Source organism: Nicotiana tabacum, chromosome 16, assembly GCF_000715075.1.
Source record: "Nicotiana tabacum cultivar K326 chromosome 16, ASM71507v2, whole genome shotgun sequence".
Taxonomy (NCBI): Eukaryota; Viridiplantae; Streptophyta; class Magnoliopsida; order Solanales; family Solanaceae; genus Nicotiana; species Nicotiana tabacum.
Genome location: NC_134095.1, coordinates 79,414,769 through 79,486,857, shown reverse-complemented (window position 1 = coordinate 79,486,857; position 72,089 = coordinate 79,414,769). Strand labels below are relative to the sequence as shown.

General features: G+C 40.1%; 1 protein-coding gene across 5 annotated transcripts; it reads left to right on the top strand.

The window, feature by feature from the left end:
* Positions 1-20,921: 20,921 nt before the first annotated feature.
* On the top strand, positions 20,922-28,090 carry LOC107765567 (maltose excess protein 1-like, chloroplastic). 5 transcript variants are annotated; one of them, XM_016584230.2, is made up of 10 exons: positions 20,922-21,196; positions 23,933-24,365; positions 24,488-24,661; positions 24,748-25,038; positions 25,140-25,229; positions 26,194-26,295; positions 26,400-26,518; positions 27,204-27,266; positions 27,359-27,420; positions 27,646-28,090. In XM_016584230.2, exons 2-10 carry the CDS (start codon positions 24,123-24,125, stop codon positions 27,726-27,728), a joined length of 1,227 nt encoding a protein of 408 aa, XP_016439716.1. In that variant the 5' UTR covers positions 20,922-21,196; positions 23,933-24,122; the 3' UTR covers positions 27,729-28,090. The 5 variants fall into 5 exon arrangements, with proteins under 5 accessions (XP_016439716.1, XP_016439717.1, XP_075089081.1 ...); XM_016584231.2 differs by having other exon boundaries at positions 20,923-22,621; XM_075232980.1 differs by having other exon boundaries at positions 21,057-21,196; positions 23,996-24,365.
* Positions 28,091-72,089: the final 43,999 nt, after the last annotated feature.

Below are 72,089 nucleotides of genomic sequence, written 5' to 3'. Positions count from 1 at the left end.
ATAGATGCCAGTCAAGCAACGACAGTTATGGCAGAGGTACATGCTGGAGTTTGTGGGCCACACATGAGCGGATATGTATTGGCAAGAAAGATCCTTCGAACAGGGCATTATTGGCTCACAATGGAACATGATTGTATCACTTTCGTAAGGAAATGCCATCAGTTCCAGATACATGGAGATTTGATTCATTCTCCGCCAACGGAGTTACATACGATGTCAGCACCCTGACCGTTTGTGGCATGGGGCATGGATGTCATTGGGCCCATCGAGCCGGCAGCATCCAACGGTCAGAGGTTCATTCTAGTGACCATTGATTACTTCACCAAATGGGTTGAGGCTAAAACCTTCAAATCAGTAACCAAAAAGGCAGTGGTGGACTTTGTCCATTCCCATATCATCTGCAGATTTGGGATCCCAAAAGTGATCATCACGGATAACGGTGCGAATCTTAATAGCAGCCTGATGAGAGAGGTATGCCAACAATTAAAGATTACACACTGCAATTCCACCCCATATCGTCCCAAAGCGAATGGGGCGGTCGAAGCAGCCAATAAGAATATCAAAAAGATACTGCGAAAGATGGTGGAAGGATCTAGACAATGGCACAAGAGATTACCCTTTGCTTTGTTGGGGTACCGCACTACTGTCCGGACTTCCATAGGTACAACTCCTTATTTGTTGGTGTACGGAACTGAAGCCGTAATACCGGCGGAGGTCGAAATTCCGTCCCTCCGAATTGTCGCTGAAGCCGAGATTAATGATGATGAATGGGTCAAAGCTCGATTGGAACAGTTGAGCCTGATAGATGAGAAAAGATTGGCAGGAGTGTGCCATGGTCAGCTGTACTAGAAGAGAATGGCAAGAACATATAATAAGAAGGTGCGCCCCAGGAAGTTTGAAGTAGGGCAGCAGGTATTGAAGAAGATCCTCCCACATCAGGTCGAGGCAAAAGGCAAATTCGCCCCAAATTGGCAAGGGCCTTATATCGTGACCAGAGTACTGTCCAACGGTGCTTTGTGTTTGACAGATGTCGAAGGTAGATGTGTCGACATGGCTATCAATTCAGATGCAGTCAAGAGATATTATGCGTAACTTCTTTAATTATGGCAATTTTTGGTTTATTTGTTTGTATTTGGCATTTATTGGATAATGAGATGACGGAGGCAATTTTTTCTTCTATCCAAACACTTTTTAACCCTTGCTTCCCCCTTTGAGCCTTAAGTTATTCTTTCATACCCCTCTTTTGGAATCACTAATGGAAAAGACATGAAAAAAAAAAAAGGAAAATGAAAAGAAGGAAAAAAAAAGAGGAAGATAAAATCATAAGAAATACAAAAACGTGGGAACTACGTTTGACCTGATTCCTCAAAGAGGATACGTAGGCGCCTCACGGCTCGGTCATAGTGTGCATCATAGTGAATATAGGATGCATAATGTACATAGTGTGCATAATAGGCACAACGTGCGTAACGCACATAGCGCAACATAAGTGTAAAAATAAATTCCCCAAGCAAGAAAACTGGGGCAGAGGTTATGTTTTAAGTTCCAACAAAGGTTTGATTCCAAAAGTTGTAGCACATCACCCATCAAATTATTTTCATTTTTATAGCCTTTCGTTAGCCCCACACCAAAACCAACATCGACGTCCAAAAGACCTCCCGATCAATATCCAACAGATGCAAAGTCAGGCAAATAAAGCCGAGAATAATACACCGATCCCCAGCAAAGAAGAGATCATAAGACTGGGATTGAATTGATGGTCAAAGGAATCTCCAGAAGAGAGGGTCGTATCTACAACACCCTGATTCCTCGAAAGAAATAAAATGAGAGAGTCTTATCGGTGAAAACCTTCACAGGCACCGAGAGGCGATGTAAGATGAGGGATATGAAATGAGAGTCTTATTGGTGAAAACCTTCACAGGCACCATAAGGCGCTGGGAGATGAGAGAAAAGAGAGAGTCTCATTAGTGAAAACCCCTCGAAGGGCACTATGAGGCGACAAGACAGATCAGCAAAAGCTACCACATTCGAAACGAAATGGACACTCCTTTATCATCCCCAGCAAATCAGACCATCGGGCAAATCGATTGGTACAAATAGACTGGGTCGGGAATCTATGGTGCACGTCATGATCACGAGGACCAGTCATGTCCTCCAGATAAGTTCTTTTGAGTTTCTTCTCCCACCAAATATTGATTCAGAAAGACTTTCTCCTTTTTTCTATCTTTCATTTCTTTTCCTAAAATTTGTCTTGAAAGGATTTTTCAAAGCTTACTACCAGAAACCGGAGGGGAATTCATCCAATGCAGGATAATACAAGCAGTCTTAAAAGCCGATCCCAGGCAATGCAGTGATCGTGCCCGGCAATTTTGGAGGAAGTAAGCTCCTAAAGGGAGTGGTTTCGGGAGTTAAAAGCAGACTCCCACAGCATGTGCTTAAAGAGAAAGCAGAAAAGGGGATTAATTGAAAGCCAATCCCCAGCAGGCTAGAGACCCCCAGCAGGCAACTCTGCCCACTAATCAATTATGGGACATAGAGCAAGAAAAGAGAAGAAAGGAAAAATCATCCGCCAGAAAGGCACCCTCTACCACCACGATGAAAACTAATTAAATCCTTTTGTCTGCTGCAGGAAAACAAAGGATTGATGATGGCAGCAAGATGCAACGCCAGGGAAGTCACCAAAAACCGGGGCAAAAAATTTTCTGCCGATTGTCAAAAAATTTTTTCGGGAGAACGGGGAAACAATTTCAAATACATTTAAGTTCTAGGTCGCCCACCAGTATAATGCGGGAATACATTTAAGTTCTAGGTCGCCCACCAGTATAATGCGGGAATACATTTAAGTTCTAGGTCGCCCACCAGTATAATGCGGGAATACTTTTAAGTTCTAGGTCGCCCACCAGTATAATGCGGGAATACTTTTAAGTTCTAGGTCGCCCACCAGTATAATGCGGGAATACATTTAAGTTCTAGGTCGCCCACCAGTATAATGCGGGAATACATTTAAGTTCTAGGTCGCCCACCAGTATAATGCGGGAATACATTTAAGTTCTAGGTCGCCCACCAGTATAATGTGGGAATACATTTAAGTTCTAGGTCGCCCACCAGTATAATGCGAGAATACATTTAAGTTCTAGGTCGCCCACCAGTATAATGCGGGAATACTTTTAAGTTCTAGGTCGCCCACCAGTATAATGCGGGAATACATTTAAGTTCTAGGTCGCCCACCAGTATAATGCGGGAATACTTTTAAGTTCTAGGTCGCCCACCAGTATAATGCGGGAATACATTTAAGTTCTAGGTCGCCCACCAGTATAATGCGGGAATACATTTAAGTTCTAGGTCGCCCACCAGTATAATGCGGGAATACTTTTAAGTTCTAGGTCGCCCACCAGTATAATGCGGGAATACATTTAAGTTCTAGGTCGTCCACCAGTATAATGCGGGAATACTTTTAAGTTCTAGGTCGCCCACCAGTATAATGCGGGAATACTTTTAAGTTCTAGTTCGCCCACCAGTATAATGCGGGAATACATTTAAGTTCTAGGTCGCCCACCAGTATAATGCGGGAATACATTTAAGTTCTAGGTCGCCCACCAGTATAATGCGGGAATACATTTAAGTTCTAGGTCGCCCACCAGTATAATGCGGGAATATATTTAAGTTCTAGGTCGCCCACCAGTATAATGCGGGAATACTTTTAAGTTCTAGGTCGCCCACCAGTATAATGCGGGAATACATTTAAGTTCTAGGCCGCCCACCAGTATAATGCGGGAATACTTTTAAGTTCTAGGTCGCCCACCAGTATAATGCGGGAATACTTTTAAGTTCTAGGTCGCCCACCAGTATAATGCGGGAATACATTTAAGTTCTAGGTCGCCCATCAGTATAATGCGGGAATACATTTAAGTTCTAGGTCGCCCACCAGTATAATGCGGGAATACATTTAAGTTCTAGGTCGCCCACCAGTATAATGCGGGAATACATTTAAGTTCTAGGTCGCCCACCAGTATAATGCGGGAATACATTTAAGTTTTAGGTCGCCCACCAGTATAATGCGGGAATACATTTAAGTTCTAGGTCGCCCACCAGTATAATGCGGGAATACATTTAAGTTCTAGGTCGCCCACCAGTATAATGCGGGAATACATTTAAGTTCTAGGTCGCCCACCAGTATAATGCGGGAATACTTTTAAGTTCTAGGTCGCCCACCAGTATAATGCGGGAATACATTTAAGTTCTAGGTCGCCCACCAGTATAATGCGGGAATACTTTTAAGTTCTAGGTCGCCCACCAGTATAATGCGGGAATACATTTAAGTTCTAGGCCGCCCACCAGTATAATGCGGGAATACTTTTAAGTTCTAGGTCGCCCACCAGTATAATGCGGGAATACTTTTAAGTTCTAGGTCGCCCACCAGTATAATGCGGGAATACATTTAAGTTCTAGGTCGCCCACCAGTATAATGCGGGAATATTTTTAAGTTCTAGGTCGCCCACCAGTATAATGCGGGAATACTTTTAAGTTCTAGGTCGCCCACCAGTATAATGCGGGAATACATTTTAAGTTCTAGGTCGCCCACCAGTATAATGCGGGAATACTTTTAAGTTCTAGGTCGCCCACCAGTATAATGCGGGAATACATTTAAGTTCTAGGTCGCCCACCAGTATAATGCGGGAATACATTTAAGTTCTAGGTCGCCCACCAGTATAATGCGGGAATACATTTAAGTTCTAGGTCGCCCACCAGTATAATGCGGGAATACATTTAAGTTCTAGGTCGCCCACCAGTATAATGCGGGAATATTTTTAAGTTCTAGGTCGCCCACCAGTATAATGCGGGAATACATTTAAGTTCTAGGTCGCCCACCAGTATAATGCGGGAATACATTTAAGTTCTAGGTCGCCCACCAGTAAAATGCGGGAATACATTTAAGTTCTAGGTCGCCCACCAGTATAATGCGGGAATACTTTTTAGCTCTAGATTTTGGAATTAGTAACCCCACCTGAAGACGGAAGGTTACAACGGAGATCCCCAAGCAGGAAACAATAAAATCCCCAGCGCCAAGAAGCAGAAGGCTGCAAAAGCAAGCGCGCATTCAAAAGGAAGAAGGAACGCGTCTCAGAAGAAGTAGTTTGGAAACGTTGTAGCATGCCCAATATAACAATTTTGATGAAGAAAGCCATACCACTGAAGAAACCATTGAAAGATTTAAATAAGAAAGCCATGTTCCCAACAAGTCAAGCCAAGTGATGAAAACTGGCATTCAGAAAAGGCGAAGGACCAGCATCATCTCCCAAGTTCACAAAATAAGGGCATCAGAGGAAAGCGTTAGCCGACAAGAAAGCAAGGCAACAAGAACAAGTTGAAGATGGATGAGATCTCATGATCCATAGTCTAGCTTAGCTTCTTGTTTTTCCTTTTAGAACAATGTAACAAGGAGATCGGTGAGCGGTAGCATCCTACAGCAGCATGCAACAACGCACAACAGCAGCGAGCACTACAATCACACGGTAGTCCCAGCTACCAAAATTTCCCGAACTACATTGACCTGATTCCTGTTCAGCCCAGGATATGTAGGAAACCTCTGAAGCAAAGGTTCGGTCAAATCTTTTTCAAAAAAATGCTTCACACGGAGTACTCAGACGAGCAAAAATCGCCCGCTTTATCTTTGCGCGAAAACCCTTCGTGTCTTCGGGCAAAGAGGGGCAGCTGTAAGCACGTGATTTTTGCTTCACGAACAATCACTCCAAAAGAAATAAAAATAATTGCAAATGGCCTCGCCGTACAAATTTTCAATTTTTATGTGACAATGGCAATGCGTTTCCTCGTCCGATGTCGAGCCTAGGCTCTGATACCAACTGTTACACGGTGCCTTCCTGAGATTCCATGGAAGGGCGACATAAGGCTAAGCACTGATGTCAGTGCAGTTACTGTCCGCCAATTGACGTCCCCTCCGTATGCTAGACTAGATTGTCAGTGCCGTACGGGAAAACCAATATTAAGAGCAATTGAGAGAACAAAAATGAGAATTGAGAATGAAAGAAAGCTTGATTGCATTAATAAAAGCTATTATAGAGAGGCAACGCGGTGTCGAGGGGGAGAGACACTAGTACAGAGAATTATTTGCTTGCTAGAAAGTTTGATTGCCTGATCCCCCCTAATAATGCTTAAAAAAAATAAACCAAAGCTACAAGACTATACTTGATTAAGATATAGAAACATAATGGAAGTACATAGAATAAAACTACTCTATATTTACAATGAAAAAGACTTAGTTTTCTACAAGGCAGAAACAAGTCCGTTGTCAGCAGCATAGTCTTTGGCATCAGGGTCTGAGCACGCGTCATTGTCTGCGCGGGCGGCGCTGTTGGCATCTGCCTGCGGTTGGGCGCTGGCGAGGGATATCAGTGGGGCGACAGAGTCACATGCACGCTTGTCACTTGGCGCGTCCAAGACCACAGGGCCGTCCGTGGCGCTAAGCATTGGGAGGCTTGCTAGGACGCCACAGGGCGTGCCCAAGGGGTCATGGGGCATGGCTGGAAAGCAGCCCATGACAATACTTGCGTGTGCGTTTGGGAGCAACAATTATCATATTAGTCTTGATATAAAAAGTTATCTATTATTTAAATCAATTTTACCTAACAATGCAAAACAATCCGCAATATCAATGTACATAACTTAAACTTTGATGTACATGAGAGCATTGCACACACATGGCATGCAAGAAACAATATAGTAATCAGTATCCAAATTGTAAATTGTAAAAGAAAATTGATATGAGACGTTTCGAGTGGATAGTTCAAGATATAAAATGTGTACACCGCATACATTCCAACCAGTCGAATATGGTCCCGAAAGGTTTATCCTCTTTAGATCATCAACTCAGGTTTTTCGGAGCCTAATTATTGAACGAAGCCTTAAGGTTAGTCAGGACTAGAGGTGGTATTATGGTTAAAAGAAAATAGTTATTCACCTATATTATTTATTAAAAATGGGTTAGATAATAAATTTTTTAAAAACGGATCGAATATGGATAAGAACTATATTATCCACTTAAGAAATGGTTAACCAAATGGATAATTAATGTGTTTAACTTTTACATTTGTAAAAATTCAAATTCAATCAGAAACCATGGATAATATGGATATCTATCACCGGATAACCCATTTTTATCCATCCTAAATACAGGTTGGTTAGATAATTTATCCGTTTTTGAATTATCCGTTTTCGACCCGCTCATGTCCGACCCGCCCCCGCCCATTTGCCACCCATAGTCGCGACTAAGAGCCCCCTTAGCCAAGCTACAAAAATCTGCTTATTTTGAAAATTGCTTTTGTTCAAAAGTACTTTTTGAAAAAAATACTTTTATAAAATAGCAGTTTGTGTTTAGCCAATTCGTTTGGGTAGTACTTTTTGCAAGCTCATTGTATTTGTCCAATCTTTTAATAAAGTACTTTTACAAATCAAATTATGAAAAATGACAGTAAACATTCAATTTTGCAATTAATATTATTATTTAGAAAATAAAAATAAATTTAAACATTTGTTATAAAAGAATTCAATTAAAATATAAAAGGTAAAGTAAAAATATAAATGTTACACTCCATGTTTTCGTACGTAAGAGTATGTCTTAAGTCAATTGATGTAAGCTCAAAAATGAGATCATCTTTGAAAGTACATAAAGTAAGTTAATCATGTTACCATGGATGTTACTTTAAGATCATGAATACCAAGTACCAAGAGGGTTGGAAGGCTTAGAAGCTAAACGAATGGAAGAAAATAAGTTTCGTCGAAAGTCGACAAGATGGGAATGTTATAACATGTACTTTTAGGGTGCGAATAGGGTGCTTAAAATTATAAAGAGATTATGTTATGAGTTATTTTAGTCGTATGATAGACGTGTGTTATGTTTTGAAGCCTGGAAAAGGTCATCACAAGTTACATTCATAAATATGTTGAAACTTAGATCAAATATAGTAGGGCTTTTCTCCCAATATACTTGGAATTAGGGTATATATACCTATCAAATTGAAGATCTACGATGTAGTTTCTAACACATTAAACTATTTGTCGATACGATATAAGAGCAGAGAGATATTTGCAGTTTCGCGAGACTACGCAGACTGCATAGGTGACAAATAGGTGTGTCACTAAAGCTTTTTGAGCAATACATTTCGTGTGTTATATGAGGTCTTTTTAGGATATATTATATACCAAATTGAAGGTCGTGGATTTTATTTTCTAACACTCTTAACCTTTCATTCATACAAAATTCGGATAAAAAGATATAAGCATCGGAAGAAGAGCCAATGCTAGGGTGCCAAGCTAGCCCGTCTTTGACTTTTCAAAATTTGATATATATATATATATATATATATATATATATATATATATATATATATATATATATATATATATATATATATAGAGAGAGAGAGAGAGAGAGAGAGAGAGAGAGAGAGAGAGACCAAAGAACCCCCCAAAAACATACCTTTAAGCTCTCTATACAAGGGTAAGAAGATTAACATTCCGGGTACGAAATCAAGAAGCGATAACATTAGAACGATCCATACGACGTAAGTATCTCTATATCGCCTCTCTTTTTCTTTGTAGTTTGAGTTTTGGAAGGTACTTCATAGTTAAGAAAACGACTAATTTCTGTATTTATGCTTTTAAATGTCAAAAAAGCTTGATAAATTCGTTTTCTAATAGTTAGAACTCACGGGACGGTGATCGGAAGCTGTGAGCTCGATTTATTTCACTTTTAGTGGATTGTTTTGTAGTTCACTCGTGTTGGCCCCTTGTGCTGATGTTTTATGGATTTTTAGAGGAGAAAAGGTGTGGAGAAACACCACATAGTGACGGAATGGTGGGCTGATCGTTCATCGTGACATTTTTAATGTTGTTTGGCATTACTTTAGTTGTCGTTTTATGTATGAAGTGATTAGGGCGTGTGGACAGTTTTGTGGTATATTGTGATAGAGATAAGGTTGGAAAATGATGCATACATGTTGTTATTATTGTTGGTATATGGTATTTTAGGAGGGCCTTGTTACAGGGGAGATGCTGCCCAAATTTAAGTAAACGAGCTACTAGTTTAAGTTGCGGACTTAGCCTTTACTATGCACTGATTTTGAATATCCTTATGTTGTGGTAGATTGAGTTGAGTTTTTTGAAGAATTACTTGGTAGGTATTAAGGACTCAATGGAGCTAAGGTATGTTAAGGCTAAACTTTTCCTTCATTTTGGCATGATCTAGTAACTACATATGCTTGATAACGAGACATAAAGAGAAGTTCATATTCCTGAATTTATGTACATTGGCCTAGTCTCATAAGTTACAACTTCTCCCTCATCGGGACTTCATATTCAGTTTAGCTTTGTTTCTTTCAGCCAAGAGAGCAGGGAGTCTATATATATACAGTATTATAGTATTTTCACCACCATCAAGCTATAATTGATGGGCAGGCCCCTATTGGGCAACCTCTGATCAGATGGTAAGTTATATACCGAGCTTAATGTGTTCGAGCGCCTATGAGCGAGCCTAGAATGATCGAGATACAGAGCTTAGTATGGCCGAGCACTTATGAGCGAGCCTACTACGTCAAAGCATTTATACATACGAGCCTTATAGGGCCAGACAACTATTTTACTTACTATATTGAGAGAGATGAGTCAGTATCGGCAGGTAAGCATATTTTCAAATTGTATTTGACTCCCAGGTACTTTCCTTACATACTCGGTGTATTTTTTTCTTACTGACATCCCTTTTACTGGAGACGCTGCATTTCATGCGTGCAGGTCCTGATAGACAGTTGGATAGACCTTTCTAGTAGATAAAGTCAAACATCATCTTGGTTGGTAAGCTCCACTTCCTCAGAGTTACTAGGTCTATACCTTGGAGTCCATTTTATATATACAGGTTTGATGGTTAGGTCGAGGCCCTGTCTAGACCATGATATAGTTTAGTTAACCCCAGAGTTCATAGTTACAGAGTGGTACGCTCGGGCCGAGTATGGTACCGGGTGCCGGCCACGCCTCTTCTTTTTTGGGGTGTAACAAACTTGGTATCAGAACAGTTCTATACTAGGGAATCTACAAGCTGTGTCTAGTAGAGTCTTGTTTATGGGTGTATTGTGCACCACACTTATAAGCAAGAGGCTACATGGCATTTAGGACTATCACTCTTTCTTCTTACTCTATATCGTGTGGTAGAGCTCAGTTGTAAAATTCAAACTCCTAACTTTTATTTTATTCATAATACAATGATACCTACATCCAGAAAGACAGTTTGTAAGAGATTGAATGTGGTTGTAGAAGAGTTGAGCTAGAAGGACTCGATTTTGCATCATGCTTACGATGAGTAAATGTGAAGTCTTCAGCAGATCATGTGTGTACTAAGAAGTGTAAGCTTCTTGGTAAGGATTCCTAAGGCATGAATATTTATCCATCCATATGGTAAAAAGAAACGAGAGAATCAGAAGGTAGATACAAGTTTCAATAAATAAAAGAAGCAAGGTGGAGAAGGGTACGAGGTACCTAGTTAGTAAAGATTATCAGTATTTAAAATTCAGGCAGAGAAGTATAAGTATTTGAGTTACCGTCAACAGTAACAGAAATATGTACAATTGGCCACACCCATCTTAGTTATGCCCTGTGTGAGCTATAAGATATTGTTTAAGAGAAGGATGAGATATGATGATCCAGTTAGGCTTAGAGTAACCCAAAATGGTGGATGGATTGTTAGCATTAGCTAACATTTCCGAAGGATATTATAAACGTGGTAATAGTTCTCCGTGTGAGACAACCTGATGGTGCACTCAAGAATAGTACATTTAGATATGAATACTAGAATGTCCAGAAAAATTTCAGTAGATAGGCAGTGGAATCCTAGAAGGGATAAATATTTACCTTTGTATGGCTCCCATCCCTAGTAAAGAGAGAATGCTAGGCGACCCGAAGAGCCAGTCACGTGAAGAAAAAGACAAGAGGTGACATGCCTTGAGACAATAAAAGAGTACAGGCCAAAAGTCATATCCTCATTTCGAGAAATGAGTTGGTGCGTCCAACGTGATTACCAGAACAAAAATTTAGACCCTCAGAGTAAGAGAAATCAGCATGGGCTAGTGAACAAGATAAACTGAACATCAATTAGGGATTGAATGATGTGATAATAGTCGACATCAAGAGAATTTCAAAGATCGCATTCTTGAAATAATAAAATGGACAATAGAAGAATAACCTTTAAAGGTCATTTAGGAAGACACTCCGCCAAAGAAAAAGCATTGAGAAAAGTTAAGCTTAAGGGACTAAGTGTGCCAGTTACACTAGGTGTTACCCTCGTGCATAAGAAATTTAGTTATCCCTTGTAGGTAAGGGTTACCGCAAAGCAAGTAAGCGTCAGTGAAGATGTGAAAAGACGCCAAAGATGAAGAGGTAAATCATATATAGGTAAATCCTCATAGCATTAAATACTAGTACTCCCCTAAAGGGGGGAAGATGGTGTGATATGGTAGTAAGTCGAAGTTATGTAGTTCAAGTAACTATGAAATAGTAAAGAAGAATGCGGTAAAAAGGCGAAAGGAATGAGATTGCATTTATTCAGATCCTATAGATATGTTACGACTCCAGAATATTATTCAAACACGATGTTGGGAGAGGCAGTAAGGGTTCCCACTCCAGATATTATTGATAAATAAGTACGAATGAACACTTGATACATTAGAAGCCAATGCAAAAGGTAAGTTAAGACAAAAGACACAACCCAAGAGAGGTTACACAGAATATAAATATGAGCATGGACTGACGAGTAGTTAGTAGTTGATTAAGGAAGAGCTTAATTATGGCTAGATAAGATGTCTCAGATAAATCAGTAGATCATGCAAGATATACATAGTGAAACCCAACATAGGAAATTCAGTCTCGCAGATACGACATCGTGATCCTTGAGAAATATTCAGATAGGAGTTGGGGTAGAAGATACAGTATGAGTGTTACGGAATCAAAAGAGAGTTCCACTAGGGAGACAATCGAAATTTCAATTCAAAAGAAACCCTACGAGCACAAGGGCGTGGAGGTAAGTAACTAAGGATAATGATAGGCGAGTAAGAACATCAGAAATTCTATGTAGTATACAATGTAATAAGCTCACAGCTTTACAAGAGTCAGAGGGTCTTCCCTAAGCACTGCAAAAAGACTAGATGAGAAAATAAGGAAGAAGGCTTCAAGCTAAACATAGTGACCTAAAGAGGAAATGATCTTATAACAACAGTCTCACTACAATATTGTATACACTCCATAAGAAAGTGGCACCTATCGTGACTAATGAACGGGAAAAAAATGTAATATTCGAGATCATATGAGTTGCACGAAATTTCAATAGGTGTGGGAACTAAGATAAGCCAAGTACTCATGCAACAAGTGGCAGAACGACTAGTAAAAGTAATTGTTTACTTCTTAAAGAAAGCTGAGAAGGCGCGAAAGGAATTATTCGATCAATGACCCAGAGTTAGTTACATTATGAATGCACTTAAGATTTTGAAGTATTATCCATGCACCATATATGTTGACATTCCTACAGCTATATGAGACTCCGGTATAAGTTAAAAGAAAGAATTGAGTCCACCTCACAGACAAAACCTTGAATTGTTAGAAGATTATATTATAGATGTTCCATAGCGTCCACCAAAGGTGAAAGTAATAACTAATACCCTGATCCGCAGATCGTAAGATAGCTTAAGCCTACTTAAAGGCTGAGAGAGAAGAGGAAACCAAAGAGTTACATCAGCTAAGTGAATTAGGAGTCTTATTATTAAACCCAGCTAAATATAGAAATCGTGATTCAAAACACTGCAAAATCACTCTTAATATCAGAGGTACAAGAGAGATAGTACAACAGTCATATTCTATAATGGATCTATGATAAATCCAGTAAGAAAAGTACTAGCCTCATAAGGAGTAAGTATGAAGCTCCCGCTGGATTGTATATGCACAAGAGGTACAAGTATTATAGTAGAGCTTCAAGTTGTGGATGTGAATTCCACCTATGTTGAAGGGTGGTTATGAAAGAAACAGAAAAGACGATGTAAGATTTAAAGGTAAGTAAGGTAAAGGTGAAGAAGGTACGAGATACTCAAGTGCAAAAGGTCGTGAATAGTCCAGACTTCAAATAGAGGGTTAGAAGCATTGTGATTCAGTATCCACAAATGATAGTTGTGTCGTCAGTGCCATATCTTCTAGCCTATGGTTTCTAGGTACCAAGAGGTCTTGTTAAGAGAGTAAAGAAGAGTTAGAGACAACGTGATGTATCACTTGAGGTCCTAGAATAACGTAAGGAAATCTGTGGTGCTATCAAATTAAAGGAAGGTTGCGATTAGTATAAATAAATAAGTGTAGGTCGCAAGCTAAAGTATGGTAGAGTGACAACATTTTAGGTAGACGGGAGTAAGGATAAGAAAAGGCAAGTGAGAAGATCACGAGAATAGGCGAGCCGTCGAGATTAAACACATCAAAACAACAAAGCTGATGGTTTCCGTAAGTTATAAAAAAACTCAGTACACCTTTGAATAAACTTGGAGGAGTTTAAGACTAGGATCATTTAGAAAAGAGGGAATGCTACCCTGGTAGTAGAATAAGAATAAGGGTGTAATTGTGATAAATGTTAAGAGGATGACATTTAGGCTTTCGATTGAGTAATTATTCAAAGAGAAGGGATTTCATGAATTGCATGAGATTAGAATACCCACATTATATGAATCATGTTTAGATACGATGAAATATGGTTATTGAAGTATAGTATCGTCCCTAGGTGGATCAAGCAAATAACTTCAGATGTTCCCCTATGAGACGTGAGCCCTAGTGACAATGTATTACATAAGAGGTTTCAAGTTATCTGTGGTAGATTATAGATTAACATTAAGGTGAATCAACAATAGGCGGAAAAAAGTTCCAATGTATGAGATGAGATTAGGCGATCATACTTAAGATGAACAGTAATAAGGAAGAACTAAAGGACATAGATTTATACATATAGGATAAGCAGCGAGAGAGTAACCTGGAGTTATGTAGCAAACCTCGGTAATAATAAATCAAAGTAAGTGTTATGGTATAGTATAACCTACCTAGATGTAGTAAAGCCATAAGAATAGATATACAAGGCTACAAAACAAGATATAGCAACAATCGTAAGTTCAACAATGTACCAAGCAAAGAACTTCAGTACACCTATATATACCGGGAGGAACAACTTGTCATAGTTCTGTATATGGTACCAAAGTGAGGCCTAGAGATTGGCTAAAAGATGGAGGAAAAAAGACAGAAGAGTCGCATAGGTGCACATACAACGACAAAGTCGTACATGTTGCATGACAGAAGGTCACAACAGTTACGAGATTGGAAGAATTCTGACAACAAGTCGTGGTGTGAGAAAGATGCCTAAAGGGGGGGGGGGCCATAGCCTTTGGATTTATTCATAGAACAGTTGCCTAGATGTCAAGGACAATATAAAAATATTCGTAACATCTATGGGTTATGAGACTGATAAGCGCATCAGCCAACATTCGAGGACGAATGTTCCAAAGGGGGGAATGATGTTACACCCTATGTTTTCGTACTTAATAGTACGTTTTAAGTCAATTGATGTAAGCTCAAAAATGATATCATCTTTGAAAGTACATAAAGTAAGTTAATTATGTTACCGTGGAGGTTACAAATTTATAATATCATGAATACCAAGTACCAAGAGGGTTGGAAGGCTTAGAAGCTAAACAAATTGAAGAAAATAAGTTTGTACGATAAAACTTTAAATAAAACTTCTCTCTCTAGAAATTCCTTTTGGCGTACAATAAGCGTGCCTTGCTACTGTGTGCCAAATCGACAATGGGTAGAGGGACCAAAGAGGGAGCCAGGGAAGGCTCAGGCAATTCAGCAGCTGACGATAGAAGATGTTAAGCGAAGTGGAGGGGCCAAGGAAGCAATTGCATCACTGGAACAATTGGGAGCTGAAAAGGAAGATTGCCCACCTGTGGTGCCTAGGGGGGAGGAATTTCGAACTCCGACGAGTATTGGGGTAGAAGGCACAGGGGTAACAAGTCCTAATTCCAGAAAAAAGGTGGAAATCAACTGGTATTGAATCGAAAAGCGTTGTAGGTGAATAATGTGACAAATTTGACTGTTAATGCTCCAGATCTGGGCAGGTCAGCGGGTGATGTAATCTCGGGTGCTCAGAGAAGCTTAAATTTAGTGAAATCAGTGGAGTGCAACCCAATTTCTGGTATGGCCAAAGAGGGGTCCAAACTGGTGGTAACGAATCCTTGATAACACTAGAGTGCAAAATTTGAACAAAACAGTAGATCAGGCACCTTTGGGGATTTAGATGGACAAATCCACAGCAAATCCAACTGGAACGAAGGAATGGAAAAACTTATTTGTGGGTAATAGAATGGCGGCAAGGGGTATGAACTTGAGCTTTGTAGCCCCAATTGTGAAGGATGGGGAGAAGATTATTGAACTAAACAAGGAGGAAATAGAAAAAGAAAATGCAAAGTGGAGGCAAGCATTGATACTGTATGTGGTAGGTGATACCCCGATCATTGGAGCTCTCGAGAAATTTATTTCAGCGCATTGGAATTTTGCCTCAAAACCAAAAGTTTTCTATCACAATGATGGATACTTTGTAGTGAGGTTCAATTGCATGGAAGACAGGGATGAAGTACACTACTCAGGACCATACACAATCAGCAACAAGCCAATAATTATAAAACCATGGACAACGAGCTTTGATTTTCAGGCTGGAGTACTTCAAACAGTTCCAATATGGGCTAAATTCCCAAATATTCCCCTAAGATGCTAGGGTATGGATTCATTGAGCAGAATTAGAAGTGGGCTAGGGATTCCCTTATATGCTAACGAGTGCACAACAAAAGTAGAACGAATTTCGTATGCTAGGATCCTAATTGAAATGGATGTTACTAGAGAATTACCAGTTAGGATCAAGGTGTTAGATCCTAATAGGAGGATTTTTGAACAAGAGATGGAGTATGATTGGGTACCAGCATATTGCCCTCAGTGTTTACAAGTTGGCCACATTTGTAAAGCAATGCAAAAACAACCTCCAGCCATAGCTCCAAAGACAAAGATTACAAACCCAAAACAAGCGTGGATAAAGAAACCTGAGAAGACTGCGGATACACAGGTGGGAGCCACAAGGTGACCAGCTAGTACAGCAAGAGAAGGAAGCCCAGGTCACAAAGGATTCCAGTCTAGTAGGGAATCCATCAACAGATCAATGACAACTTGCAAGGAGAAAATCTGCCATGAAAGGAGTTCAAAATGTAGCAGAGCAGAAGGTGAATGTATCAAATGGCTTTAGTCCCCTTGGTGAACAGAAATTTTCAGTACCTGATGCATATTCGATGTGCGGAGGAGAACAGAGGTCAGAGTAGCTATAACAAGGATCCTGGGGATTCAAACACTCCTTTTATCCCAGTATGAATCTGATAACTTGGAATGTGAGGGGTTTAAACAAACCCTATAAGCAGAAGGAATTCAGGGCGTTTATGAAGAATAACAATGTAGCAATTATAGTTGTTCTTGAGAATAGGGTGAAAGAGCAAAATGCAGCTAAAACAATTGAGAAAATTGCAAAGGGTTGGAGCTGGCACCATAACTATAATCATAGCAATAGAGGTCGAATTTGGATTCTATGGGACCCAAACTACATTACCTATAATATGGTGAGTATGTCTGATTAATACATACATGGGGCGGTGACCACATAGAGGTTGAATCTGAAGTTCAATTTTACTACCATTTATGGATTACATATTATTGAGGACAGGAAACAGATGTGGGCTGATTTGAGAGTACCGAACCAACTACAAATGGAGCCCTGGCTGGTCATGGGTGATTTCAACACCATCTTAAGAGGACAGCCAATGTGGAGCACCAGTTCAAGAGGGGGAGATCAGAGACTTTAACGACTATTTAGTGGATACAAATATGAATGAAATGAGATATATTGGTAGACGGTTTACATGGACTAACAACCATGTATTCAGTAAAATTGATAGGGCCTTAGTTAATGCTGAGTGGATGATCAGGTTCCCTAAAAAAGAGGTCCTTGTACTGGATCCAAATCTTTCTGACCATTCCCCGCTATTTATTAAAATGGATGAGGAGAATTTTCAGGGTCCAAGAACTTTTAGGTTTCTGAACTACATAGCGGAGCATCACAATTTCCTAGAAGTTGTAAATAAAGCATGGCAAATACCTATGAGAGGAAGTTGGATGAATAGAGTGTGGATGAGACTGAAAGGTATGAAAGAAGGGCTGAAGCAGATTAATACAAAGAAATTCAGAGGAATAGATGAGAGAATCAAGACCCTGAGAAAGCAACTTGCAGAGGTCCAAGCACAAATGAGGAGTCATGATCACAATCCAACCTTATTTGCACAGGAAAAAGATACAAAAAACAGCTGGAGAAATGGGATACCATAGTGGAAAACATACTGAGGCAGAAATCACGGGTTCTGTGGTTAAATTTGGGAGACTCAAATAATGCTTTCTTCTTTGCAAACATGAAGAATAGGGTGACCCAAAATAAGATCAGGAATTTGATCAATGCAGATGGTATTCTATTAGCATTGAGAAACCAAACCGCACGATAGGAAAGAATAATTGTGAAGTTTTCCTAACTCTGTAGTCTCTAGGGGATAAATACAGACGTCTCCGTACCAATCCCTCAGATTTTACTAAGCTTGTCTGTGAACTGTGAGACCCATGTAACCTAGAGCTCTGATACCAACTTGTCACGACCCGGATTTTCTCACCCTCGGGGGTCGTGATGACGCCTACTATTGTGAGCTAGGCAAGCCAAACCTTTAACTATTTACCTCATTATCCAATTATTTTCGGTTAACAATTATAAGGTGATAACGTGGTAACCGCGGAATTTCAAATTTAAGCGGAAGGCAACAATAAAATATATGAAAAATGTATCTATTACAAATACTTAAGCCTTAACCACCAAAAACCTAGTGTCACAGTGTCACATACTGTCTAAGATTGCTAAATACAAAGTCAGAAGAAATAACAGTACATTGTTTCTGAATAAAAGGAAAATGAAATAGGAAATAGAGATAGAGGGAGATGCTAGGGCCTGCGGACGCCTGCAGGTCTACCTTGGATCTCCGCGTGGACTGAAGGTAGCCTCCACACTACGGTCCAAAAGCTGCTCCGGGATCTACACATAGTGCAGAGTGTAGTATCAGCACAACCGACCCCATGTGCTAGTAAGTGTCTAGCCTAACCCTAGCGAAGTAGTGATGAGGCTAGGACCGAACTATCAAATAAACCTCTGCAATTCAAATATATACAGAAGAAAAGAAGTACAGAAATAACCAGACAAAATGGGAGGGGGAGCATGCTGTGGGGGAGATAACAGTTCCGAATAGAAAGACATCAAATAAACGAAAGAACAATATAACTCGGATATCAACAAAGAATCAGAAATCAATAAATGCACGACATCACCCTTCGTGCTTTTACTCTCTTTCCTTACCATATAATCAATAAAATCAGCACGGAATGGTACATCGTGCGGCATGGCATCACCCTTCGTGCTTTACACTCTTTCCTCACAATAATACACGGCATCACCCTTCGTGTTTTACACTCTTTCCTCACAAAACAAACAATGCACGACATCACCCTTCGTGCTTTAACTCTCTTCCTCACCCAAACAACAATCACAAACAATAGGGCAAGGGAATAAATGAAATTGCAATAAAGATCCCGGCAAGGGAACAACAATTCAACAAATAAATTCCGACAAGGGAACATCATCAATAACCTCAACATCCCGGCAAGGGAGATAACGAATAAATCAATAATAGCCCGGTAAGGGCGACAACATAATGATTTCTTCTCTTTCTCACTTTTACTTCACAATTCACTTCACAACTCGAGCCAATGCTCTAGAGGTTCAATTATCACTTATACTTTCACAATTCGTTATACAACTTGAGACAATGCTCCTCAATGTTCATACGTCACAACTCCTTCCACAAACTTTACACAACAAGTAGAAACCATTACCAAGGCATGAAAGGTACAACGAAATCATGATAATCACAATATAAGACTCACGAGCATGCTAGACACCAATGTATAGATACTCGTCACCATGTCTATACCTCGTACTCAACAATTATCACATAGCAAATAAGACTCGACTCCTAATCCCTCAAGCTAAGGTTATACCAAACACTTACCTCGATGCCACGAACACAATTCATGATTCAATTATAGCTTTACCCCTTGATTCCACCACCAATTCGCTCGTATCTAGTCACAGGTTATTTGATTACATCAATAAACGCTAAATGAATCAATTTGAATGCATGAAAATGAATTTTCCAAAGTTATACCCAAAAAGTCAAAAATCTCCCTCGGGCCCACATGGGCAAAACCCGAGGGTCGAACCAAAACCCGATTACCCATTCCCCCACGAACTCAAATATATAATTTGTTTTGAAATCGGACCTCAAATTGAGGTCCAAATCCTCAATTTTTGAAAAACCTAGGTCTACCCAAAACACCCATTTCCCCCGTGAAAATCATTAATTTTGAGTTGAATTCATTTTAAAAGATGTTAAGGAGTGAAGAAAATGAGTTAGAAATCACTTACCAACGTTTTGGAGAAGAAAGGTTGTTTGAAAAATCGCCTCTTATGTTTTCGGGGTTTTGAAAAATGAAAAATAACTGAAAATCCCGTCTAAATATACTACTCTCAGATGCCCTGTGCGGACCGCACAAAATCAACTGCGGACCGCACAACCCTCGTATGGACTGCAATGACATGTTTTAGTATTTTGGCCATAACTTTCTCTACAGATGTCCAAATTGTGATTTCTTTACATTTCTGGAAACTAGACACGAAGGACTACAACTTTCGGTTTTGAATCATCTCAAATTCCTTGTAGATCAAAAGATATAGGATTCCGAAGTTGGACCAGTGAACCTGTGCAGACCGCACAAAATCAACTGCGGCCGCACAGTCACCAGTGCGGACAACACAAAAACCAGTGCGGACCGCACTAGCAGGTTCAGAGATTTGAACTTCTCTGAACCTCCAATAGCCATGTTTTAAGCCTAAGACACACCAGAACCTACCCGAAATTCACCCGAGCCCTCGGCACTCCAAACCAAATGTGCATACTAACTCAAAAACATCATATGGATCTACTCGTGCGATCACATTATCAAAATAACATGTAAAATCATGAATTAAACCTCAAAACTCAACATTTTCATCAAGAACTCTCAAAGTTCATAACTCTTCAATCGGAAGTCCAACTCACGTCAAATAAACTTCGTTTTCACCAAATTTTACAGTTATCTTTCAAATACTATAACAAGTTTGTACCGGGCCCCGGAACCAAAATACGGGTCCGATAACAATGGTTTCAAACATTAATTCTTTTCTTCATATCTTAGATACTTCAGTAAAATAATTTCTTTCAAAAATTGATTTCTAAAGCTTGGGACCTCGGAATTCAATTCCGGGCATACGCCTAAGTCCCATATTTTACTACGGACCTCCCGGGATCGTCGGAACACGGATCCGGGTCCATTTGCTCAAAATGTTGACCAAAGTCAACCATAATCAAATTTTTAACTCTAAAGATTTCTATTTCTCATATTTTCACATAGAAGGCTTTCCGGATATAGGTCCGGATCATGCACGTAAATCAAGGTGGGGTAAAAAGGAGGTTTTTAGGCCTCGGAACACTGAATTCACTTGCAACACACAATAGTCTATACACATGACATGATATAAGACCAAGTCTATAATTAAATTGACAAAATTGACCTTAAATATTGGAATATAAAAAGGAACTAATCAAGAGTATTTTTGATATTGCAACACATTTTGTATGTATGCACTTTTGTCTGGACTTAGAGAGCAATAGCGTCCGCACTTTCCTCAGCATCAAATCTTTCTTTCTTCCAATTGATTACTCATAAATAGGCTTCCTTTGAGGCTCTCTTCTAAATATATTTCTCACTACCCAGTTGGTGGTTTCTTCTCTTTTTATTCAGAAACTCCAAATTAAATAGCAATATTCATATAATTTCTTTCTTACACCAAAGAATTACAATCTTGTAAATACAAGCTTCAGCTTTCTACCAGGTAATTTTCAAGCAATTCAAATGTCTTAACTATCTCTCTAGTTCTTTCAAGTAAAAGATACTTAATATACAATGGCGAATTCACAGTGTTCTTGTTCTCATACTACCTTTATAGTGTACATTATAAATCCAGTTGGTTTTTCCCTGTTCTTTTGTCGTTCCTTATAGTCGAATTTCAACGAAAATATTATCCGTTAAAACTTGGTATTTACATGTAATTTGAACTTTAATAGTCAAAATTGGCATGAAAATATCATTTAATCAGATGAATCTTTATATTTATTGATATAGTGAAAATATTTTTTTATATTTATTGATAAGTTTTTATGGTGACATTGCACCCAAGAGAAAATGAACACTTTGCTTTTGGCAATTTCACATGTTTGATCCACGTGGTTCTTGTCTGGATTCATATTAAATCCAAGAAAATAGAGAATGCTACTGATTTTACTACTTAATTTTATACTACAGTATAGCGTATTAATCAGTCAACTACGTTTGCTTCCAATAAATTTGTGAATCCCGGTGTACCCATTTAATTCTTTCCTATACACTGCGCTCACCGCCCCCATCCTTCATTTTTTTGAGATGCCCGTCTATTTTGGATCAAGTTTAGAAATTTGAGCTTTTTTGGCTTCTCTTTTGCCTCATTTGGATGGATGTATATATATGCATGCCTATCAAGTATGAACTAGGCTGAGCAAGTCCCAACTTCTTCTTCTTTTCATCTTAGAGGTATGTGATTGTATTTCCTTAATTTGTTTTGCTATTCTTTTGAATTTCACTTGAACTTTGAAACTTACACTTCCTTTAGAAGCTGGGGACATAGTAATGGTTTGCTTATAAGTTGCTAATTAGGGATAGTCAAATGATATTGTTGAATACTACACTTGTTACTTTGTATTTTGACCTATTAAAAATCTAAAAATTATTTTTTAAAATTTTCACTTAGAACATTCACAAAATTTTAAAAATAACCCAAAATTATATTCATGTTCAAATACAATTTTACTTTTCAAATATCATTTTTATTTGAATTTTTTTTTTACTTTTTTTTTTTAATTGTTTTTACAATTCTTATGTCCAAACGGGCAAAATATGTTCCTATTAATTTCTTCACTAATAGCCCGTTAAAATTTTTAACACACGTGACTTTAGCCCAAAAAGCTTAACCAAAAATAATACTTTTGAGAAACTCCTCCCCCTCCCCCCCAAAACACAAAACACCACCACCCTCCATCCTCTTCATCTTCTCCACATGCCCCTCATCTTCCCACATCCCTCTCTCGTCTCTGCCATCAATTACCCAAAATAAAAAAGGCGCTCTATCTCAAATTGTTAAAACCGTCTGTACGTGGCTGCTGCTTATTAACGGGTATTTTCGAGAAAATTGGCACTCGGGTCAGTGTGAAATGATATATTTTCGGTATGCATTGTTAGTTGGTGTATAGTTTCTATGTTTTTTTTTTCTTCTGAAAATGAATAATAAATAAAGAAATGTGAAGGTTAGCTATACTATGATGCGATATTTTAAAATACTAAACATAAAGGAGCTTTTGAGTAGAGCTCTGGTAGTTAGAAATTGAATTCACAGAAACATGGTGCAAAATGCCTAATTAGGCTTCTGGCTTGGATGGGTTGAGACCAAAGGAATATTCAAAGATATTCAACCTTCAAAAAATTTGCTCTACAGTATGTTGCAGTAGAATTCTAGGAGATGCCTATTATTATAGACATATATGGGTAATCAACTAGGGATGGTTTAGGTGTTAAGTTTGGCCTTGACGATGGAGCTGTGTCCCTTATGGTGGATGGTAATTCATAGCTTTGTATTCTTCCGTTTGATGCTTACAACTTAAAGATATTTCATTTGTTTTTTTAATGCTTAGTTTTACCTATTCCGAGTTTAAATGGAGCAACATGGTCAATAAAAATTCATATAGAGGACCCCAACTTGCTTGAGATTGAGGTGCGATATTGTTGTTGTGGTATTTAGGTACTCCCTCCGTTCGAAAAAATGAAGGGGGTTCAAAGAATGAGGGTCAATCCATCTGATTTTCTGTCTCAATTTGGATGTTAACTTTTTATTTTTTTTAAAATAAAATTTACATAATTAAGATCTAGAAAAAAGTACTATAAGCTACACCTTTTTATAATTAAAAATATTTGAAAAATATATGAATTTTTTTTCTTTTTTGAAGAAAATATTGTTTTATTCCCCATGTAGTAACAATGTCATATAAAGTAGAATGGAGGGAGTACTTTCTAGTGCTTGTTCTCAGGTTTGATTTCCATAAGCATTATTTTCTTATATGTGAGTTGTGTATGAGGTTATGGAAGATGAGTTTGTCTCCATTATTGAGTTAGAGTTAGCTTTGTCTCCACTATTGAGTTAGAGTTAGCTTATAATGGTTACAATTTTTCTTCCAAGTTCTGAGATGACACCACATCCCTTCCCCTTCCCCTTTCCCTTCCCCCAGTCACATGTCGTTCTTTTTGTGCTACAGACTAGGTATGCTGTGATATACTATAAGAACATTTAACTTTCTCGAGTCGTGGATTTTTTAAGTCAATTTATAGCCAAGGTTCAGGACATTGATCCAACACACTGAGTTGGATTGATGGAAATAAAGAAGTTTGTTATGTTGTGGTGCCTCTAATTTCCCTCTTGCTTATCATAGCTGAAAAGATTGAAGTATGTTGTGCTAGTAATTCATGCATCCTGCTTTTGATGCAGATTTGGTAAAGGCCGGGGTTTGTGCTGGAGCTTACCAGAAATTGTCTTCTCATTTTAGTGCAGAACCATTAGAAGCTTGATCAGCTGCCTCTTGGGGAGTTACCCTTGTAGACCATTTTCTGATAAAAATATCTCCACACAACTGGTGATGAGTACAAACTTATAGTTGCTTCATTTTTTGATATCTTGAATGGCTGGATCTTTGTTGCCAGTGGGTAAGGCAGTCCTACGTTCCCGCCAACCTTCCAACGGTTATATCTTCAATGTCAACCTCCAGCAGCCGAAATCAATCCCAAATCTCCTTCCATACAAGAAAAGAGCTAAACAGAACAATAATTTGAACAAGTCAGTGCTGGTAAGCCCATTAGTTTGTCAATACCGGTTGAGACCAGTTTCTGCACTTGACTCAGATGTTCCAAATCCTATTGATCAGGTTCTTTTCCCCTTTTGTATGCTTCCAATAATGTTTATTGCGAGGTGGGCTCGTTTTTTAAAGTAAGCTATGGATTCAGTTGGAGGTAATGAAATCTGGCCTAACTGAGATTTTATATGTAGAGATCAGAAGATTTGAAGAGCAGTGAGAGCTTTAAGCAGTGGGATTCATTGACTGCAAAATTTGCAGGAGCTGCAAATATTCCATTTCTCATATTACAACTGCCTCAGATAATACTCAATGCTCGTAACCTTCTAGCAGGAAATAATGCTGCATTATTTGCTGTTCCATGGCTGGTATGGCATTCTACTCCTATTATAGCGGCTTATAACTGTGGTCTTATTAATGTTGAGAGATAAATACTGAGCTGAACAAAATACAGGGGATGTTCACTGGATTGCTTGGTAATTTGTCTTTGCTATCATACTTCATAAAGAAGAGAGAGACAGAGGTGGTCGTTGTGCAAACGTTGGGGGTCGTGACCATTTATATTGTGATATCACAACTAGCCATGGCTGGATCTATGCCATTACCTCATTATGCAGTCACTTCTCTTGTTATTGCATGTGGTCTTGTTGTGAACTTCATGAACTACTTCTACGTGCTCAATCCCGTAATCTGGCGTTACTGGGAGGATTTCATTACTGTTGCTGGGTTATCTGCACTTCCCCAAGTAATCACCCTCTCTTTTCTTTCATTTTGTACTCATCAAAATGAAGAATTTGGTGTTTAGATTCTTATATTTGTTCTGGCGTTCTGCTCCGTGCATTGTAGGTCATGTGGTCAACTTTCATCCCATACGTTCCAAATACCATCTTGCCTGGTGCTGTAGCTTTTGTTGTGGCTATCCTATCTGTCATTATGGTAAGCATTGACATTTGCAGCTCTTGTTCATGTGGTTGCTTTTACGAGGAGAATGTTTAAATGTTCATACCTGTTATTCTGCCTTGAAGTGAACAAGCTGAAAGAAAATATAATTTTTTGCTTGACTTGAATAATAGAAAGGCAATGTTGAAATTCATTCTAACAAGAGGACTGTATTTTCTAGCGAGTGCTAGAAGAACACAGTTCAACATTTCACTGAGATAATGCTCAACTGTATGTTCAAAATGGTGTCATTTCTGAACTCCTTTGCCAGAAGCAAAGGAGGGTTTTTGTCTTCATTCATGACCGAGGGAGAGAGATGAAATCTTCTCTAGCATTGGGTGGGGTCTACCTATTAGTTTTTTAATTCTTTTTGTATTCCTGTTCTTCCTTAATGTTAATGAAAAGTTTCACCTATGCGATTGAGCACTTGTATCCTGGATCTGATGAGTGTGTTTGCATTGTGTCCTTGTTTTAAAGGGTATTCTTTTCAAAGGTAAAATAATAGACTAGACGTGGAAGCTCGAAATTGTGCAGGGATATTGTCACATCTGCCGATGTGCCAGGAAGCATGAGAAGCTTCTGTCTTACTATGTTTTTTTGTTGTTATTTTGCTCTATGGTGACCGTAACTGCATAACTGGAACATGATCTGCAAGTGCTCTGCTTCTTTTATTTGCGTATGCATACATGTTTGAGAAAGTTGCTACTTAACTCTGAGATTACCAAATAATATCACAAAAGCAGTAGTTCACATTGAGTCTTCTTTAATTTGATATTGTTAGATTACAGACGTTAAGTCGATTTTGGTTAACAATTACTTTATAATCATTTTCCTTGGGGTCTACAGCAAGCTAGAAAGTTTTGCATGCACTTTTCTGTGGGAAGAGCCATTATGTTAAACCTGAAAGAATGAGAACATGGATGTGAAACTATTCTGAATTTCAAGCTGCTGTTCTTTACAGTCACGAACTGGGAAACTTCCAGAGAAGGGCATCAAATTTGTAGGATCATTGTCTGGATGGACTGCCACTCTTCTTTTCATGTGGATGCCAGTTTCACAAATGGTAGTTTCTACAGCGTTTTATATTTTAGGGTAAAATTGTCAAATTGTAGTTTTTCACAAGTTTGAGGTTTCTCATCGACTGATACCTTCTGACCTTCTGTCCAGTGGACAAACCTTCTAAATCCAGATAATATAAAAGGTTTATCAGCTCTTTCAATGTTGCTTGCGATGATCGGGAATGGACTCATGATTCCACGAGCACTCTTTACTCGGGATTTGATGTGGTATGGCACCTCATAATTGTTTTCCCTTGTATTGTAAATTCCTTTCCTTCTTCAGTTATCAAATTAGATCTAGAATTCCTCGCATCACCTATTTATTTTTGCCAACCCTCTTACATGCATCAATCTCTGATCTTTCTGAATCCTTTTCTGAATAAGGTTTTCTTCTTTTTCTTTTTCTGATGCTTGTGAACTCTAGTTAATTTTCCCCTTTTCAGTCAAGTGAACAAAGGCAGTGGAGATTTTGTATATCTAAATTCGTTTCTTCTAAATCTTAAAGTAACATATCAAAAATATGATTTTCTTGTACCTTACATAGCCATCACCCCCCCCCCCCCCCCCAAAAAAAAAAAAAAGTCTGGCTTCATCACTGCACAGCAGTATTTTTTTCCTGTTTATGGTCATGCTTAATTCAGCAGGATCATTACAGATTAGTCATACTTATCTAAGCCTTGGGAACTAAATGTGCGTACATTTGGAGCAATTCATGTTTTGTTTTTCTGCAATTTTGTTTATTAATAATACCTACTGTTAAAAATATATAAAAAATACGATGTGTATCTGCTGATGGCTATGCAAAAATATACAACCTGGTAAGCCGTATTAGTCCTGTTATGCATGGGGAGCTTTTTTTTTTTCTTTTATGGTGGTTAACTTTTCCCTTCTTTCTCTGCTTGGTTAATTACAGGTTCACTGGTTCAACTTGGGCATGTGTTTTTTATGGATGGGGAAACCTCGTCTGCTTATACCTGTAAGTTGCTGCAAAGCTCCTCATAGTTTCCAAATTTTATTAAAGAATCAACCATTTTTCAACCCGCTAAATCCCTTTTGTTCTGCATTCAGCTGCAAAGTTATAAGCAGGGAATTTTTCTTGGCTTCAACGGTTGGCTTTGTAGCATGGCTAGGTAAATCCTCACTCTCATTTGTTTTCTTTTAAACTTGAATTTTCTGGCTTTCTTTTAAATACTGTTTTGGCATCTTCATGCCTTGTTTTTCGATGGCTCGGCCTCAGCCCTCCGGGCCTTATGATGGCTTTTTTCCTTTCTCCTTTCCCTCTCGTGTTAAACTTTTGCATTTGGCTGATGAAATAAGACTCCTCTTTTTTCTTTTTTCTTTTTGGCTGAAAACAGTGTTCAGCTTCTGGAAAGACACACAAGTATATGGTTATAGTTCTCCATTGAAATCATTGAAGGAATTGATTTCTGGTTCATAACTGATCCTTGCCCTACCTTGTTGGTTTTGGCTGTAAGTTTGAAATGCAAAATTGCTCAAGCGTGGCATTTCTGCTAAATCAAGTGGTCATAATTGACAAGAAATCACTCCATGTTAATCATCTTCTTTAGAAAATTTGGTGAAAGTGCTTCTGGCAAATGTTTTGGGGCATCAGGTAACGTCTAGATCTTGTAATGTCTAATTTGTTCTGCATATGGCAGTGAGGAAGGTTATTGTGATTTTCACATGTAATGTCAATTAATAATAAAGCTACAAATGCAAGGTAGAGCAAGTATATTTGTTGTATTTCATTTTGGGACCATCTTAATGAATTGAAAATTAGCCATGCAATTTTTGCAGAAATTGGACGTTCAAGTCTATCAAAAAATGGTAATTTTCACAGTTATTACCAAAAAAAAGTCTATCCAATAATTATATGGACATAGAGGCCATTTTAAGTGCTTTTAAGTCAAAATGGCTTAAAAGATATTATATGTTTAAAAGCCACTTGAAATAAGCCCATCCAAACGGGCTCATAATCAGATTATATGTTTGTGTACGGTGGATTATTAGTTAAAATATGATGTGGGACAATAAAATGAAGATACAACAACGACCTAGTAAAATTTCACAAGTGGCGTCTAGGGAGGGTAGTGTGTAAGCAAATTTTGCCCCTACTTCGATGAGGCAGAAAGGTTGTTTTCGATAGACCATCGGCTCAAGAAGGCGAAAAAAAAACGAGAGGAGACAATAAAATGAAGATCGAATTTTGAAAATGTGAATTATACATAATTGTTTCTGTTTTTGAAAATGTGATAGGTAGGGTTGGTTCGGGTTATACAATTACCAAACCTAACTAGTTGTGTCAGCTTATTAAATTTAAAGACCAAACAAAACCAACAAAAGTTGGGTTTTTCAATCTCGGGGTTTTTCGATTTTTTTTTTCAAATTTTTCTTCGGTAAAGTCTTCATAACATAAAACATAGAATTTGTGCTCCAAATATTCTTTTAGTCCAAATAAGGCACAAGTACATAAGGTGTTTTCAGAGAATAGCGTAAAATATGAGATGAGTCATGACATTATATTAAAATATTCAACAATAGATAATAAAGCTGCATAAAACAAATATTGCTAATGAATAAGCCGTAATAAAAATAAATATAATCTAAAAGTACTAAGCTATGCTAAAATTAGTACAACTAATAAGTACTATTAGTTACATGATTAATCACTAAAGAAAAAATAAAAAATAAGTTATGCATTTTACTAAATCATGAAAAAACTAAAATATAGATATCCAACACTATTATCCTTCTAGTATTGAATTGAATGTCTTTTGTTAGCATTAGTATTCATTTAGTTCTAGTTTGGGCTTTATTTGAGTTACTATTCTCTCCGTTCCAATTTATGTGAACATGTTTGACTGTACACGGAGTTTAAAAAAAAGAAGACTTTTAGAATTTGTGGTCTTAAACAAGTTAAATAAAAAGAGGCCCAAAGTATTAGTGTGGTCATAAAAGCTTCTCATTAAAGATAGAATTGTAAGTTTAAACTAAATTATTTCCAAATTTAGAAAAGGATCATTCTTTTTGGAACGTACAAAAAAGAAAATAGATTCACATAAACTCGAACGGAGGGAGTAATATTTATGGGCAATAAAACTTATTGGAGCATTTTAAAATTATAAGTTCAAGCTTGAAATAATACTTTAAAAGATAAAACTATGAAAAAGTTTAAGAAATAGTTATAAACTACACTACAATAAATATTTCTTTGGTAAGTATAATAAATATATTTATGTATTAAATATATATAAAATCTCTATAAATGTAATGTTGGGTTGGTTTTGTTTCGGTTTGACATTTTTTAGTTTAAACAAACCAAACCAAATCAATTATAGTCGGGGTTTTTTTTCCAACACCAAATGAAATTAAATCGAACCATAGTCGGATTCTTTTTCTTGGTTTGATTCTGATTATCCGTTTGATGTGGTTTATCAATTTCCTTTGTACACCCCTGCCGATCATTTTCCCCTGAATTTTGAGCGTGCAGAGATACTTAAATAGTTATCCAAGAAATAAAGAAACTTATTTACCTCTTTCTTGATGATATTTATGCAGAAGAATTAACCTAAATACTGTTAATTTTATTAAAACTCTAAATACTAACTTCATACGAGCTCTTACAAAACCTAATTATATTGGAAGAATAAATTTACAATGCCCGCATTATCGATTGGAAGAAAGAAGTTTTTACTCCGAGTACAAATCTCGTCAAAGTCTTAGTTAAGTCCTCAATAAATTAGAAACAATCCTTTTATTCCTAGGTACAAATTTAAGTCTTTTCAACTAGAAAGTCCTCCCCAGTATATTTAATTAAATTCTTCGGAAAACCCCAATAGTTTTTCCTCATAATGCAAACACTACTAGAAATTTGGCAAAAACCGACCAAGGTATTTTTCGAAATATTTTTTTTTAATCCTTTTTAACGAAATCGACCAACTTTGGTCGGTTTTCTTTGGCGCAAAAATGCGGGAAACTATTTTTGAGTCCCGCAAAATTTAGTTTTCAAGAAACGACCAACTTTGGTCGGTTTTTCAATTAAAATAAATAATAATTAATATTAAAAAAACCGACCAAAATTGATCGGTTAATTCGGCCAGTCATTTTAAAAAACCGACCAACTTTGGCCGGTAATTTTTTTTTATATAAAAAGCGACCAACTTTGGTCGGTTATATTTATGTGAAAATACAATTAAAGAGTATAAATCAAATAAAAGACAGTCTTAAAACAAAATGCATCAATGGTCTAGTGGTAGAATAGTATCCTACCACAGTACAGACCACGGTTCGATTCCTAGATGGTGAATCTTTTGATTACATAATTAAAATATCGACCAACTTTGGTCGATTGTTTTTTTGCAATATTTTTTTTAATTTAATTGACCGACCAAAGTTGTTCGGTAATTTCCGACCAACTTTGGTCGGCATGCCTTTCTGACCTCTAAAATATCGTCCACACCTAAATGGTCACGTTTTGGACAGTTGTTGGCCATTACTGATCAAAGTTGGTCGGTTTTTTCCGAATTTCTAATAGTGAAATCTCATTCAATCATTAGTAACGGCCTCAATAAATTAGAAGAAAGCAAAACCAATATGTATTTATATGTGTGAATATATGAAAATAAAATGGTAGTTAATTTGAGTATCCCTAAGAAGGAGGAGCACTTGGTTACCTTCCGTAGTACGCTAGCTAAGACTCAGATAGATTACATGCTGCTTAGGAAAGGGGATAAAGATCTAGGTGAGGATTACTAGGTTATTCCGAGTGAGAATATTACGGTGCAACACAAACTCTTAGTTATGGACTTAGAGATTAGGAGGAAGAGACAAAAGAGAGTTGCGCATGGCCAACCAAGGATCAGATGGGGCGTTCTGAGCATGGCCAAAGCTCAAGAGATGGGGGAAAGATGATGGCAATAAAGGCTTGGGGTAGTAATGAGGATGCAAACAATATGTGAGATAGGATATCTAATTGATTAGGGAGGTAGCTAGAGAGGTGCTAGGGTTTCGAGGGGTCACTTTGGTAGGAGCTAAGGGGACTTGTGGTGAAATGAAGAGGTCCAAGGGAAAGTAGGAGCCATAAAAGTGGCCTACACAAAGCTCGTTGTGACGACCCGACTGTTCGTTTTTCTTTCTAGGTCCTCGTTCCCTTAATTAAGACTCCCCTTATATGCCTTTACTGTTTTATGACTTGTGGGGACGGTTGGTTTAGGTTTGGAAGGGTTCGGGATGAAATCGGAATGCGTAGTTCCTTAATAGTGGCCTATGATTGCCAAGTTTGACTTGAGTCAACTTTTTGAGTAAACGACATCGGAAACGGGATTTGATGGTTCCAACAGGTTCGTACGATGATTTTGGACTTGGGCGTATGCCGAAAACTGAATTAGGAGGTTCGTAGGTTAATTTGTGTTATTTCACTAAAAGTTGGCATTTTAAAGGCTTAGAATTTTGATAAGTTTGACCGTAGGTTGACTTCATACCTACCACGTTTTGGTTTTTGTTTCGGGACTTGGAATAAGTCCGTTTTATCATTTGGAACTTGTCCTCAAAGTTTGACATCATTCCAAATTGATTTGATAGGCATCAGACGCGCTATAGTGTTTTTAGAAGTTCTTGAGTTTCATGTTGAATTCATGTGTTTCGAGGTCCGATTCATGATTTCGAATATTATTTTGATGATTTGATCGTGCGAGCAAGCTCGTATGTTTTTAGGCTTGCATTGATGTTTGGTTTAGAGCCCCGAGAGTTCGGGTGAGTTTCAGACGCATTTTGGATGATTGGAGAAGATAGAAAGCTGCTGGAGTGATCTGGTACTCAGGTCTCGCATTTGCGAGTTTTCAATCACAATTGAGATGTTAGGACAAGTCTGCTGGGTTTGCATGCACGAACTCGGTATTTGCATTTGCGATGGGCGCCTGGGGAAGCTGGTTCACATTTGCGATCCTTATGGCCGCATTTGCGAAAATCCAATGTTCGCAATTGCAAACAATATGTCGCATTTGCGACTATAGCAGGGGTGAAGGACTTCGCTTTTGCGATGGTTTCTTCGCATTTGCGGGGTTCGCAAATGCGAACCCCAGGTTGCAATTGCGACAGGATATAAGAGATGAGGGACGTGATTTTGGTCTCATTTTCATATTTTGGAACCCTAGACTCGGCAGAAGGTGATTTTGAAGAGGCTTTTTCATCTACAATCTTTGGGTAAGTGATTTTGTTCAATTCCCAACTATTTTACATGATTATACATGAGATTTAATATTAAAATTATGAGAATCAAAGTGAAATTTTGGGAAAACTTGTATACGATTTGAGAAATGAGAAATTGAGTTTTGAGAGTCGATTTGGACTCGAATTTTGAAACAAAACACATGTATGGACTCGTGATATTATGGGTAACATTTATTTATAAAAATTTTAAGAATCCGAGCATGTGTGCCCGGGGGTATTTTTTTGGGATCTCCCAATTTGTCTGTCAAAGTTTATTTGATCAAGATAAAAGTTTTGTCACGACTCCAATTTCCCTCCGTAGTATGTTGTGATGGCACCTAGTCTCTATGACTAGGTAAGCCGTTTACTAAAAACGATTAAGCCAGTTCTTAGCAATGATATTTTGAAACATAATTTAATATAAGTATCGAAGCAAAAGCGGAATAAGTCTATGTGGCAACAATCATAATAACTTCTCAAGACTGGTGATATAGAGTCACGAACTCTAGTTAAATACATGGAATGATCTCAAGGATTGAAATACAATACTGTTCAAATGGCAATCTGACAGTACAATGTAAGAAAGAGACTTCAAGGGACTGCGATGACCAAACAACTCTACCTTGGATCCTCGCAATCAACAAGCTAACTCTACCGGGTCCGACATCTCCAATACCTAGATCTGCATAAAAATGTGCAGAAGTGTATTACGAGTACACCACGGTTGGTACCTAGTAAGTATCAAGAATAACCTCGGCAGAGTAGTGACAAAGTACAGTTAAGACACTCACTAGACAATATAACTTGTGCGGTATAGAAGTATAAGGCTAATGATGAGAAGCAAAATCAGTAAATGGCAACAAGAATCAATAAGTGATAGAAACAGTAAAGTAATAAGAACACCATAAAGTATCGTTCAAACCAAATAAGGAACACAACACAAAGGGAAACCAATTAATCAATCTATTCTTCACAAGTTTCACAACAAAATCACTCTGTGATACCTCATATCATAGTCACAAGTTCCGGGTCTCAACCTACCATCATATACTCACAACACCTCGTGCCCAAATCCCGAATCACAACCATACGGACAACTCACGTGCCAAAATCACAATGTGACCAGCATAGTCATAGGCTCACAGTCACAATCCACCCAGAATAGTCACAGGCTCACAATCACAATCTGCCCGGCATGGTCATAGGCTCACAGTCATAATCCGCTTGGCATAATCATACGCTCACAATCATAATCCGTCCGGCATGATCACAAGCTTACAATCACAATCCGCCCGGCATGATCACAGGCTCACAATCACAATCCACTCGATATGGTCACAGGCTCACAATCGCAATCCACCCGGCATGGTCATATGCTCAAAATAACAATCTACCCAGTGTGATCACATACTCACAAATCAATATGGAAACAGATAATACAAGAACACATGAGCATGATCAATAAATGTCAAGTTTCGTACTTATGAGCTACTATAAGTGGCATGCTACAACATATACTTGTGTGAGTGTACTACTGCAGCCTAAGTCAACAAGTAATATCAAAGACATCAAACAGCTCATCGAAACTACAAACAAGTCACACAATGTGCATGACAACCATAAGGAAAATCACACCATCACACGAAAATCACCAATACAATGTCTCCAAACCATCAGACATCATCCCTGAGAGTGCCACCCTTATCTCTTCGATATCCACCGGTATCACTCTGTATAATAGCCACTCTTATCACCCCGTGCAATAACCACCCTTATCACTCCACCCTGACAATAACACAACAGTCACCCATATCACTCCGTACATTCCACAACAGGGAGATGCCACCCTTATGTCCTGAAACAACAATAGTGAAATGCCACCCGTATACTCCGCATAAGAATATCATTCTCTAATAGCCACCCATATCACTCCTCCCTAACAATATCATTAGCCACCCTTATCTCTCCTATAATAACTCGTATCACACCGTACAATAGCCACTCGTATCACTCCCTCCGTGTCATAACCACCCTTATCCCTCCGCCCTGACAATAACACAATAGCCACCCATATATGCTACATCCCGTACTTAAATATTAGGATGAGTCGTAGTAATCCATATGAGCTTAAAGGGATTAAGACCATTCATGAGGTTATAAAAGATTTGTGACTATCATATTGTAAGATCCCGTAAGTTCAACAACCTTAATACCGTTACATACATTGGATATGATATTTTGAGTGGAACATTTATGTAAAATAGTCTAAAAAATATAATTTTATATAGTTATTGATATTGCTACTTTCGAATATGCTTTAAATTATACACATAATGTGAGAAAGTTTATGAGGTTTTCTTTATTGTAAAGATAGAAATTATTTTCTCACAAGAAAAGAAGGTTATCTTTTTACCATTTTAAGAATTAAGCGTACAAAAATTTGTACTCTTTATATGAGATTAGAAAAATTAGAAGTTGAGAAAATATATGTATTTTTACATAGATATATATATATATATATATATATATATTTATACGGATATTTTAATAAAATAATAGTGTATGTATTGATTTTATATGGTACCATGATTTACTAATATTTTAATATTTTAATAGTAGTACTTTAGGATGAGGACAAGACTATTTTCGAAGTTATAAGTATTTATGCTATTTCAAAAAAGTGATAAGTAAAGTCGTAAAGGTGAAAGGGTAAACGAGTTGAAGAGAATGAGGTTGGTCGAAGTTTGACATTTGGAGATAAAATATGGTTCAAGATATAATATCCGGTATTTGTGGACTAGTACCATACAAGGTACCGCGTGACCATGATAGTAAGATATATAAAGTGTGTTAAAAGTGAATAATATTTTAAGTAATTTGAGATAATTCTCAATTATGTGAATAATTGGTTAATTATAAATTTTTGGGGAGAGATTAACATGTAATTGAAAATTGTGGATATGGATGAGCCTAATGGGCTTCCCAACCTGGCAGCAAGTATAGGTCTTGATCAAGACAAATGATGACTCTTTGGTTTATGAGATTAGGTGGCATTTTAGGGAAATTTGCGGGCTGCCACATGGCATGAAGTTGGCCAAGGGTGGCACCAATCTGCACATGCGTCATAACACTTGGTGTATTGTTTACACGTGACAACGTAAGCCTTTAGGCCTTCATAATATACTTCCTTTGCAATTGGGATATAGAAAGAATGTTGAAATCTTTCCTTCTGTTATTAGGGAGCCTCTTACTTTAGAAACATAGCAAAAACATACATCCATGATACTCCATATGTCCAGCAACATGAAATAAGCCATGATCATATGAAGTGCTTAGTTCTTGTTCAAAGATTTAAAAGGAGAAAAAGTTGTTCTTGGAAAGCTCAAGTAAAAATATTTGATAAATTTCTCAAGTAAGGTATGTTAAGGATATCCCTTCCTTTTTTTGGCATGATCCAAGTAATGATATGTAAACGTAATGCTATTCTCTAAGTGGTTCTACTCTTAGCAGTTAAGGACGTGTATGTTATTCATTCCTGTAAAATGATATTCAAGCATGTCTAAGAATGTTCCTAAGTCTCTATGAGGTATATGATAAAGACGTTAATGTTTATAATATAGTGATACATGCATCTTCATGCATTTACCTGTGCTACGGCCTGTTGGATAGTCATGCATATTCATTTACCACCGTGCTACGACCGATAGGGAAGCCATGCTTATTTATTTACCATTGTGCTACAGCCTGTCGGGCAGGCATGCATTTACAACCGGGCTACGACCGGTCGGGCAGCTACCACTGGTTGGGCAGTTATGTATCATTATTTACCACCATTTGCGAACTCATACATTTATCACCGTGTGATGGCTGGCCGAGCAGTTACCACTAATTAGTTGGGCAGTCATGCATCATACAATATGGATAATAGTCTCAAAGAGAAGCATTATATATATATATATATATATATATATATATATATATATATATATATATATATATATATATATATATATATATATATATATATATATATATATATGTGTGTGTGTGTGTGTGTATATATATATATATATATATATGTATATGTATGTATGTATGTATGTATGTATATATATATATATATATGTATGTATGTATATAAGTATAATTAGTATGCATATATGGTGGCACCTTAGAGATTCAGTTGATTCTTATATGTCTTTAAGTAATGATGACATATTGTTATGTTTCAGTTCTGCCTTACATACTCAGTACATTATTTGTACTTGCTTCCTTTTGTTGTAGACGTTGTATTCATGCCTGCAAGCATAGATAATTAGTTTGACGAGCCCTCATAGTAGACGTGGTTAGCATACAATGAAAGATCGGTTTGACTCCTCCTCATATGGAGTGCAGCCGAGTCTATAGGTTATCGTGCCAAAGTTTTGGTACACACTTATGGGTAGGCCGGTACCCTATCCCATTTGATGTCAAATACTCTTAGAGGCTTTGTAGACACATGTTCATTATGTACAGTATGTCAGAGGCCTTGACGGCCAGTATGTATTCATGTTTTAAGAATGATGGTTCATTGATACAACGTTTTCCCACTTATAGTTATACATTACGAGTTGTGGCCATGATAGTTGCAAAAGGAAAAAAAAAGAGTTACAGAGTGGTTTGCTCGGGCTAGTACGACATCGGGTGCCAGCCACACCTCCCCAGGTTTGGCGCGTGACAATATCACTCTGTAGATTCAACAATAGTGAGATGCCACCCTTATGCCCCGCATAACAACAAAGGTGAAATGCCACCCTTTTACTCCGCATAACAACAACGGTGAAATGCCACCCTTATACTCCGCATAACAACAATCAAACCACACAACAATGCACACGTGCTATTATCACAACAACACAACATTTCACTCGTATCATAAGTGCCCGTAGGCCACAACCTTTCTAAGGATTACACGACATCAATATTTTTACAACAAGTAGTCCACGGCTCAACACAACGTATATAGAATCTCAATAACGACAAAATGAACAGAAAAGTAACTCAACAAGGAATAACACCTCCTTTAAACACAACTTTTATTAAAATAGGTTAATGACTCTCGACAACTTAAATTCCAATTAATTGTTTAAGGATAAACTCAATAGTGAAAGTGTCTCCATGAAATGGCAACTTCGGATTCTAGTGTATGAATCAAACTACCAATTAAAGAGATGACACGAGCTAGTACTTTTTCTAAAGGCATTAGAATAAACCGACAACAAAGGGTATCATGTAACAATAATCTCCATGAAATGGAAACTCAACGATAAAAGAAATCACGTAATGGTAAAAATGGTAACAACTCCAAATAAGCATATATGAGCAAACTCGATAAGTAAAGAATGTGACATTTAATTACAACTTCAAATAAAGCATCTGATAGTAGACATGACGAATAAAAGATATAACATGTGCTAGCAATTCCAAATAAGTACATAAAATATGCCTAAGGGTCTAAACCGCTAGATTTCCACATATAAGCCGAGTACGTACTCATCACCTCACGTACACGACTTTTACATGACACAATTAGCATAAACGACTCAAATCCTAAGGGGTCATTTCCCACACAAGGTTAGGCAAGACACTTACCTTATGTAACGACCCGACCGGTAATTTCATAAGTTATAATCCCGTTCTCCCTACTTTTGCTTGTTTATGTGTTGTTCAACTATATTTCATCTTATTGTGTTGGTTGTTTTAGGGTCGGAGTGGTCTTGGAGTGGAATGAGACACTTAGTCTCTAATTTAGAAGTTTAAGTTGGAAAAGTCAACCGGATATTGACTTATTAGTAGAAGGTATCAGATGTGAATTCTGATGGTTAGGATAGCTTCGTTAGGTCATTTTGGACATAGGAGCATATTTGGAATATAATTTGGAGGTACGTGGTATATTTAGGTTTGAATTGACGAAATTGGAAATTTAGCATTTTCCGGTCGGCAGTAGAAATCTTTATATCGGGGTCGGAATGGAATTCCGGAAATTGGAGTAGGTCCGTCGTGTCATTTTTGATGTGTGTGCAAAATTTCAGGTCATTCGGATGATGTTTGATAGGTTTTTGGTTTGGTTGCAGAATTCGGAAGTTTTGAAATCCTTAGGCTCGAATCCGAGAGTGATTTGGTATTTCTATGCTGTTTTGAGTGTTCCAAAGGTTGAAATAAGTTTGAATGGTGGTATATGACTTGTTCATATTTTTGGTTGAGGTCCCGGGGGCCTCGGGATAAATTCGGAAGGTTGTCGTAAGGTTTGGTCTTGAAATTGAGCAGCTTCAGCTGCTGTTCCTGTATTAACCGCACCTGCAGATCGGGGACCGCAGGTGCGAGCCATAGAAGCAGAAAGAAGACTGCATAAGTGGTATGGATCGCAGGAGCAGAGGTCTGGACCGCATCTGCGAACCCGCAGGTGCGATACCCGGGTCACAAGTGCGGCGTCTGAGGAATTAATGAAAAACCGCAGATGCGGTTATGTTGACCACTGATGCAGTCCGCAGAAGCGAGAAAGGAGCCGTAGGTGTGGAATCCCTGTGCAGAAACTATATAAGCATCCATTCACGAATTTTTGCCCATTTCTACAATTTTTGAGACGGGATTGGAGCCTTTGTAGAGTTTTGAAGAGGAAATCAAGAGGATTCTTGTTGAGGTAAGGTGTTTTAAACTTAATACTCGTATCTATGGTGAATTTCAGTTGATTAAACATGGAAATTGAAGAGATTAGGGGTGAAAAATTGGGAAATTAGGGCTTGAAATTGGAGAGTTTAAATTGAGGATTTGTGGGGCCATTTGAGGTCCGATTTTGATGATTTTGGTATGTATAGACTCGTGAAAGAATAAGGATTCTAGTGTTGTGATTTTTATCATATTCCGAGACGTGGGCCTAGGGGTCAGGTTTGGCCAATTTCGGGATTTTGAGTTTAATTTGATAATTTTTGCGTGGGCTTTGTCCCTTTGGCTTGTATTGATGTTATGATTCTGATTTTGGATAGATTCGGGATGATTTGAGGTCGAGTCGAGAGGAAAGGGCATTGCGGAGTAGATTTTCATTCGGTTCGAGTTAAGTAACTCTTGTAAATCTGGACATGAGGGTATGAAACCCCAAAATTTCATACTGTTTTGATAAATGAGGTGACACACATGCTAGGTGACTGGCGTGTGGGCGTGCACCCGTAGGGATTGTGACTTGGTGTCCTATGGAAATTGTAGAGTGGCATACTTTGATAAACTCTATATGATATCTATGTGTTTTAGAAATGAATCTGTTAACTTGGGCTGAATGCCATGTTTGGGGCCTTGTGCCGAACTGTTTGGACCCTCAGGGGGTATTTTACTACTATCCTCACACTGTTTTGATTCAAAAGCATATCCCTAGTCATGATTTTCACTTGTTTATTGTTTGATTGAGTTTCATTACTCTACTTTCAAATATATGAAAAATGTTTGGGCTGTGTTCACTGATTTTCACTGAAATGCCCGAGTGACTGATATATATATATATATATATATATATATATATATATATATATATATATATATATATATATATATATATATATATATATATATATATATATATATATATATATATATATATATATATATATATATATATATATATATATATATATATATATATATATATATATATATATATATATATATATATATATATATATATATATATATATCTGCACGCCGCAACGATGTAGTGCTTGGGCTGTAGGAGCCCCTCTGGAGTCTGCACACCCCCAGTGAGCGCAGCCAATTATATATATATTTATGGAATGTGCTGCATGCTGCAACGGTTATTATTATGAGATATCTATTGAGCGGAAGTGCTGAGTGTGAGTGCTGATTGATGAGAGTTGAGTAACGAGTGACTGAGAGGCTTGCCCGAAGGGCCATATATATGAGTGATACTTTGCCCGAGGGGCTTGTTTATGAAATTACTATTTTTACTCTTATTTTATACTGAGCCTCTATTGAAAAATATTGAACAAGGGTTTTAAATAACTTTCATTGAAACTGGAGTTTTTTTAACGAGATGTTCAGAAATTGAACTACGGATTTGACTTTGTTATTTCTATAGAGATTTTATGTTAAACTACGTATATGATTTAAATGCTCGTCACTGCACTCAGCCTTTATTTACTTTGGTTACTTACTGCGTTGACGTACTCACGTTACTCCCCGCACATTGTGTGCAGATCCAGGTGCCAGAGCATCCGAGTGAGAGAATCCAACAACTTTTGAGTATTTTTCAGAGATAGCAAGGTAACTGCACGACATTCGCAGTCCTTCCTTTCTCTTTCCTATCCTTAGTATTATCTATTTCAGTCTCATCTTGTATTGAGTAGATATTATTGGACAGTATCTTAGTGGCTCATGACTAGTGATACCAAGATCAGGCAGTGTTGATGTATTTGCGTATTTTTTTCCCGCGTATTTTGTTATATTAAAATGAAAGACTTGTGATCATAATTGATTTGGAAATGAATTTACAAAAGATCTTTATGTTATTAGTGTTGAATCGGCTGGCCTAGTATTGTGATAGGAGCCATCACGATCAGGGTGGTTTGGAGTCGTGACAAGTTGGTATCAGAGCCTAGGTTACATAGGCCTCACAGGTCATGAGCCGATTTAGTAGAGTCTTGAGAATCGGTACGGAGACGTCAGTACTTATCTTCGAGAGGTTGTAGAACCTTTAGGAAAAACTTCACATTCTTGAATTCATGTCGTGCGAATCTATTAATTCTAGTTACTAAGCTTCTATTATTCTACTCTCTCACAGATGGTGAGGACACGTGCTACCGGTCAAGACGGACTACCACCAGTGCCACCAGTTGGGGCCACCAGAGGCCGAGGTCACGGTCGATGCTATGGTAGGGGAAAGGATGTAGCCCGTACAACAGCTAGGGTAGCACTACAGATCCACCAACCACCCTAGTTCATGATCAGGTCCCAGTTGTGAATGCTCCAGTAGGACCCGCTCAGGCACCGGTTGTGCCGATTGTTATTCCAGGCCTTCAGGAGGCCCTAGCCCAGATTATATCAGTATGCACTGGCCTGGCTCAGGCGGTCTCAGTTACTACGGTCGCAGCTACTTCCCAGGCTGGGGGAGGCACCTAGACTCCCTCTCGCTCACACACCTGAGTAGGTTGTGTAGGGACTTCAGACACCAGGGCACATCCAGCCCAGTCGGTCGCACCTGCCCAGGATTTTGTGGTACCAGTTATGCCTGACGACGAGCAACATCAATTGGAAAGGCTTGGTAGAATTTAGCTTCTGACTTTCAGTGGTGCAAAGGGCGAGTATGCTCAGGGTTTCTTGGACAAGTGTCAGAGGATGCTTTGGGCCGTGGGTATTTTGGAGACCAGTGGGGTCTCATTCACTACTTTCCAGTTTTCAGGAGCTTCCTTTACTTGGTGGGAGACTTATAAGAGGCGTAGGCCTGTTGATGCAGTGCCCCTTAACTGGCAGAAGTTCTCCACTATTTGTTTTTTGGAGAAGTATGTGCCATAGTCTCGTAGAGAGGAGATGCATAGGCAGTTTGAGTAGTTGCGTCAGGATGATATGACTATGACGTAGTATGAGATGAGATTTTCAGAGCTTGCTCGTCATGCCGTTTGGTTGGTTCCTACGGATAGACAGAGGAGCAGGAGGTTCGTGGATGGCCTCACATATCAGCTTCAGATTCTCATGACCAGAGAGAGGGTGTCAGGTGCTACTTTTGAGCAGGTTGTTGATATTACTCGAGAGATTAAGTCAGTTCGTCGCCAGGAGAAAGATGAGAGGGAGGCCAAGAGATCTCAGGGATCTGGTAATTTTGGTGGCACTCCTTCGAGAGGCCAGTTTCAGCATGATAGAGGCCGTCCATTTAGAGATGCTTAGTCAGCTCACCCAGTTTATCGTGGGGCATCATCGGGCCATGGTTCTCACAGTTTTCATCAGGGCCATTCATCACTTAGTGCCCTTCTAGCCCAGAGTTTGTCCCGTGCTCCATCAGTTCATGGCTCTTCCGTACCACGTTCTTCTGCTAGTCATCCCGGTGCTAGGGGTTCCCTTCAGTCCCTGTATCCTACACTAGGGAGTTGTTATGAGTGTGGAGAGTTTGGGCATATGAGGAGACAATGTCCTTATCTTCTTGGGGGTCCATCTCAACAGAGGAGTCAGCCCTCGACTTCAGCTCTAGTTACTTCACCACCCGCTTAGGCTACTAGGGGTGGGGGTCAGTCAGCTAGGGGTCGTCCTAGAGGGGGAGGTCAATCCGGTAGTGGTTAGACCCATTTCTATGCACTCCCAGCCAGACCCGATGCTATTGCCTTAGATGCTGTAATTACAGGTATTGTCTCAGTTTGCCATAAGAAGCCTCTGTGTTATTTGATCCTGGTTCCACTTTATTATATGTGTCATCATATTTTTCTCGGTATTTGGATATGCCCCGTGAGTCTCTTATTTCATCTATTCATGTATCTACTCCGGTAGGTGATACTATTATTGTAAACCGTGTATATCGATCGTGTATGGTGACTATTGGGGGTCTGGAGACCCGAGTGGACCTTTTGTTGCATTGTATAGTAGACTTTGATGTGATATTAGGCATGGATTAGCTATCTCCATGTCATGCTATATTGGACTGTCATTCTAAGACAGTGACGTTGGCTATGCCGGGTGTGGCACGAATTGAGTGGCGAGGTTCGACTGATTTTGTCTCCAGTAGGGTGATATCATTTTTGAAGGCCTAGCGGATGGTTGGGAAAGGTTATATTTAATACTTAGATTTTGTGAGGGATATCAGTGCAGAGACTCCTAGTATCGATTCTATTCCAGTAGTAAGGGACTTTCCGGATATGTTTCCTGCAGACCTGCTGGGCATGCTACTGGACAGGGATATTGACTTCAGTATTGATTTGGTGCTGGCTACCCAGCCCATTTCTATTCCATCGTATCGTATGGCACCGACGGAGTTGAAGGAGCAACTTTTGGAACTCCTTGATAAATGGTTTATTCAGCCTAGTGTGTCGCCTTGGGGTGCGCCTATTCTATTTATGAAAAAGAAGGATGGCACGATTAGGATGTGCATTGACTAAAGGTAATTGAACAAAGTTACAATCAAGAACAAGTTTCCTTTTCCTTGTATTGATGATTTATTTGACCACCTTCAGGGAGCGAGAGTGTTCTCCAAGATTGACCTCCGATCAGGGTATCACCAGTTGAATATCAGGGACTCAGATATTCTTAAGGCGGCTTTTAGGACCCGATATAGTTATTATGAGTTCCTTGTGATGTCTTTTGGGTTGACCAATGCCCCAGCAACGTTTATGCATTTGATGAACAACATGTTTTGGCCTTATCTCAACTCGTTTGTGATTGTTTTCATTGATGATATTTTGGTGTACTTGCACAGTTAGGAGGAGCACGCTGGGCATTTGAGAGTTGTGTTGAAGCGGTTGTGGGAGGAGAAGCTTTATACAAAGTTCTTCAAGTGTGAGTTCTGGCTTAGTTCAGTGGCTTTCTTGGGGCACGTGGTGTCCAGTGAGGGTATCCAGGTTGATCCAAAGAAGATAGAGGCAATTCAGAGTTGGACTAAACCGTTCTAAGTCGCAAAGATTCGTAGCTTTCTTGGTTTGGCAGGTTATTACCGTCCGTTCGTTCGGGGATTTTCATCTATTGCATCACCCTTGACCAAATTAACCCAAAAGGGTGCTCCATTCAGGTGGTCAGATGAGTGTGAGGTGAGCTTTCAGAAGCTCAAGACTACCTTGACCACAACTCCAATGTTAGTTTTGCCATCAACTTCATGTTCATATATAGTGTATTGTGATGCTTCGAGAGTTGGTATTGGGTGTGTGTTGATGCAGGGGGTAGAGTGATTTCTTATGCTTCTCGTTAGTTGAAGCCCCATGAGAAGAACTACCCTATTCATGATCTGGAGTTGACTGCCATTGTTCACGCGTTGAAAATTAGGAGGCATTATCTCTATGGTGTGCCTTGTGAGGTGTTTACTGATCATCATATCCTCCAGCACTTGTTCAAGTAGAAGGATCTCAATTTGAGGCAGCAGAGATGGTTGGAGCTGCTAAAGGTTTATGATATCACTATTTTGTACCATTCGGGAAAGGCCAATGTAGTGACCGATGCCTTGGGTAGGAAGGCGGTGAGTATGGGCAGTTTGGCATATATTCCTATTGGGGAGAGACCTCTTGCATTTGATATTCAGGCCTTGGCCAATCGTTTCGTGAGGTTGGATATTTCGGATCCTAGTCGGGTCTTAGCTTGTGTGGTTCCTCGGTCTTCCTTGTTTGATCGCTTCAGAGAGCGCCAATATGATGATCCTCATTTGCTTGTCCTCAAGGACAGAGTTTAGCACGACGATGGCAGAGATGTGACCATTGGTGATGCCAGAGTATTGAGGATGCAGGGCCAGATATGTGTGCCCAATTTGGATGGGCTTCGGGAGTTGATTCTAGAGGAGACTCATATCTCGCGGTATTCCATCCATCTGGGTGACATGAAAATGTTTCAGGACTTGAGACAACACTATTGGTGGAGGGGAATGAAGAAAGATATTGTGGGATTTGTAGCTCGGTTTCTCAATTGTCAGCAGGTGAAATATGAGCATCAAAGACCGGGTTGCTTGCTTCAACGGTTAGATATTCTAGAGTGGAAGTGGGAGTGTATCACCATGGATTTCGTAGTTGGACTCCCACAGACTTTGAGGAAGTTTGATGCTATTTGGGTGATTATGGATTGGCTGACCAAGTCCACGCACTTCATTCCTGTGTGTTGTACCAATTCTTCGGAGCAGTTAGCTAGGATTTATATCCGAGAGATTGTTCGCCTGCATGGGGTTCCAGTTTCCATCATTTCAGATAGAGGCACTCAATTCACTTTGCAGTTTTAGAGGGCCGTGCAGAGAGAGTTGGGTACTCAGGTTGAGATGAGCACAACTTTTCACCCTCAGATGGACGGACAGTCCGAGCGCACTATTCAGATACTGGAAGACATGTTGCGCGCTTGTGTCATTGATTTTGGGGATTCATGGGATCAATTTATACCGCTCATAGAGTTTGCATATAACAACAGTTATCAGCCGAATATTCAAATGGCTCCATATGAGGCTTTATATGAAAGACGGTGTAGATCTCCAGTTAGTTGGTTCGAGCCGGGTGAAGCTAAGCTTTTGGGTACAGACTTGGTATATGATGCTTTGGATGAGGTGAAAGTGATTTAGGAGCGGCTTTGTACGATGCAGTCAAGACAAAAGAGTTATGCTAACAGGAAGGTTCGAGATATGTCTTATATGGTTAGGGAAAAGGTTCTACTGAAGGTTTCACCCATGAAGGGTGTTATGAGATTTGGGAAGAAGGGTAAATTGAGTCCTCGGTTCATTGGACCTTTTGAGGTGCTTCAGAGGACGGGAAAGATGGCTTATGAGCTTGCTTTGTCACCCAGCTTGTCGAGTGTGCATCTAGTATTTCATGTTTCTATGCTCCATAAGAATATTGGCGATGCGTCTCATGTTTTGGATTTCAGCACAGTTCAGTTAGACGGTGATTTGACCTATGATGTGGAGCTAGTGGCTATTTTGGAGCGGCATGTCCGAAAGTTGAGATTGAAAGATATAGCTTTAATGAAAGTGCAGTGGAGAGGTCGGCCCGTGGAGGAGGCTACTTGGGAGACCAAGCGATAAATGAGAAGCAGATATCCTCACCTATTTGAAGCTTCAGGTATATTTCTTGACTCGTTCAAGGATGAACATTTATTTTAGCGGGGGAGGATGTAATGACCCAGCCAGTCGTTTCATGAGTTACAGTCCCGTTCTCCTAATTTCTGCTTCTGTATGTGTTGTTCAACTATATTTCATCTTATTGTGCTGGTTGTTTCGGGTTTAGAGTGGTTTTGGAGTGGAATGAGACACTTAGTCTCTAATTTAGAAGTTTAAGTTGGAAAAGTCAACCGGATATTAACTTATGAGTAGAAGATCTCGGATGTGAAATCTGATGGTTCAGATAGCTTCGTTAGGTGATTTTGGACTTATGAGCATGTTCAGAATGTAATTCGGAGGTCCGTGGTAGATTTAGGCTTGAATTGGCGAAATTGGAAATTTAGCATTTTTCGGTCAGCAATGGAAATCTTGACATCGGGGCCGGAATGGTATTTTGGAAATTGGAGTAGGTCCGTTGTGTCATTTCTGATGTGTGTGCAAAATTTCAGGTCATTCAGATGAGGTTTGATAGGTTTTTGGTTCGGTTGCGGAATTCGAAAGTTTTGAAATCCGTAGGCTCGAATCCGAGGGTGATTTGGTGTTTCGATGTTATGTTGTGTGTTACGAAGGTTGGAATAAGTTTGAATGGTGGTATATGTCTTGTTCATAATTTTTGTTGAGGTTCCGGGGGCTTCGAGATGAATTCAGAAGGTTGTCGGAAGTTTGGTCTTGAAATTGAGCAGCTTCAGCTGTTGTTTCTATCATAACCGCACCTGCGGATTAGGGACTGCAGATATGAGTCATAGAAGCGGAAAGGAGACTGCAAAAGCGGTATGGATCGCAAGAGCGGAGGTCTGGACTGCTTCTGCGAGACCTGGGTCGCAGGTGCAACATCTAAGGAATTAATGAAAAACCGCATATGCGGATATGTTAATCGCTGATGAGGTCCACAGAAGCGAGAAAAGAGCCGCAGGTGCGGAATCCCTGGGCAGAAACTATGTAAGCATCCCTTCGCGAATTTTTGCCCATTTCCACCATTTTTGAGACAGGATTGGAGCTTTTGGAGGGTTTTGAAGAGGAAATCAAGGGGATTCATGTTGAGGTAAGGGTTTTTGAACTTAATACTCTTATCTATGGTGAATTTCAGTTGATTAAAAATGGAAATTGAAGAGATTAGGGGTAAAAAATTGGGAAATTAAGGCTTGAAATTAGAGAGTTTAAATTGGGGATTTGAGTGGCCATTTAAGGTTTGATTTTTATGATTTTGGTATGTATTGACTCGTGAGAAGATAAGGATTCTAGTGTTGTGATTTTTATCGGATTTCGAAACGTGGCCCCGGGGGTCGGGTTTGGCCAATTTCGGATTTTGAGTTTAATATGATAATTTTCGCGTGGGCTTTGTCCCTTTGGCTTGTATTGATGATATGATTTTGATTTTGTAAAGATTCGGAATGATTTGGGGCCGAGTTGAGAGGCAAGGGCATTGCAGAGTAGATTTTTGTCCGGTTCAAGGTAAGTAACTCTTGTAAATCTGGACTTGAGGGTAAGAAACCCCGGAATTTCGTAGTGTTTTGATAAATAAGGTGACACACATTCTAGGTGATAGTCATATGGGCGTGCACTCGTAGGGATTGTGACTTGGTCCGTCCCGTGGCAACAGTAGAGTGAAATACTTTGATAAACTCTATATGATATCTATGTGTTTTAGAAATGAATCTGTTAACTTGGGCTGAAAGTCATGTTTGGGGCCTTGTGCCGAACTGTTTGGACCCTCAAAGGTATTTTACTACTATCCTCACACTGTTTTGATTCAAAAGCATATCTCCAGTCATGATTTTTACCTGTTTATTGTTTGATTCAGTTTTATTTCCCTACTTTCAAATATATGAAAACTATTTGGGCCGAGTTCCCTGATTTTCACTGAAATGCCCGAGTGGCTGTGAGGTTGATGACTGAGAGAGGTCGAGCACCTGATGGTGAGGATTATATATGTGTGTATATATATATATATATATATATATATATATATATATATATATATATATATATATATATATATATATATATATATATATATATATATATATATATATATATATATATATATATATATATATATATATATATATATATATATATATATATATATATATATATATATATATATATATATATATATATATATATATATATATATATATATAATACTTATATGGATCGGCTGCATGCCACAACGATATAGCGCTTGGGCTGTAGGAGCCCCTCCGAAGTCTGCACACCCCCAGTGAGCGCAGTCGACTATATATATTTACTAATCGGGCTGCACGCCGCAACAATTATTATTATGAGATATCTATTGAGTGGAAGTGCTGAGTGTGAGTGCTGATTGATGAGAGTTGAGTCACGAATGACTGAGAGGGTTGCCCGAGGGGCCATATATATGAGTGATACTTTGCACGAGGCGCTTGTTTATGAAATTACTATTTTCACCTTTTTTTATACTGAGCCTCTATTGAAAATGTTAAACAAGGGTTTTAAATAACTTTCATTGAAACTGGAGTTTATTTTATGAGATGTTCAGAAATTGAACTACGGATTTGACTTTGTTATTTCTATTGAGATTCTATGTTAAACTACACATATGATTTAAATGCTTGTCACTACGCTCAACCTTTATTTACTTTGGTTACTTACTGAGTTGGCGTACTCATGTCACTCCCTACACCTTGTGTGCAGATCCAGGTGCCAGAGCATTCGAGTGAGAGCATCCAACAACTTTTGAGTATTTTTCGGAGATAGCAATGTAGCTGCACGGCATCCGCAACCCTACCTTTCTCCTTCCTATCCTTAGTATTATCTATTTCAGTCTTATCTTGTATTGAGTAGATAGTATTGGATAGTATCTTAGTGGCTCGTGACTATTGACATCAGGATCGGGCAATGTTAATATGTTTGTGTATTTTTTTCCCGCGTATTTTGTTATATTAAAATGAAAGACTTGTGATCATAATTGATGTGGAAATGAATTTACAAAAGACCTTTATGTTATTAGTGTTGAATCGACTGGCCTAGTACTGTGATAGGCGCCATCACAACCGGGGTGGTTTGGGGTCGTGACATCGAGTCAAGCTAGACTGATAATCTAAAATGACCTTCTGTTGTGAAACAACTTCCGGACGGATCAAATCTAGCCAGAATAACTTCATAACATAAATAAAACTCATAGGAAATAATTTCGAATAATAAATCTTCGGTTTTTAATTAAAACAAAATGAAAACCCAAAAGTCAACCTCGGGCCCACACCTCGTAACTCGATAAAAATTCACAAAACTTGAACACCCATTCCGATACGAGTCCAACCATACCAAATTTATCATATTCCGATATCGAATCGCCCTTCAAATCCTCATTTTACATTTTTAAAGATTTTACAAAATTTCCCATTTTCTTCCATTCAATTCACTAATTAATAATATAAATAGTTATGAAATTATGAAATATAATCAATTTGGGATAAAGAACACTTAGCCAAATCAAACACGCGAAGAACCCCTCCAAAATTGCTCAAAACGAGGTCTACAACTCCAAAAATAATAAAAAATATCAAACACTCGACAGTTATACATTCTGCCCAGCTATTTCTGCATTTGCGGACAAAATTGTGCATCTGCGCTCTCGCTTTTGCGAGACATTTACTCGAACCTGCGGCCTTTACTTAGCAGACCCGATTACGTACCTACGAGAAACCAATCACATCTGCAACATCTGAAACCACTAATTCAGTAATTAAACCATGAAATTGACCCAAATAGCAAACACCCATAGTCAATCTAACCCTAAATTGCAACACCCATCAATTACCCACACTAGGGTTGATCCACAACCCTAGCTAATAGGTCTAGCTACTCATACTTGAAGAGAAAAGCAGAGAAGTAGATGAAGATGAACACATATTAATTAATTTCTAAGCTAAATACAAAGATTCAATGATAAAAAGTAAGTAAAAATGCCCAAAATGGCTACAAGATACGTTCCCACAAGCGCAACAGCTATTCTAAAATGTCTGATACCCTAAAAATGGAAAAAGATTCTATTTATACTAAGCTAGAAAAACTAGACAAAATTGCCCTTGCGGGGTTAGTACGGACCGCACAAAGTGGTGTGCGGCCGCACTAGGCTCTTGAAATTGAAAACTCGACTCTCTGAACCCAGGCTCCGCGGATAACACATAATGGACTGCGGCCGCGGAGGCTTCTAGCGCGGTCCGCACAAAAAGCATGCATTGTCCCCAATGCATAAAAACAGAGAGATGAGTTTGAGGGGGGCTCCCTGAGGCACACTAAGTGCTATGGGGGTCAGTAGCTGGCTGAGTACTGGAGGGGTCACTCTCGGATGTGGAAGCTGGGACCGATGAGAGCTCAGTCTGAGGAGTGACCTCTCCTGATGGAGTTACGCTCTCAGGCTGGTCCAAAGCAAGAGTTGGAGTTGGAGCTGGAGTTGGTGCTGGAGCCTGTGAGCTGCTACTCTCGCCCACTGATGACGCGGTGACTGATGGAGCTATAGGGCTGGCCATGTCTACTAGAGACCGCTGGATCACTGTCTGCATATCTACTTGTTCCACTTCTACAATAGCAACCTCCTAAATAATAGCATCCTCGACAGAGGCATCCGCAATCTGCTTTCCTTTATCCTGAGGGCCATCATCGCTTGAATATCCAGAACTTTCCTCATCCTCGCTTCCATCTTCCTCCTCATCTTATGATTTACCAGAACCTCCGGACTCCTTCCCAGAATGGATCACAATATGGGCTGGAGGGGCTTTAGGCTGGGAAGCTCCGGTAGTAGGAGGGGCAGTATCAGTCATCAGTGTAGTGAAGTCAAGACCTAAGTCTGGAGGTGCTGTGCCTGTCACCTGATCACCATCTGTGGGAAGGAGGGATGATAGATCGAACTCCAAGTTTTGCATCTTTTGGAGCTCGGTCTTCATAGAAGAAACCTCCTTCTTGATTCCAGGCAACCCACTAACTTCACCCCGCTCTATCTTCTCCACCCTCAACTCAAGTTGCTATAGACGATCCTCATATTTTGACTGTTGTTGTTGGAGGGCCGTCACTGAGGATTGCATGGGCGTCAGGCTTGTTTGATTAGATTTGGAAATGTTTTCAAAAGCTGATCTACTTTGGGATTGGCATGCTGAGCCAGTAGACCAAGCTTCGAGACAACATGAATGGTGATGGCAGGCTGGGCAGTGGTGGACTGAGAAGCTTGCTCAGAAGTGGAAGTGGGGGCCACTGTAACCTGAGGAGTCACTAGTGTCTGGGAGTCACTGTGCTCTAGATCAATCAGATCTTGGACCTGAACCTGTGATGGGGCAACAACAACAGTGATACGAGAGATATCCATGATACGTGTGATATCAATATCCCTCGTTTCCTTTCCAGTTTTATCAGTTGGCAGGATGGGAACTTTCACAGCTTTACATAGAGCTGTGATCAGGCAAGGGAAAGGAAGTGAAGTTGCATGCTGCATTGCTCAGATCCCTATTTCTTGGAAGATCAACGCTCCCACATCTATCTTGATACCAGTCATGATGCAATCAATCAGAAGGGCCTTCTCGATGGCTATTTCAGTTTCATTTTGAGTTGGTACCAATCGAGAAGTGACAAAACTGAGCCAGTAGCGACCCTCTCTAGTAAAATCTTCCTTATATATCTTGTGCTGAGGATCGACCCAATCGGGAGTCCCTTTTGCTATCACTGAGGCAATCCATCCACATTCATGCTCCTTATTTTTGAATTTTTCAGTGTACTCAGCTGTGCCTGCTCTCCATCCTTTGACGTAGAACTCATTAAGGGCCTCAATGTTGCAGAAAACAGTCTTTCCCTGGACAAGCACTTGGTCGGTGAAAACATTGTTGCGTTTGTGGTATTTCGTCCTGGAGGCCCCATAGGATGCATAGAATTCCCTCACAAGGGTCTCATTGTACTCCGTGGGTGGCTCAGTGAAGTTCTCCCATCCCCGTGTTTTTATGTTTTCCAGGATATTGGGGTATTTGTCTTTGAGCCCGTTCAAGCTTAATTGTTTCTCGCCCAGGATTTTGCGCTTTGTGAGACCTGTTCTAAATACCTCCCTGGACCCATCAACCCCAAATCGGAGCTGGAAATCTTCACCTCGTTTCCTTCTCTCTTCAGCCTCTAGATTGATTGAGGGCCTGAGCTCCTCCACCTCAGACTGGGAGGGGCTTGGCACGTTGTCCTCTATCCGCAATCGCTTATTGGTGGAAGCCCGCTTTGATGAGCGTCTCTTTTGACCCATATATGCATAATGGTGAAGAGTGAGTGACATCATTAACAATACAGAGAAGATACAGACGAATCAAAAGCAAGAAAGAAAATGCGATCTAGTCTGCGATCGCAAAACCATAATGCGGACCGCAGAATTGTCGCAGATATTGTAGTCTCAACTGGTGGTCTCATTCTGTGGTGAGTTATGCGGTCGCATAACCACTATGCAGACCACATAACCATCGCAGAATTGACATGGCTATATGGTTCAAAACTAAAATCTCTGTATCACTCTGCGGTGAATTTGCGGTCCGCATGTCAAATCTGCGATCACAAAGACACCGCATTTCATCATCTTCTTCAGAAGATTTATTGTTTAGTTGTGCGGCCAAAATGCGGACCGCATTTTCACAATGCAGGTCGCAGATACCTTCTTCTATACAGGTCACCCAAGCTTTCAACAATGGTGGTCCTATTTCATTCTACCCCTTACCCCAAATTATTTTCAACCTAAAAGCATCAACACTATAGAGAAGCAACTACACAAGCATCTAAACACATTTTTGCACAGGATTTAAACGAAAAATCTTTGAACCTACAGTGGAAATCAAAGATAAAACGAGGGAGAAACGGGTACATACCAGTAGAGTTTGATGATTGGGACAATGAGTGTGACAAATGGAGTCCTTTGGTTGCACACGATTTGAGCTTGATTTGGTTCGAAGTCCGTTCGTGTTCTTTCTCCCCCTTTTTTCCCCGTTTTTATTGTTTTGTTTTAAGTGAGTGAGAGATGGATAGGACACCGCATAACACAGTGCAACCGCATGTGTGTTATGCGATGAGGTTAAGGACCAAGCTGAAGGGAGGCAAATGTGGTGCAAAATACGGTCGCATACATCAAATGCGGACCGCATAATGCACCACCTCACCGCATTTTCAACCACAATTTTGACTCAAATATCTACTTAGGTTTTCGGTCAGAGTGCGGTCCGCATAGCTAAAATGCGACCGCATTTGTGCAACAGAATTCACCTAGTGATTTTCCTTCCACTTTTTATGCATTCTTACCAATTGTTGTGATCTATTGAACCCCCTGCACTTTGACACACACTTTAAATTGCTCAAATAAATCTATCTATAAAAAACTTAAAATTCATAGAACAAAAGAGTGTTACCACACATGGGTTGCCTCCCATGAAGTTGATTTAACGTCGCGGCACGACGAAGTTGATGTTCCTTTGGTTTCACTCAATGGTCGGGCATGGACCATCTTTGAGAGCCAGCTGCTCCACCAAATGTTTTTCTCCATCAGTGCCTAAGTAGTGCTTGATGCGTTGGCCATTTACCTTGAATGTCCTAGACCCATCTATTGATTCTAATTCCACAGCTCCATAAGGAGAGGCATTGACCACTTTGAATGGACCGGACCATTTTGATTTAAGCTTGCCCGAAAACAATTTGAGCCTTGAGTTAAAGAGCAAGACCAAATCACCCGTCTTGAACTCTCTTTTCAAGATCTTCTTGTCATGGACAAACTTCATCCATTCTTTATACAAAAATGCACTTTCATAAGCATGGAACCAAAATTCCTCCATTTCATTGAGTTGTGTTAACCTCAAATTTGCAGCTTCAACCAAATCTAAGTTCAGCCTTTTCAACGCCCACATAACTTTGTTTTCCAATTCCACGGGTAGATGACATGCTTTACCAAAGACTAGCCAATAAGGAGAAGTACCAATAGGGGTTTTGTAGGTCGTGCGGTATGCCCACAAGGCATCATCTAGCATCCTTGACCAGTCGGTCCTATTTGAGTTCACAGTTTTTGCTAGAATGTTCTTGATCTCCCGGTTGGAAACCTCAACTTGACCACTTGACTGCAGATGATAAAGTGTGGCCACCTTGTGCTTTACGCCATACTTCTCAAGCAACTACGAGAATGCCTTGTTACAAAAATGAGATCCACCGTCACTAAGGATGGCTCTAGGAGTGCCAAACCGAGTGAATATGTTTTTCTTCAAGAAGGCGGTCACACTCCTTGCCTCATTGTTTGGTAAGGCAACTGCTTCAACCCATTTGGACACATAGTCCACAACTACCAAGATGTATTTCATCCCGCAAGAACTTACAAAGGGGCCCATATAGTCGATTCCCCACACGTCAAAGATCTCTATCTCCATCACAAAGTGCATTGGCATTTCATGCCTCTTGGAGATTGAAACTTGTCGTTGACATTGGTCACAAGTCCTGACCATTTGATTGGCATCATGGTAGATGGAAGGCCAATAATACCTACATACAAGAACTTTAGCCGCCGTCCGATTTCCTCCATGATGACCCCCAACCGGTGAGTCATGGCATGCCTTGAGAATTGGCATAACCTCTTCTACGGGAACACACCTTCTGATAATATTGTTAGCACAAACACGGAACAAGTATGGTTCCTCCCAATAGTATTGCCGACAGTCTCTCAAAAACTTCTTTCTTTGATAAGATTCCAATCCATCTGGGATAAGGTCACTAACCAAGTAGTTAGCAATATCGGCATACCAAGGATCAAAAGTGCTAGATAATGCCAATATGTGCTCATCAGGGAATGCATCGTTGACTTCAAGATCTCCCTACTTCCTCAAGCCTTGACAAATGATCTGCCACTTGATTTTGAGTTCCCTTGCGATCTTTGACTTCGAAGTCAAATTCTTGCAACAACAAGACCCATCGAATTAATCGAGGCTTTGCATCTTTCTTTGCCATGAGATATCGAAGAGCCACATTATCAGTGTATACCACCACCTTGGACCCCAATAAATAAGCCCGAAATTTTTCAAAAGCATATACAATAGGAAGAAGCTCTTGCTCAGTTACCGTGTAGTTCATTAGTGCCCCATTGAGAGTTTTACTTGCATAGTACACCGGGTGGAGAACTTTGTTGTGACGTTGGCCAAGCATTTCTCTAATGGCTACACCACTGGCGTCACACATGAGCTCGAAAGGAAGTAACCAATCAGGCGTGACAATAATGGGTGCCGTGGTGAGCCTTTGCTTTAACTCCTCAAAAGCTATAAGACAGTTCTCATCAAACGCAAACTTGGCATCCTTTTCGAGGAGTTTGCACATGGGGTTAGCAATCTTGGAGAAGTCCTTGATGAAGCGCCTGTAAAACCCGGCATGCCCTAGAAAACTTCTAACACCTTTCACGGAGGTCGGTGGAGGAAGCTTAGAAATAATCTCAATCTTTGCCCGGTCGACTTCAATACCATGCTTTGAAATTTTGTGCCCAAGCACAATGCCTTCGTCAACCATGAAGTGACACTTCTCCCAATTTAGCACAAGGTTGGTCTCTTCGCATCGCTTAAGCACTTGTCTAAGATTGTTAAGACAGTGCTCAAACGAATCACCAACCACCGAGAAATCGTCCATGAAGACTTCAAGAAAGTCCTCAACCATGTCGGAGAAGATAGACATCATACACCTTTGGAAAGTGGCCGGAGCATTGCACAAGCCAAATGGCATCCGGCTAAAAGCAAAAGTGACATACGGGCAAGTGAATGTAGTTTTCTCTTGATCTTCCAAAGCGATGTTGATTTGATTGTAGCCGGAGTAACCATCAAGGAAATAATAAAATGACCTCCCCGCTAGCCGATCAAGCATTTGATCAATAAAAGGCATAGGGAAGTGGTCCTTGCAAGTAGCACTGTTAAGTTTCCGATAGTCCATACAAACCTGCCATCCGGTCACAATTCGCGTTGGAATGAGCTCATTCTTCTCATTTTCGATCACGGTCATGCCACCCTTTTTTGGCACACATTGTACTGGGCTCACCCACGAACTGTCGGCAATGAGGCAAACTACCCCGACATCCAACCACTTGATAATCTCCTTCTTTACTACCTCTTGCATTGACGGGTTCAACCGCCTTTGATGTTCCACACTTGGCTTTGTTTCGCTCTCCAATTTGATTTTATGTTCACAAATTCCCGTGGGGATTCCACGAATGTCCGCAATGGTCCATCCAATGGCTTGCCTATGTTCTTTCAAGACTTCTAACAATTGGTTTACCTGCACATCATTTAGCAAAGACGAAACGATTACGGGTAAAGTATCATTAGAGCCAAGAAATTTATACCTTAAGTGCAGCAGGAGAGGCTTGAGCTCTAGTTTTGGTGGCTCAATGATTGATGGCTTGGCGGGAGGTGTGGCCCTATTCTCCAAGTCAAGAGAAAGCTTTGCCGGCGTGTAAGTATAGGATCCAAGACCCTCCAATGCATTTACCGACTCCATGTACCCATCCATGTCCTCACCATCAAAGTTTACCAAGATAGCCGCCAATGCCTCACCAAGGCATTGTTCTTCCATTTTCAATTCGACGGCATCTTCAACCTCATCAACCACATCTATCATTGAAATGCTCTCATACCCATAGGGTAATTTCATACCCTTGCTCGCTTGAAATGTGACTTCTTCATCATTCACCCGGAACTTAATTTCATTTCGCTCCGAATCCATGAGTGCTCTTCCCGTGGCTAGGAATGGTCTCCCCAAGATGATAGGGATCTTCAGTCAAGAATTACAAAGTTGGCGGGCAAATGGAATTTTCCAACTTTCACAATCACATCATCAACAATTCCTATCGGTCGCTTAATAGATCGATCGGCCATTTGTAACCTCATGCTTGTTGGCCTCGGCATCCCTAATCCCACTTGCTTGTAGATGGAAAGTGGAATCAAGTTGATGCTATCCCCATTGTCACAAAGGGCTTTTGCAAAGTCACGCTCCTTGATAGTGCATGGAATAGTAAATGCTCCCGGGTCCTCTTTCTTTTGGACATGGCTTGTGGCAATAATAGAGCTAACCCGGTGAGTCATGTTTACTACCTCATTCTTTGTGATCCTCTTTTTGGTGATCAAATCCTTCAAATATTTGGCAAACCCCGACATTTCTTGAAAAGCCTCCAAGAATGGAATGTTCACCGACAATTGCTTTAGAATATCATAGAATTTCTCAAGCTTGCTATCATCAACCCTTCTAATAAGTCTTTGAGGAAAAGGCGGAGGAGGTCTAGGAATAGGAGGTGGAGCTTTTGATGTCTCCTTCTCCTTTTCCTTCACCCCTTCTTGGTTCACTTCTTGCACCTTCTCTTTTTCCGACACCCTTTCAACTTTAACAACCCCTTGCTCTTCTGCTTCAACTTCTTGTTCGGCTTCTTCCCCAACAACCTCTTGCTCAATGTCACCTTGTAAAACCTTCCCACTTCTAGTAGTTATTGCTATGACATGAGAAGTTGAGCCACTTTCACCACTCTTCGGGTTCGCAATGGTATCACTAGGAAGTTGCCCTTTTTGCTTTGGGTTTTGCTCTCTTGAAAGGTCTCTCATCTGTATCTTTAACTTTTGGATAGATCCGGTGTGAGAGCCAACAACTTCTGTCATGTTTCTCATGGACGCGTCAAACTTTTCTTGGTTTTGCAATACTCTTTCAAGCATGCTTTCTAACTTTGACTCACTTGACGATCCTTGATTTGCATAATGACCTTTTGGGGGCACATACGGGTTGGATCTCCGTTTTGCAAAGTTGTTGTTGTTCCAATTTCCTTGATGCGAGTTACCTTGATCATTTCTCCATTGTTGGTTGCCTTGCCTTTGCGGGTTTGGCCTCTATTGGCTTTGTTTCCCTTGACCATGGTAATGGTCAACCATGGTAGGGCCTTTGATACCCTCTTTGAGGGTTGTTGATATAATTTTTTTCCTCAAAATTTTCATCTAAGATGGGTTGGACATCTTCCACTACATTCACTTTCTTTGTCTGATTCTTGGTAAACATCTTTGTCAGCACATTTACATTTGTTGCAAGCCTGGAAATCACTTGATCCCTCTCTTGATTTTCCTTGATTAAGTTGCTCAAGGAAGGAGAGCCATATGAGATTCCTCCGGTAGTATCCTCTGAATGCCATGCTTGGTTGTGCTTAGCCATTTTGTCCAGGATTTGTGTCACTCTTGCAAATGATTTGTCCATGAAAGATCCGTCAGCTGCATTCTTGGCGATGGCTTGGTTCATGGGATCCAAACCCATATCAAATTTTTCCAACAACATGGAATCCGGAAAACCATGGTTTGGAGACCTCACCAAGTATAATTTGAAGCGATCCCATGACTCATGCAACTGCTCTCCCTATATCTGCTTGAAGAAGAAAATCTTATCCCGCAACTCAGACTTTTTGCTCTGCGGGAACCACTTGGACAACAACGCCCGGACAAGTTCGGGCCAAGAATGAATAGAGTTGGGTGGCAGATTCTGGAGACATTTCCTCGCATCCCCAGCTAGAGAATACTTGAACCATCTCAACCTCAGGGTATCGTTAGAGACATTGTTTTGTTTGTGCATTGCACACACACCCAAGAAATTCCTAAGGTGTTGTGTTGGATCATCATCTATGGAGTTTCTGAAAAATCCTTCTGCCTTGAGCATCAGAATTAAACCGTGTTCCACTTTAAATGTTGCAGCTCCAACAGCTGGCAGTACAATGACATTAGTATCCTCAATGTACTCCTCGATGTCTGCGAAAGTATTCTCTCCCATTTCTATCTCCGCATCATCACCATATTCAGACATGTTTTCCTATCAACACCAAGCAAAGCAAGCAATGTGTTTATGGAATAGAAATAGACGTTAAGTAAAGTACACACTAAATAGTAATTTCAAAACTGTATTCCCCGGCAATGGCACCAAAATTTGATACGCTCAAATTACACTTTAATAAATAGTGTAAGGCGGTCGGTGTCAAATATAATAACCCAACAAGGTTGGGGTCGAATCCCACAGGTAATAGGTGTGAAAAGGTTACTCTTATAATGTGTTGCTCGACTAAAGTCGTATCTCTATTCAGTTAACAGTAACAAGAGAATGGTTTTATAGTAACAAGAGTATGAATTGAGTTTGTTTGGAAGTATCAACTAATTGGAATATTTATAAAGCAATTAATTGGATTAAAGAAACCAAGGTTGTGTGCTCTTTAATGGAGTGTAATGCTTATCGGTGTTAATATGATATATTTCTAATGGAAGGTTCTTTTGATATGCAAATGATGTTTAAGTGACTACCCAATATTTTCCAATAGTTGAGTAGTATTTCCTCTTTATAATTTTCCCAAATATAAAAGAGTTGCAATTTAGAACCATCAGTATATGCCAAGTAAAATCCACTTATTCCTAAGTGATTCTATTAAATAAGGTTTAAAGCCTTGAGTCATTGATATTTACTTCTATCAAATTCTAACCCATTTTCCCAAGCAAAGCAAGAATTTAATGGCACTTGTTAATGTTTGCAACCACCAACAATAAATGAAGAATGAGAAGTAAATAAATATCAACCAACCATTATATATATATATTCAATGTTAAACACCCATTAGCATAACACCCATTTAGGGTCCACAACCCTAGTATTTAAAGTTAGCTACTCATACTACAATACAAAAACCAAAGAGTATTTAATGTCATAAAAGCTTACAAAGTAGAGAATCTTCACCCAAAAGCTTCCAAAAGTGAGGAATATTAATGTCTTGGAATGTGGTTCAAAGACTAGACAGGATGAGCCCACAAAGACATCATAAAACTATTTATAGTGGACTCAAAATCAGGACAAAAAATGGACAAAAATGCCCTTTCAGGTCTGATATGCGATCGCATTCTTGTCGCAGAGCACGTATGCGGTCCGTATCTTGAACAACCTTATCGCAGACTGGAACCCTAGTTTACATTCTTCGCATTCCAATTATGCGGATCGCATTGCAGAAATGCGATTGCATTTTGCATCACATCTTCGTCCTTCAGTGATCTTCATTGTTGGTTTGCGGTTCACTCTGCGGCTTGCATGTTGGTTATGCGGTCGCATAGTGGACCGTATTCTTGACTTGAGATTTAACCCAGTTCTCTGCTTTTGTCTGCAATTTGACGTGCATTCTGCGGTTCGCATGTTGGTTCTGCGATCGCATAATGGACCCCATTCTTGACTTGAGATGATCTCTGCTTTTGTCTGCGATTTGACGTGCATTCTGCGGCTCGCATGTCTGATCTGCGATCGCATAGTGTATTGCAGACCAGCATTTGTGCTACATTTTGCTCTTTTCTTGTCTTTTTGCTTCCATTTCGATGTTCTTGGGTTCTCAGTCCTTATGTACTGTAGAAACAACAAAACTACATAAGTAACGGAAATAATTGCATTAAAACAAGCTAAAATCTAAGTAATTAGTATTGAAATGTGCCGAAATTCTCTGGCACATCATCCCTAAATAAACCTCACCTTTAGAATTTTGGCACACAAAACGAGGTTAGTGGAAATTCACTCATCTCTCTCAAGAAAAAGTCACAAGTCCGGCTCTAAGTACCATATGCTTGCCCCTTATGTGAGTATCCTCTAATGTAAGCTTCATTCAACTTAAGATCATATAGGGCTTTTGTGGAGATATTGTGAAGTCTTTTGGTTCAGGGTAGGACATGTTTTGGTCTAAGTAGGTTCCATTTTCCCTTAAGCACTTCTTTTGATTCATTTGGCACACATTCTCTTGACTCTTTGAGTCTTTCACTTCTTTCTAAGGGGTTAGAGAGACACATTGTCACTCTATCTTATGTATTTCAAACCTTTTTCTCCTTTCTCAACTTTCCACATCTTTCATTCTTTGCTTTTCTTGAATCCCTTTTTATTCTTTTTCACATTTAGCATTCTTTTTTTTTTGTCTTTTGCTTTTCTTTCTTTTTCATTGCCTTTCCTTTTCTTTACTTTTGTGCCTTTTTACCACTTTGTTGTCATCCTTGTCTCTTCCCCCCCAAACTTATACTTTTGCCATGTGATAAAGGAAAGATTGGGTGCCAAGAGAGGAGATCTTTTATAATGGGTATAGGCTTGTATCATGGTTCTTGAAAGAAAAAGGTCTAAGGCTCAAAAGGGTTAACTAGGGATCATATCATTGGTAGGCTATGGAATTGTTCAAACTATCATTTGGATCAAGGAGAGCCTATAATCATGCCTCAAGTCAAAATTCACTTATGATTTTGCCTCAACAAACATCCAGGGCAAGTTCTAGACCAATGGCTCGGGACTTGGAAGTGCAATTCAATTACTCACCACACAAGCTAAGAGATTGCTAAAGATATAGGGTCGGGGGCCCACAACGAACTTAGATACGATTTGAGTACACAATGGTCCCGAAAACCACTTGATGATTATATGTCAACACAAGAGTCTCAAGGTCATGACTTTCACCATCCTAAACACAACAATCTGTTTTTGACCATGAGATCAAAGGCAAATGTGCTAGGCCCAAGTAAAGCTTTGCTTGAGGCACCCTTAACTACTAACTATTAAAAACAAACAAAAAAAAGAAAAATAGTCTCAAACCCTTAAGAAGTTTGTCATGCCATCCATCATTGGGAAGAGCCACCCGATTCACACAACACTCCACCTTTGGAAAGAACCATGGCATTAAGAAAACCAAAGGCTTATTGAAAACGTCCAAAACAAAACAAAAAGCTACGAACATAAATAAGAAGCTAAAAATGAAAACTTTTGCGCAAAATAGAATGAATATATACAAGAGGGGATTTGAATATACAATAGATGGGATGAATATATACAATGAAACGTAACTTTATATACATACCCAAAGTAAAATAAAAGTGTGATAAATGTAACTAAATATAAAATTATATACAGACCAAAGATGAAAAATCAAGAAAGCATAAAAATGTATCAATATATATACAGTCATCCAAAATGTAGGGCCTACCCCCTCAAATGAAAGCTGGCATTGTCCCCAATGCCAACTAGTCTAAATAAAGCATCAAGAGGATAAGAGGAAAAAGGATATAGAAGACTCCCTAAGCCCTGTCTGTCTGCATAGGCTCATGCATGGTCCCTAGGTCCTCTGTGTGCTCGGGAACCTCAGACTGGTTCCCGGTGGTTTGCTCCTCTGCTACTGGGACCTGGGACTGGACTTGATAGGCTTTGGAACTGGTACATCCTGTAGCTGACTGGAGGAAGTCTCCGGTGGGTCCGCTAACTGGATGATAACATCATCAGCTCTAGGAATCATCCTCCTCCTCTTCGGAGGCCTCTGTGTCTACTCCTGCTGTGGCTGAGTTGTTGGGACTGGGTCCTCGAGTAATAAGTCTAAAGGTAGATAATCTATCTTCAGTCTGTTAACATCTACACGCAGCTCTTTCACGGACTCCTTGGAGGCCAGTGTCTTCCGCAACTTCTTGTGCTCCCAAGCAAGCTCCTTGAGAGACTTGCTATGTGAATCAATTGCCTTTGAGAGCGCAGCCTGAGTGTCGAGGATCTTCTTCTGATTGTCAAGTATCTCCTTGAGCGCATCCTCTATGGACTGTGGCATCTGTGGAGCTGGGGGAACCGACTGAGCCTCTACATTTGTAGTCAAGATGGACAACTTGGATGAGGCAGTCTGCATCCAGTTGTTGATACTCAAAAGTGTCTGGCTCAGACGGTGGGCAGTAATAGGATGGGCCCAGGAAGATGGGATCTCCGAGCCCGCTGATGTGGATGGACCGGCAGGAATAGCTGTGGATGTGGAAGGTCCGGGAAGGATGTCAGCAGGAGTGGAGGTAGGCTCAGCAGGGACCTCTACCACAACTGGCTCTTCAAACTGGCCAGTTGGGGCAGAAGCAGGAGCTTTGTAGTTCTTGCTCTTGGGGTTGTCATCCCCCTTCATGCTATACCAGGAAAATGGGGCTATCGCCTTGACCTTGATGTCATAGGGTCTCTTGTACACCTCCAAGTCCCGAAGGTACATTGTAAGGAAGATGGGAAAAGGGTAGTTCCGGTCATGCTCCGCTCCCACTATAGTGATAATCCGGGACATCACATTCCCCAAGTTAATGGGGTACCCTGCCATGATAGAAGCCACTAACACAACCCGATAGAGAGGAAGGGTGCTGTCATGAGTGGTAGGGTCCAACCGGCTGCAAACAAAAGTCTCCCATCCCCTCGCCTCAAATTTCAAGCTCCTTCTCAATATTTTGACTCCAATAGTCAACCAGTCGGGGACGGTACCAGGGATTGCCAGGTACTGTGCTAGCCATGACAGACCTCATTGCCTATTTCCAACTTCACCATATACAATGTCTTATCCTCCTCATTGAAGCCCAGATACTCATTTATCGACTTTCCATCAAATAACACCTTCAAGTTCCGAACCTTGGTCACTTTGGAGCCATTTTTGATGTGGGCTACATTGCAATAAAACTTCTTGACCAAGTGTTCATTGGTGTCTACATAGTCATCCATGAAATGCTCCCAGCCCACTCTAGTTCTAAACTATCTTTGCACGTTGGGGTTGTGGGGTAATAGGTCTCTATCTATGAAGCTCCTCTCCGGGATCAGTGACACCACTCCCTAAACTTATGGTACACCACTTCACTTACAAACCTATCCTCCCAAGCTTCGGGCTTCCTAGTTCTAGCAACGCCACCGACCTGAGGCTCACCTCCTTCAGCTACCTCCTCATTTCCCTGTACTTCCTCCTCACCTCCTTCTACACCCTCCCCGGATAATGAAGCTGTGGGAGAGGTGGAGTATTTCCCACTTCCAGCTGCTGAGCCCTTAGAAGACCCAGAAGAAACATGAGTTGGTGCTTGGGCAGTGGGTGATGGTGGAGGAGTCTCTCAATAGATGCCGCTCCGGCCAGTCAGGGATGTATTTAGGTATATAATCCGAAGAGATTTCATGGTAGGGATTGTATTCACTCCCCGACATGTCAATGGCCCTATCAGCTGCTTTTATGGCCTTTCTCATATTCTTGATGTTTTGCCTCACTTGGGCAGTGAGTCTTACCATTTTCTGCTTTCCACCCAAGGAGGATTCACCTCTACCGGGTTGTTTCGAGCCTTTTCCTCATTGTTTAACCATGGTCTGCAAACACAATCACATGACATTGTTAGTATCAGTAGAAGCAGTGAGAAACATTGGTGCAGAAAAAATTGCAGAACAGACTTGAAGATTGCACAAAGTTTGCAGAAACTACCCTGTACGGACCGCACAAAATGGAGTGCGGCCGCACAGGGGTCAGTGCAGACCGCACAGAATGGAGTGTGGTCCGCACAAGAATGGGGTTAAGAATACTCACCCTCTATATCCAAGCAGTGCGGACCGCAAAAAATAGTAGTGCGGCCGCACAGGGGCCAGTGCGAACCGCACAAAATGTAGTGCGGACGCACTGCCCAATGTTCAGCTTCCCAGAAGTTCTTTAGTGCGGTTAGCACAAAATGGTACTGCGGATCGCACTGGGGCACCATGGACTGCACAAAAACGACCTTGGTCCGCACTAAGTGCCCAGTTTTGGCACTGAGTTAGGGTTCATGGGATTTTTGCTTTTAAGTCCAAATAATCACCTACTAAGTGCCCCTAAGTAATTTCCCAGTCCATTAAACTAACAAAGTTCTCATGAATTCAAAATTTAACTACTTTAGCCTAGGCAATTGAAATAAATACGGGAGGAAGAAGAACAGAATCTAAGAAAAACAAAAAATAAACGAAATTATAAAATTAAACAAGGAAAAGGAAGATTTTGTTACCAGATTATGAGATGAACTGAAACTAATCAATGCCAAGCAAGTAATTACGATCAAATGCACGGGATGAATAGTATTAGTATGATCTGAGAGTTAAAATTTCGAAAAGGGTAACAGGAGACCCTCAAGGTCTATTTATAGAAAAACCCCTGGGGCCCAGTCTCACCTACCAGTGCGGACCGCACAAAATGGACCGCGGTCCGCACTGAACTGTTTTATTCAAGTTTGAGAAGGCAACACTCCGCGGTCCGCACAAAATAGACTGCGGCCGCAGAGGTCCACCGCAGACCACACAAAATATAGTGCGGCCGTGGTGGCAAACTTCAGAGAGGCTTCATTTTACCCACACCAGTGTGGTCCGCACAAAATGTAATGCGGTCGCACTGGCGACTCCAAAGGCCTGTGCATTTTTTCCACTATGTCTTGCACTGCATCAACACAACCCTGTAACATCTCACAACCAGTTAGCCTAAAAATCAATCCTATACTTCAAAGAAAATCAAAGAAAGCAAGAAGAAAAATACATGGGTTGCCTCCTAAGAAGCGCTTGATTTAATGTCGCAGCACGACGCAGGTTACCATCACATCATTTGAAATGAAGAAGTGCCACCATGTGGCTGTCATCAATTTTCCCAAGTTAATGCTTGACCCGGTGCCCGTTAACTCCGAAGACTTCTCCATTTTTATTTTTCAAATCAAGAGCACCAAATGGGGTCACAAACACAACTTCAAACGGCCCACTCCATTTTGATTTAAGCTTTCCCGAAAACAGACGTAACCGAGAGTTGAACAAGAGAACTAAATCACCTACTTTGAACTCCTTTCCACGAGCATATTTATCATGAAGGTACTTCATCTTGTCCTTATACAAGGACGAACTGGAGTAGGCATGGAATCTAAATTCATCAAGTTCATTGAGCTGCTCTACACGAAGATTGGCTGCAACATCCCATTCAAGATTCAACTTCATCAAAACCCACATGGCCTTGTGCTCTAACTCAACCAGAAGATGGCAAGCTTTCCCAAACACCAACCGATATGGAGACATACCAATCGGAGTTTTGTAAGTCGTCCGATAAGCCCATAGAGCGTCATCCAACTTCTTCGACCAATCGGTCCTATTAGCATTGACCGTCTTTGACAATGTACTTTTGATTTCCCTGTTGGAGACTTCCACTTGACCACTTGCTTGAGGATGATAGGGGGTAGAAACTTTGTGATTGACACCGTACTTAGAAAACAACGTGTCGAAAGCTCTATTGCAAAAGTGAGAACCCCCATCACTGATAATCGCACGAGGAGTGCCAAACCTTGTGAAAATGCTCTTCTTAAGAAATGTAACAACACTCCGGGCTTCATTGTTAGGCAAAGTCACGACTTCAACCCATTTTGAGACATAGTCAACCACCACAAGAATGTACGTATTCCCACAAGAGCTAACAAATGGACCCATGAAATCGATGCCCCGAACATCAAAGATATCCACTTCAAGAATGGTATTGAGAGGCATCTCATCCCTTTTAGAAATTCCACCTACTCTTTGGCATTTGTCACACCTCTTCACAAAATCACCCGCATCTTTGAACAAGGTTGGCCAATAGAACCCACATCTAAGAAATTTCGAGGGGGTCCTCACCCTACCGTGATGGCCACCATAGGGTGAAGAACGACAAGTCTCCAAGATACTAAATTGCTCTTCCTCCGGGACACACCTTCGGATCACACCATCCGTGCAAATGTTGAACAAGTATGGCTCATCCCAATAAAAATCCAAACTATCCCGCTTGAGCTTCTTCCTTTGGTTAGAAGAGAGCTCACATAGGATTATTCCGGTCACAAGATAATTAGCAACATCGGCAAACCATGGCATATCATTCATTGACACCGCAAGGAGTTGTTCGTCGGGAAATGAATCATTGATCTCAAAGCCATCACAAGGCCTCCCCTCCTCCTCCAAACGAGACAAGTGGTCCGCCACTTGGTTCTCACTACCTTTCCGATCCATAATTTCTATATCAAACTCTTGAGTAGTAGCACCCATCACATCAGTCATCCCTTGGAGTCTTTCTTTGTCATCAAGTACCTAAGAGCAGCATGATCGGTGTGCACTATGACTTTGGCCCCCATAAGATACGGCCGAAACTTTTCCATTGCAAACACTATAGCCAACAACTCTTTTTCGGTAACCGTGTAGTTCCTTTGAGCCTCATTCATGGTCTTGCTTGCGTAGTACACCAGATGAAATATCTTTTTAACCTTTTGACCCAAGACATCCCCAATCGCAACATCACTTGCGTCACAGATGAGCTCGAAAGGAAAGCTCTAATTTGGTGCGGTAATGATTGGGGTAGTGGTCAACTTAAGCTTGAGAAGCTCAAATACTTGCATACATCCCTCATCGAACACAAACTTATCATCCTTTTCTAGTAGCTTGCACAAGAGGTTTACCACCTTCAAAAAATCTTTTATAAACCTCTGGTAAAACCCCGCGTGCCCAAGAAAACTCCTCACCCCTTTGGCAAAAGTGGGGGGAGGAAGCCTTGAAATAACCTCTTTCTTGGCTTTGTCAACTTCAATCCCATGCTTTGACATTTTGTGGCCAACGCTATGCCTTCCTCTACCATGAAGTGGCATTTTTCCCAATTAAGCACGAGATTGGTTTCTTTACATCGGGCTAATACTCTATCCAAATTTCTCAAACACTCTTCAAAGGAATCACCAACCATACTGAAATCATCCATGAATACCTCCAAGATATCTTCCACCATGTCGGTGAAAATAGCCATCATGCATCGTTGGAAGGTCGCCAGAGCATTACACAACCCGAACGACATCCAAGAGAAAGCGAAGGTTCCATACGGACAGGTAAATGTGGTCTTCTCCTGGTCCTCCGGGGCAATTAAGATTTGATTATACCTCTAGTATCCATCCAAAAAGCAATAAAAAGCACGCCCCACAAGACGATCAAGCATTTGGTCAAGGAATGGTAATGGGAAGTGATCCTTGTGGGTCACCTTGTTCAGCTTCCGGTAGTCCATGCATACCTTCCATCCGGTAACTGTCCGAGTGGGAATAAGTTCATTGTTGTCATTTGTTACCACAACCATACCACCCTTTTTCGGTACACGTTGTACCGGAGAATTTTGTGAGCTATCGGAAATGGGGTACACAACCCCGACATCCAACCACTTGATCACTTCTCTTTTCACCACCTCTTGCATTGCCTCATTCAATATTCTTTGATGCTCCACGGAAGGATTTGCGTCATCCTCCAAGATAATTTTATGCATACAGAATGTGGGGCTTAGTCCCCGAATGTCAGCCAAAGTCCATCCAATTACCCTTTTCCGCTTTTGAAGCACCGCCAAAGTGGCCTCAACCTGCATGTTAGTAAGGCAAAAATAAAGAATAACTGGTAAAGTAGAGTTTGAGCCTAAGAATTCATACCTGAGGTGTGGAGGAAGTGGTTTCAACTCCAACACCGGTGGCTCCTCAATTAATGGTTTTGTTGGTGGATTTTTCCGATTTTCAAAATCCAAAGACAATTTTCTAGGCTCATAGGAATAAGAGCCCATTACATGTAAAGCATTCACGCATTCCACTCGGCTTGCATCCTCATTGACATGAAGATTTAATAATACGGCTTCCAATGGGTCCTCCACATTGATCATTGCACTAGTGTCATCAATTATCGCTGATGTGACGAGGTCAACAAAAGAGCACACCTCGGTACTGTTGGGCTGCTTCATAGATTTACACACATGAAAGACCACCTTTTCATCACCCACTAGGAAGGTAAGTTCCCCTGCTTCCACATCTACCAATGCCTTCCTCATAGCTAGGAAAGGTCTGCCCAGTATGATAGGAACTTCGTAGTCCACCTCGCAGTCCAAGATCACAAAATCAACTGGCAAGATAAATTTGTCCACTCGGACAAGAACATCATTTATAATACCCAAGGGTCTCTTCATTGATCTATCCGCCATTTGTAACCTCATGGAAGTCGGCCTAGGTTTCCCAATACCCAAAGTTTTGAAAATTGAGTAGGACATCAAATTGATACTAGATCCCAAATCACATAGAGCCTTGGCAAAATCCGCACTCCCAATGGTGCAGTGAATGGTGAAAGCACCAGGATCTTCAAGCTTTGGGGCCATTGAATGCACTACAACACTAACTTGGTGAGTCATCTTTATAGTTTCACAATCCATAGAACGCTTCTTTGTAACCAAGTCTTTCATGAATTTTGCATAGCCCGACATTTGTTCAAGTGCCTCCACCAAAGGAACATTAATAGATAAGCTCTTCATCATATCAATGAACTTTTTAAACTGATTATCATTGTTCTGCTTTGCGAGCCTTTAAGGATAAGGTGGAGGTGGCCTTGGCAAAGGAGCCTTGGCTTTTGGCACAACCGGCTCTGGCATGTCAATTATGTGTTCCCTAGACGGGTTCACATCATTTTGAGTTTCCACCTCGACTTCTTGAATATCAATCCTCACTTCATTGTTCACATTTGTATTAACCACATCTTCAACTACCAAAGGGACTTCGTCATCTTGGAACTCAACATCATCATCAATGACTTTCTTTTGCTTAAAGGCATTCACGTCATTGCCTCTCCCACTTGTAACTGCCATAACATGATTGTTCCCATCCTTTGGGTTCACTACCGTATCACTTGGTAGAGCACTCTTCGGGCGAGTATTCAATGATTGAGAGATTTGGCCTAATTGCACCTCTAAGTTTCGGATAGAGGTGTTGTGAGAAGCTAACTGTGCATCAGAATCGGCATTCTTTGTCATCATCTACTCGAACATCATTTCAATTCTACCCATATCATTACCCGAAGAACTAGGACCTTGAGATGGAAATGGTGGTGGATTGTTTGGTTGTTGGTACATTGGGGGCCTTTGAAAGCCTTGCCCTCAGTTTCCTTGTTTTTCATTGTTCCATCCTTCTTGATTATTATTGCCACCCCAATTATTGTTATTACCATTCCAATTCCCTTGGTTACCTTGATTATTGTTCTGATTGCCCCAGTTGTTGTTTTGGTTGTTGTTCCCCCAATTGCCATTGTTTTATTGTTGATTGCCCCAATTACCTTGATTTCTCCACTGTTATTGGTTGGAAGAGTTGCCCCGTTGGCCTTGATAGTTGTTTACATATTGAACCTCTTCTCTTTGGTCATTATAATCTTCATTTTGAAAACCATCACATGCATCATCAAATTGCTTATAATTCCCTTGGTTTTGTTGCCTTCTTTACCTTCTCTTGTTGACAAGCATATTAACACCCTCCATGGAATTCACTTGGCGAGCATTTTGGACTTGCTGCAACTGTGCCTTAGCCAATTGATTCATAGTAGTTTCCAACTCCGCTATAGCTTGCACATGGTCATGTAATTCCTTGTGCAAATGAATAACCGTAGGGTCACCTTGAGGCATATTGGCTCTACTTTTCCATGCAGAAGAAGTGGCAGTCATCTCATCAAGTACATCACATGCCTCATTATACAACAACTTCATAAAGTTGCCCCCGTCAAGTTGGTTCACTATGCATTGATTTGTTGTATTGATGCCCCGGTAGAAAATTTGTTGGATCATAGCGTCAGTCATATCATTGTTGGGCATTCTTTCACCATCGTTATATACCGCTCCCAAATCTCCTGTAAAGGTTCCGTGGGCTCTTGCTTGAATGCCAATATCTCATCTCGAAGTTCCGCCATATGCCTGGGTGAAAAGAATTATGCTATGAATTTATCCGCCAACTCATCTCAAGTTATGATGGAATGGTTGGGAAGTCTCTCGAGCCAATCTAATGCCTTCCCACGAAGTGAGAATGGGAAAAGTCTCAACCTAAGAGCATCCTCGGACACATTCGTCTGTTTGCTCCCCCATCATGTATCCACGAACCCCTTGAGATGTTTGTAGGCATTTTGATCCACAGCGCCCGTGAAGTACCCACACCGCTCAAGTAAGGTCAACATCACATTGGTTATCTGAAAGTTGACCTCCCAGATTTTGGGTGGAACAATAGCACTTGCATAACCCTGGTTCAGAAGTACTCTGGGAGCCACTCTTGGAGGTGGCGGAGCAGGGTCTGGAATATTGTCATTTTGATTAGCATTGGCATGGCGGCTTCTACGTTGTCCTTGAGGTACAAGAGGCACCTCATCTTGCTCAACATCATCCACCTCCTCCCCCGCAATCACGTTTCCAAGAGTGTCATTAGAGTTGTTCAAAGCCATATTGGTACTTGAGTAGTGACACAAACAAGTAAGTAACAAAGAAGGAAAGAAGAACAATACACAAAACTAACTAAATAGATAGCCAAAACCGTTAGCTCTCTAGCAACGGCGCCAAAAAGTGATCACAGCCTACTCCGCACCACTAAAAAGTAGCGAGAGAGGGTCACAATAGATTTTACCCGATTTTGGATCGGGATCGATTTTCGCAGAGAGCTATAAAGGGATTTGAGTATCTATTTATGTTGGGATTGCGTATTGGTTCCAAATTACACTTCTATTCATTTTTGGGTTTTCTTAGTAATTCTACTATTATCAAACTACAAATTATAATTGCAACTAGATTAAGCTAAGAGTAAAATGCTACAAGTTGTTCAAATATTCTAAAAGGCACTAGGGTAGTGACTTTCACCTAGGTGGCCAATTGACGGGTAATTTCATCTAAGACACGATTGACATGATTGGGGAATATGTTATAACTGTTGCTCGATATTACCCACTCTCATACCTCTCGGTAGAAAGAATGATTTTGCCCAATTGACTTTCTCAAGACCAATTGGGTATGCATATTTGCTCAAGCAACTAGGGTTCAAGTCGAGTATTACTCTCTCGAGGTTTAACCCTTTAATTGGGACTATCAATTCTCTTGAGTCCATCTTAATTTCTTGTTGGATCAATTTCGGAGACTTAGGCTCTCTTTCTCAAGAAGAGCCCAAGTCAACTTAGTACAAACTAGTGCTT

Bases quoted from the DNA above. Each gene is read 5' to 3' on its own strand.
- LOC107765567 (XM_016584230.2), top strand. From the start codon at position 24,123: ATGGCTGGATCTTTGTTGCCAGTGGGTAAGGCAGTCCTACGTTCCCGC. The intron at 24,366-24,487 runs GTTCTTTTCCCC...TTTTATATGTAG, and splicing joins TTCCAAATCCTATTGATCAG to AGATCAGAAGATTTGAAGAG. The intron at 25,039-25,139 runs GTAATCACCCTC...CGTGCATTGTAG, and splicing joins GGTTATCTGCACTTCCCCAA to GTCATGTGGTCAACTTTCAT.